Source organism: Sceloporus occidentalis, unplaced genomic scaffold, assembly GCF_023333645.1.
Source record: "Sceloporus occidentalis isolate IW3139 unplaced genomic scaffold, rSceOcc1.0.p SCAF_1, whole genome shotgun sequence".
Taxonomy (NCBI): Eukaryota; Metazoa; Chordata; class Lepidosauria; order Squamata; family Phrynosomatidae; genus Sceloporus; species Sceloporus occidentalis.
The window spans coordinates 245,288,182-245,360,270 of NW_028316981.1; the positions used below are offsets into that span (position 1 = coordinate 245,288,182).

The 72,089-nt window shown below is 40.5% G+C and overlaps 1 protein-coding gene across 5 annotated transcripts; it reads right to left on the reverse strand.

Annotated features, from left to right (window-relative positions):
- Positions 1–10,953: 10,953 nt before the first annotated feature.
- Positions 10,954–35,391, reverse strand: NFIL3 (nuclear factor, interleukin 3 regulated). 5 transcript variants are annotated; one of them, XM_089491273.1, is made up of 2 exons: positions 35,043–35,391; positions 10,954–12,886 (listed from the first exon to the last, which is right to left on the reverse strand). In XM_089491273.1, the coding sequence occupies exon 2, from the start codon at positions 12,690–12,692 to the stop codon at positions 11,307–11,309; it is 1,386 nt and encodes a 461-aa protein (XP_089347399.1). In that variant the 5' UTR covers positions 12,693–12,886; positions 35,043–35,391; the 3' UTR covers positions 10,954–11,306. The 5 variants fall into 5 exon arrangements, with proteins under 5 accessions (XP_089347399.1, XP_089347412.1, XP_089347410.1 ...); XM_089491286.1 differs by lacking the exon at positions 35,043–35,391 and adding an exon at positions 33,819–33,951; XM_089491284.1 differs by lacking the exon at positions 35,043–35,391 and adding an exon at positions 32,637–32,779.
- Between the last annotated feature and the right edge of the window lie 36,698 nt (positions 35,392–72,089).

A 72,089-nucleotide genomic window follows, 5' to 3' on the forward strand; every position in this document is an offset into this window, starting at 1 on the left:
ATATTCATCAGCTTTGGTTGTAATTTTGTTAAGGTTTCTCAAATGCTTTCTGACAAATCTGTTCTTTGGTTGCTCTTGTATCTAGCCTTATAGTCTGGCAGAAACATCTATGAAACATCTATGATAAGGCTTTTGCTAAATGATTGTGGGAACATGGACACTTCTTGTTCCAGGGGATTATTTATTGATATAAATGCTTGTGAAACATTTGGCAGATGATCAAAAACAGTTTCTTCCTGATGTGTTGACAGCATTCTAAATAGCAAAGCAAAGTCTGTCTTCTGGTGAGATCTGCCATAAAGGTCCTCCCTTCCCTATAACCTCCTTTCCTCCCCTTGCTGCAACTGGTTGTGGTTTCAGATTAGCCAGTTCAGTTCCAGTTACTGAATTCAACAGTTTGCAATGAAAAGGCGTTTGTCACAGTTTTAAAACCCCCATATCTGTCTTTTCTCCCTCATGAAGGTTTCCCATGACTTGCTGTTTACTTAACTTTCAGCCCAATGTTGTAGATAATCAGCTATGCTGAGAGAAATTCTTTTGATTTCATTGCATTTTTGTTGCCATTTACCCCAAGTGTAATGTTTTAGTTCCCATAACCTTTGAGTGCCAGAATTAGTCAGACACCAGAAGAGAAGAATTCCCATTGCACTGGTGGAAGACAGAGAAATGTGCTAAGACATAAAACAAACAACAGGCCGTTTTCAGCAGCCTGTGTAGGTTTTCCAGGACTGGGACGTGGGGGTGGAAGAGAGGGGAGAATGGCAGCTGCTACACTTGCAGAAATACACTCTTGAGATTGATATATTTTTGTAATCTCATAGCAAAACGTATCAGATCAAATGCTTAAAACATCTCCGTATAGATTCATCAAAATGCCTTCTCATTCCGAAGGATAAACAAAGAGTTTGGGACCTTTCCTCCTTACTTGCATTTAATTTTTATTCTTCTTGATGATCTTGTTACTTTTCATTTGCAACTTAGAAATTATACATTATTGTGGGAGGCAAACATTGGTTGGAACACTTTTCTGGATATAAATAAACCAGCAGCTGAAGAGACTGCTACATTTCCAAGAAAAACACTTCATATTCCAATGACTTGCCCCATTCCTGACATGTTATGTGGTATTATCTCATAACCACCACTACTGCCCACTCAACCGTATTTACCAAGGTAATATTTTGTCTCTTTTTTCTTTTTAAAGGTAGCTGTCATTTATTATATAAACGTTGTTACTAGCTAAAATTCATTTTAAAAGTCTGATTCCATACCTCACTAGGATGGGGCCTTTGTCTTTCCCATGTGAGACAAAGACAAGGCAAATACTCAGCACCTAAGGCAGAAAATGACAAAACAGCCTCACCTGCTTCATGCCTGTAAAAATATAATCACAATACCTAAGAATCTGCTACTTTTTAATGACCTTTAAAATCAGGTGCCTTACACTTAGTCATTTTGTTTAATGGTAGGCCTACCTCTGGGAAACCTATCTCTTTAGAAACAGAGATGAGGGTGTTTGAATTGTCTACCATATTTAGTAAGGTTGGATCAGTTTTATTGAGAAGGGATGGCAAGATCTTTCTTGTGGTTAATTCTGAAAGATGCATTTGTCGACAACGCAGTGTGATGCAAAGATGTCAATTTGATGATTCTTTCTGGAATTGTTCAAATAGCATAAATATTTCTGAAGGGTCCATTGTGACCAGTGCAGGTTCCCCCCCCCCCTTTCTGTTGAAGGGAGAAGAACATATGCAGCGACAAAGATTATCATCATTCAACCCATACAGGCACTGAATATGAACTGAAATTAAAGAAGCATATGGTTAATTGTAAAGAGAAAAAAGTGGCAATTTTAATGCAACAATAAGTCTTTTTTAAAGAATCCAAATCAATTGCTATCAGTTTGATTTTAATACCCCCCTTGTCATAAAAAATTATACTATAGCCACTCCTCCACATTGCAGAAGTTAGGGGCCAAGCACCCCTGCAAGGAAAAACTGTGACTATGGAGCTGGACAGACCACCCCCAAGAGGGTAATCTGTTGTACCTTGAGTCACCAAAGATTTCTAATTCTCTATTAATTAACAACATGAGCAACTGATGGGCCAAAAGAAATGGTTTCAGCACTTTGGGGTTGTGGTTTTCAGATGATGCATGCCCCAGCAGTGGCCAGAAACTGTGCCATGGCCACTCTAAGGAGGAAAAGCTGGGGGGGGGGGGGGAGAAGCAGAAATAAACTGCTCTAGCCTGGAAACTGTGAACCTTCAACTGTGCATATAAATGCCCCAACATGGGACCAAAAAGAATGCTGCATCCTAATCCTAAATCTAAACCAGCATATAAATGCACTGGTGCAGGTGCACATTTAAAAAGGACAGAACTAGGGGTCAGGGTGGCAATGCAAAAAAAATAAAAAAAGGCTGTATGTACAACAAAACATACAGTCCAAGAGAGGGCATAGTGGGGGCATGACTGTGCATTGCCAGTTCTTAATGGACACACCTCTACTCCGATGTCCTGTCCCAGTGGAGGATTGCATGTGTGACTGTGTGCACGATCAAAGGGAGCAGGTATCCAACGGGATGGCATCTAGGCAGCAGGCTGTCACCAGAGGTGTGTTTGTGCAATGGTGTGCAGGGATGGTGGGGAGTGGAATTTTGAAAAAATTACCCAGCAGCGTGGCTTGATGCTGCACCGAGTGGTCATGGCTATTATTATTATGTGGGCTGTCTTGGGAGCAGGCAGTTTCGGTCAATGAGGTCTTGGCCTGCTCTTAGAAAAAGCAGCTTTAGGCTGCTCTTTCCCACCCGTCTGCTTGAGGCTTTAATTGCTGAAATAAAGATGGCTTTGGGTAACTAAAATGGAGTTTTATGTGAAATAACTATGAGCTCCAATTTACTTTTGGTATTTAAAACAAATTCCTTGTTTCAGAATCCTTAAATCCTAAGTGCACAGTTCTTAAATTCTTTTGCACAAGGTTCATATTCGTGGATCGTGGCATTGTAATTAAAAATGTAATCTGCCCACCCCTGAAATAAGTCATTGAATAATACTACTATCATGATCACTTAGATATAAAATGATTGAGTAAAAGTGGGCATATGCCAGAAGATCTGAGTAATGTATTTTATAAAAGTCCAAAGCTGTGCTATCTTTAACATCACTTAATTCCAATGATCTAATTAGTAGTCACCTGTTATTACCAACCAAACAGTAACCAGCTTCTGTAAGGGCTTTCACAATGCTTGTTAAATTTTGGATGTCTTCTCAGGAGGCTTATTTTTTAATTTGCATAATTCTTCTCCACTGAGATAATGGTCAGCTAAATTTTGTGTATGCTTTCTTAAAAGTTGGTCCCATTTGTCCAATAAGATTTCTCTTTAGCAAGTTTGCTTAGGACTGTAGCTTTCATGCAGTAGTAGCTTTTACCCTCTCATGGCTCTAGAGTAATGCCCTAGGCTTAATCCTTTACTATATCTCTTACTCCACATACTTCTGTAATGGATCTTTGGGGTCATTAAGTTCAAACCTTCACCTCCTGTATAGAAGGCTGTATAAAATTACTGGTTGGCACTCCCCCCTCCCCTTCTCACTCCTCAGCCTATTTAAAAAACAACCAAACAAGTGTTAGTTCTGTTCTGGAAAAGAAAGCTGAGAGCCCATGTTTTCTTGCAGAGACCAATGATTGTATATTAAATAAGGATCTCAGTGCTTGGCTGTATATCTTTTCCCCTTGGACGTGATGTTCTGTCCCAGAACATTCATGCAAGTTCAGCTTTTGCAATGAAAATTGTTTTGTTGTAATCATGTGGTTACTTGGCTTACGTTGTGCAATGAGCTGTAAAAACTATTTTTAAAACAATATGGCTATAATAAAAGTCATATTTTAACCTTAGTTCTCCACTAATTTTACCGTCTTTAGTTGAGCACGGTCCTTTTGCAAAATCCCAACCCCTACTTCATCATCAAGTAGCTGAATGAAATTTTAAAATGGTGTTTTTCATTACCATGTATATAATTGGACTCAGGGTGCCTTGGTGCTAAATACACACAAAGAGCCTCATTTCTGCTACAAAGGCACTGTTTTTAGAGAACAATGTATGATTAAAACTAGAATGTTGCTTCCTCAACTGATACTGCTTTTGCTACATTCCATTCTTCAGCCTCTCTTGCCCACCATCTGTAAAGATGGCTCCTGTTTGCATTAGAGAGCAAATAAATAAATAAATAAATATCCCTCTTACCCTGGGTTACACGAGCTCCTTGCAACTCACACTGATTACGAAGTTCTTTTAAAACTACAGATTCAAATGTTTAGTGTCACAGGAGAACTGTGCATTATGCCACCTCTCTCTCCTCTCCCTTCATTCCCCTCTATGACATCCCTAGATCCATTCCATCAGTACAAAGTTTCATACTTACCACCACCATGTAACCTTTTCCCTGGATGCTCCAGTGGAAGCAAATGGTATAGAATGGGATCCAGGTACAATTATGTAATTATAACAAATCTACCAAATCTTACAGGGGCAAAGGAAAAAAACTCAATATGGAGATCTTATTTTCAGCAGCAGCCTCCCTCCCCTTCGGCCTTATTCACTTTACACAGATTTGGACCATTTATATGTGGAAGCAGTAATGATGTCACACAGCTCCTGGCATTGTAATGCTTCAGATATTTTGACTGTAGATGGGAGCAAGGGTGTCTTTATCCCAAGTGTACAGTGTCAGGGATGAGGCTGGGAACATAACCATATTCAGGCATTTTCAGGGCACATTATGAGAATGTGTTGTGAAATGATCGCAAGTTTCAGTTTACATAAATACACATGTGTATTTACACACTTACAGAAATACACATGTACACACATACACAAATATGTCACATCATGATGGTATGCAATTTTACTTAGAAATATGTCCTCCTGTACTTCAGTCAAACCAACTCCCTAGTAAACATGGTTAGGATTATAACCTTCAAGGGTTTGTTTTATATGAGGATGTACATTTGCTTACATTTTATATGATAATTGTATTATCTAGATCAACCTTTTTCAATATTTTTATTGTGGAGGCACCCCTAAAATAATTTTCAGGTCTCATGGAACCTCTTAAAAATGATTTTATCTACAATTACAAAAGCAAGTCTCCCACCACCACCAATCACAATCTCTGCGGGACCCCTAGCAACCTCTTGCAGAAACCTTAATGTTCCAGGGAATAGAGAGCTCTACTACAGAAAAATATTTTACCAGTTCTATTTGCTTTGCTTCCCTAAACGTAAACCATTTAAGCTATCCAACAAGATGATCAAGGGAAGAACTTATATTGCATGCCAGGTTGTATCTGCACTTATCCTTCCTTTTTTTACTGGGTGAGTGTTCCTGGGGTCAAATCAGAGTGGCCCCATCTAAAATGAATTAATGGGAGCTCATTTCAAATGAAAGCTTGTAAAGAGTGGCTGAAATTCTGCATCACATAGCCATAATGGCTATGCTTTATCTTCATCTAACCCCTGAAACCACCTTAAAAGCCAGCCAAACATCACGCTGCTGGCAGGAGGGGGCTGGTTACATCATCCTGCAGTGCTCAGCAACCAGCATCATAGAATCCCTCACTTAGGACAGCTGATTGACTTTTAAAGTATGTTTCAGGTTCATTTGCAGTTGTAGCAATAGTGCAACAATCACAAATGAGAATACAAAACAGTTACACTGCCCTAAGTCGTATAGCATTATAATTCAGCATCATAACTAACAGGATACCAGCCATTATTTTTAAGCTTTGGTACCTTCTCAATTTCAGCTCTTACTGTGTGCCAAGCATGCCACTTCCTGTTGAACCGTTCCCTGTAGGAAAACATGATAATATAAAGTCCCCCTGCATTTTTCTCAAGTTTTCCCACTTCCCCATTCTCTTTCCGCCATATTTACCTGCTTATGGTGGAGAAGAACTGCCACTATAACTACAGTTTAGACAAACAGAATGCTACATTTATAGTTTTCTAGATGTTTTAGATGTTCTAGATGTTTTAGTTATTTTATTGAACGGATAATAATGTCAGTGTTTTATTGGTTGTATTTTATATCTGTACTGTGTTGTTTTATTGATGTAATCCCACCTCGATCCAACGGGAGAGGCGGAAAAATACAAATAATAATAATAATTATTATTATTATTATTATTATTATTATTATTATTATTGTATCCTGTAATGCTGATATAAGCCAAAGATTAAATCCATGGCAATAGCCAATATTTTTTTCCAAGGCTGACGTTACTATTACACGTAATGAGCAGAAGTTGGAAAAGTTATGTTTTTACAACTGTCAGAATAACTCAGCCAACATGACCATTGGCCATGCTAACTACGTAATTCTTGGAGATATAGGCGGGTTACAGACTGCCATTTCGGACGTCCTAAGGACGTCCCAGTTTGAAAAAGGGGCATCTCTTCTAGACGCCCCTTACCCTGTTACGAGTCTGTAACAAATGGCAGTGGCCGTTCCACACGGCCGCCGCCATTTTGACGTAATGGATGCTCTGCATCCGCACATCGCGCGGCGGATGCTCTGCATCCGCACATCGCGCTTTGGCACTTGCGGCGTCTCTTCCGGGTTGCCGGAAGGAGTGTGATTTTCGCACTCCTTCTTTGCAGCATGGAGGAGTCACGCGGTTTGGCTACTGCGACTCCTCCACGCTGCAACCGGCAGCGGCCCGAGACCGCCCCTTTTGGGCGGTCTGTAACGGGCCATACTCTCCTAAAGTAACACTTCCAATCTCTGATAGTGAGGAGTCAGACTTAGTTATGAGATGCTGAAACAAAGGGAGCAATAACAAGGTGTTTCAAAATGGCTGTTGACCTACACTGTGCCCTGTAATCTTAAGTTTCTGTTCCCAAGTGCAATGGGAATGTTGCCCTAATTTCAATGATGGCTTCCAAATGTGAAATAGGTAATGGTACTATCTTTTCCTTCATCTCATGCAAAAGCTTTTGGGCCAGGCTAGTTTCACATCATCACTACTGATGATGTCTAGATGTGAATGCGAAAATATGAGTTGTTAGGCACTGAGACAGAGTGAATAGTTATGCATTGCCTGTCAACATGGGAAAATATCGCCAAAATTAGGACACACATTTGGATATGTATAGATGCACATTTGGATATAAATACTGTAGTTGAGAGTAAAAAACTAACACATCTCACCATAGTTTGAAAGATTATAAGGTGACCTGAGCTCCTTCCTCTCAGAGGCCCGTTACATACGGGCACTTTAGTATGTGCGGAGCGTGTACTAGGGTTAGAAAGGGGCGGTTAGAAAGGGGCGGTGATGTCCTCGCTCCGCGCCAGGGCACATGGTGCGCCCTTAGTGCGGAGCAGGAAGGAGCTCTGTTTCGGAGCTCCTTCCTGGTTTGGTCTGCTGGGCGCAACCTTCACATGGCTGCGCCCAGTGGACCAAAGGAGAAAGGGACCAAGTGGCCCCTTTCTCCTCCTCCCCGCCGCCGCGGGGTGTCCTTGGGGCTGGAGGCTCCAGGGACACCCTCTTTCAGGCTGCGGGGAAGCGGCGTTTTGCCGCTTCCCCGCAGCCTGAAAAGCGGCGGATCGGGGCCTCAGCGGCTGCCGTTCTGACCACTGAGGCCCCGATACACCGGGGAAAGGGGTGGGTACAGCCCGCCCCAAATGGGCGGTCTGTAACCCACCTAAGTGATGTTCATCAACCTCAACTTTTGTACAGCTCTTTAAAAATGGTATGTAGAAGGCAAAGCCAATTAAAAGTTGAGACTGATCTTCAGAAAGGTTTAGGTATTTTCCTGTCAATAATCCAGAAGTTACAAACCAGGAAATGCTGAACTCTATGCTCCTCAGTTCCTCACTTTAGATATATCACTAATTGTGGAAGTTGGTCTTCATTTATCTGATTTTGAATCACAGGTGATTGGCACATATCGTACAAAATTCTCAAACCGGGCTTAGGTTATCTAATTTTGAATTAACCTGGTTGACTTATACCAAAATGGTATGCATTTTGCCTTTCGATTAGTTATCAACAGTAAGTGTGAAATTGCTCCACTGAAACACATTGCATGTGAAATGATATGAGGAGATACAAAGGTTTTATTGAGGAACTGCAATATCAGTGGTTTATTCCACTTATGCAAGTTAAACCTTGGTGTTAAAGTTAAGCAGTAAGCATTCATGTGTGAAACATCCCCTTGATGCTAACTCTGATGGAACGTAAAAAATAGAAAAGGGGAAGTCCTGAATGTATTTTGGAAATATGAAGAAACAGGAAAGGTGAAAAGGACAGTATAAATTTGAAATGAAATGAGATACTTATTGGTGAAATTACTTCATGTAGGTCCTCACATAACTGTTTTGTAAAGGATAAAAATCTTTGTTATTGTTATGGAGAAGTCATAGGAAGATGCTAAAAAATGCTTCAGAAATCATTGTGTGAATATACTTTTTGCACATTATCATGAAACTTGACACATGTGCTATGTTTAATCAGTCACTATGGATCATCAACTATTTTCATGAAATAAAGCGGGTAAAAGGAAAGATGTAGGCATCTTTCCATGCCATATATTTGCTTCTCATATATTACTTTTCCATGACTATTACTTAAAATGAATTTGAACATTCTTAGTGTTCATTTGCTTTCTTGAAAAGAAGATGTATTTGAAAGCTGTTGAAAGATCATGATGGATAGTTTTTAAGCATCATCTGGATTCAGGAGATTGCAATGGCTTTTAAAAACTAGCATGTCCTTCTTAAACCAAGTAGACAGCATATTAAGTCTTATGTACTCCCGGTGTACTACAGCTTTAAAAAATGTAGCCCATAAAACCATTTTGTATTTAAGTCAAGTTCCTGTTGAAACAGTTTGTCAGTAGACTGTATAACCTAGAAAATGAATACGATATGAATAAATTAGATGGTTTAGCTCAGGGATAGCCAAGTTATTGTCCCCTTCTGATCTTGTTACACTGCAACACCCATTGGCCCAAGCAAGCATAGCCAATGGTGAATGACAATAGTGTTTACAGTACAACTTCTAGGAAAACACAAGTTGCCTACCCCATTAGTTACAGAGAGCAATGGGCACAAACAGACAGGCCAAAATAAAGCTGCTTTGGGCCACTTTGGAAGTATGCTGTTTAAATGACACATGTGTCCTAAGAGTCCAGAAGCCGTGCCAAAGCCATGCTCCAGTCCTAAGGACTGAAGTGCAGTTTTGAAGCAGCTTCTGGCCTCTTAAGTTGTGTGTCATTTAAATATCATACCTCGAAAGTGGCCTGAAGCAGCTCTATTTCGGCCTGTCTGATAGGGCCCCAGTTTATCTTACAAATGGCAATTGGAAAATGAACTATTAACACCCATATTTAGCAAAGAAAACAAAAGCACTAACTAAGCTTCATTGGGAAAAAAGAATGCCTAGCTCAGTTCAATGAGTTATAAATATGTGATAGTAGTGGTCAATGGGCAAAGTGTGGGCCTCCAGATATTGGACTGTATCCAGCTATGCTGCCTAAGGCTAACAAATGTTTTAGTCCAGTAAAATCTGAAGTGCTGCACTTTGTCCGCTCTGATGTATACTAAGAGCTGCCTGCTACAGAAGTAAAATGTTTGATTTTAAGCTACTAAAAGTACTGGAGATTGCAGGAAATGTTCTGTACATTGTTAGTGGGGTTTCCCCTTTTTATGACGAGGTAAATTCAAGTTTTGTTAATTTATTTGGCTACAATGAGTGTGTTTTACTACTAATCCAATCAAAGAACCATGGAAGTCCCCACTCCCTAAGTTGGCCCTCCGTATGCACTGATTTTTTATCTACAGATTCAACCATCCACAGCTTGAAAATATTAAGAAATATATATGAATTCCCAAAAGCAAACTTTTGATTTTGCCCTTTTATATAAGGAACACTATTCTATTACATCTTTATATTTATGGGGACTTGAGCATCCACAGATTTTGGTATTGCACAGATTTTGGTATCCACAGAGGATCCTGGAACCAAACCCCATTGGATATCAAGGGCCCACTGTTTGTCTATCTTAGGTTTGAGACTCACAACGTCTCAGAATACAAGGACATCTTTAATCCTCTGGAATATAGTTGGAGCCACGTATACTGGAAGAACTAAAACCTGACTAATTAATCAGCAGTTTTCACATATTCTCTTGTATATATAGGATCTTTGTCACAGTTCAATCAGACGGCTTTTAACTGTCTCCAATCTATAGTTTTTTGTGGGTTTTTCAGGCTATGTGGCCATGTTCTAGAAGAGTTTTTTCCTGATGTTTCACCAGCATCTGTGGCTGGCATCTTCAGAGAATGTCTCCAATCTGCTTATCAAGTCTCAGTGAGGAAAAAATATATATTTTAAAGTTCCTTATCTAACAAATCACATTTCATTTTAGTTTATTCTTTTAATCAGCTGTTCTCTGTTCGTGGTAATATCATAATTTAGAAAACTAGCCCACTACACAAGAAACATGATCCAGAAAGATACCTGTGCTGTCCTCAGGGCTTCTGCAAGTCATTTGTTTTTTGTTTTGTTTTGTTTCTCCAGATAAGTGCCCCTGCAAATCCTCCTTTCAAACCACCTTTCAAACACTACTAGATTTTAAAAAGAGTGTGCCATGCAACACACCAAGACTGTCTTTGAAGGAAAAGTTCCCCTTTCCCTTAAGAAAGAAAATGGGAGACAGTTCTTATATCTGTGGTCCAAAACACATTGCAGAAATAATCCAGTTTGAGACTGCTTTAATGGCCCTGGCTCAGAGCTAAGGAATTCTGGAAACTGTAGTTTTGTGAGACTTTTTGCTTTCTCTGTGAGAGAGCTCTGGTGCTACAATAAATTACAGTTCCCATGATTCTCTAGCACTGAGCCAAGGCTATTATAGCAGTCTCAAACTGGATTATTTTTGTAGTGTGTTTTGGACCTGTGATGAAAAATTACTATTAACAGAAATGGACTGACAGCATACAACTTGTGTGCTTGTCACCAATTGTTTATTGGAACTGGCAACCTCCACACTTTGTAGTAACAGAACGACAGAAAAATAATGTTCACTATGTACAGCCTTTGCACAGGCTTCTTAACTATACACAAGGCATAGTGATCATGACAATCTAGTCTCCATAGTCATCTGTGCACAAAAGACACCATCCATTAGACGTTATGTGAACATTACAGTGAAATGACATCACAAGTCCAGTGAAAATTCAGCATAATACAAAACATATCAATCTACTGCAAATGACATCCTTTAAAACAAGTATTCAGTAGTTATCTAACCAGAGTCTGAAGGGGAGATGTGCTGTGTAGTTATAAGTCTTTTAAGAGAAGCAACCTCTGCAGACAAATTTGCTATACCCTGCTTCAAATACAAGTTTTCTGTCTCAGATATTTTGTAGGAACTGTCTTTAACATCAACTACTGCACTTTTACAGCCACTTGGAATTTTTTCAGTGAGTTCTTTTTGATGGTGCCAGTGTTCTGGCTTCAAAGACCAGTCCTGGATATTAGTCACTTGAACAGAGAAAGGAGTGTGAGAAGCATGTACCAAATTTGGTGCATTGTGTTTTTCAAGTTCAAAATGTCTTTTAGATGACATATCTATTGGCGATGATAATTTCTGGGTAGCATCATATTCATTATCCAACATTTCTACTTTGATTTGCATGGCCTTTGCCTTAATTCTCAGCTTATGGGGCAGTGCAGAAGAGCTCACCTCTGGAACTTTAACTGTAGCATGTGTATTTTTAAGTTCGACGGGGGAATGGATTGGACCTTTAGGAACCTGCTGTTCATCTTCTCCATCTGATGACTTTCCTACAACACCTTCATCAGCCTCTGAAGTTCTTGGAGAATTACTGGAGGATCTGTTAACTTGCAACAGTGGAGGGGAATGTGAATAGCCACTAAAGTTGCTTCCCACAAAGTTTTGATACATGGATGCTGTATAGGAGCCTCTTTCATCTCGTGAATCTCTTGCATAATTTTCCAATTCCATAGGCTCTTGCTTTATGATCTGGAACTTACTTTCAGGATTTCTGCAATTATTTTGTATAGGACTTGCATGAGCATGGTCTACAGATGACACCTCAGACACATCAGATAAAGAGCTTTGTGGTGAATGCTTAATAACAGATATACAAGTGCTGCCCACCATGCTTGGTTCATGTTCGTCAATGAAAGAGTTAATACTTGATTTGGAATTCTGATACTCCTGAAAATAAACAGCTGTTGAATTGCTGAGTTTCTGGACCTCTTGGGCATATGCTGAAGAGCTAATTAAACCAAACTTTAGCTTCAGTGAAAGTAACTCAGCTTTTAAAGTGGCATTTTCTTCTCCCAGTGCAATTAGTTTGTTCTCTAACACAAGGTCATTCAGTCGCCGCTTTTCACGAGACCTTTTGGCAGCTTCATTATTTTTCCGCCGTTTTTCCCAGTACATAGCATCTTTCTTTTCATCAGGAATGAATTCTCGCTTCCTTCGGCATGCTGAAGACTTGTTTTTTACACTTCCTTCAGAGAGTAGCATTTCATCACCAGTAGCTAAGTCATCAGATACATCTGTTAATGTAGAATTAAGTACCATAATTTTGTCCACATTGCTACTTGTATCAGCAGGTGCCTGTTCTGTTTTAATGGACTGCATTTTTCTCAGCTGCATCAGAAGCAATTTTAGTAGGTATGCAAATAGTAACAAGGTAAATTAATCTTCCAGGACTTCTTGAACCATAACAACTGGATAAATACAGTAATTTTAAATCCATAAGCATTCTTCCATTTATTCCATAGTCTCAGACATCAAGGTGGGTTGGTCAAATCTGCTTCAGTTCAGCTGGCAATCTTCTTTCAAAAAACCTGTGGTACACAGAATAGTAATATTCAGTTATTCATGTTACAACCATCTTTTTAAAATATTGCAAAGCATCTTTCAGTCATTAAACCCCATGAGGCAGAGGAATCATATACCACAGAGCCACTGTATCTTATTGGATATCATTAAATCAATAAATATATTACTTGAATTCCTGAAAAGAATTAAAATAATGCTACAGGATATCTTCTGTCATAACAAGACAATAGTAAACTCTAGTTTCACATTGGGCTACAACAACTGTGCTAATTTACAGTCCCAGGCACATTTACTACGATGTTAATTTAATTCAGTGATACTTTACTTCACAGTGAATATGTCCAGAAATAAGCAATAGATTGCTATAAATCAAAATCTACAGGGAATACAATTTACTTTTCCCCAATTCACATTTTGCCATACATTTTGTAGATTCCAGATATTATAACATTAGACTCAAATGTATCTTTTTTAATTCCTCAGCTGCTGAATCTGTAATACAAAAAAGGATCCTTGCAAATAGTCCATACACTGGATTGCTCATTCCTACATCAGACAAACAGGGAAGAATTTATACCAGAATTTCTTTCACCATGTACAGGGAGCCCAATAATAAAGAAAGACATAAAGCTTTAGATACTTTGTATCTTTTATCAGAAATCTTGTCAAATGCAATATGTGACTACTGACTGTGCAGAGCTTGTAAATGTTACTTTTTGGGGGTGGGAGGGAGGGAAAATATACAGAATTCCTCAGCCAGTATGCTCACGGGGTGAAGGAAAGGTTTCAATCTCTGCGTTTATATATAATAGCAACAGCTATCCTATAGCAAGGACTTGTTTCCAGTTTATCAACCAAGAGCTGCCATCATGTATTTAACTTACAGCGACCTCATGAACTTCACAGGGTTTTCTTAAGCAAAGAATACTCAGAGGTGGTTTTACCAGTTCCTTCCTATAGCTGACAGCACCCAGTATTTGTTGGTGGTTTCCCATCCAAGGACTAACTAGAGCTGTCTATGCTTAGATCAGATGAGATCTGGTGCCTTTAGGGTATTGAGGCTCCCATTAGATTATACCCTCCTGTTAATTGCCAGTTAAGTTGGCTTCTGTAGCCATTCAGGATTCACATCAAACCATGAAATATCATGGTCTAGACCTGCACTAAGAGTCAGTGCCATGTAATAATGTAAGTTTTAGACTAGGACTCCAGATGACTGGGGTTTGTATCCCGGTCAGCCATGGAAGCCAACACTCTTTCAGCCTAAGAGGAAGACAATGACAAGACTCCTCTGAATAAATCTTGCCAAAAAAACCCTATTATAAGATTGTTGTAAGTCAACCTGAAGGCACATAACAACAAGGTCTGTACTAGTGAGATAAACTATAAATCATAGTAGTTCCATCCAATCCCAACTATTTTCACTAGGAGAAAACTTAACATTCTTAATGTTCTATCTGCATCAAGTCAAAAGGTTATGTCTTCTACAAAGAATTGACCCCAGTTCTTGTACTGTATAGTGCACTGGTCCTCAAATGGTGGGGCAGGACCCCTGGGAGGGTGTGAGAGTTGCTCGGGGAGGGGGGAGAGGCTTGAAGGTGTTCCTCCCTTCTCCTCTTCCCAAACTTTTTTATATGTAAAATTTGCACATGCATTAAATATTGAATCTGCTTAAATAAAACTGTTCAAATTTGAACAATGTTAATTCCTTATAAGATGTTAAAATATGAGTATGTGAATGAAAATATGCACCCTAAATAAACAAAACATATATTACATGGGGTGGGAGTAATGTCCACATGTAGAGATAAAGAGGGGTCCCAAGGGTAAAAAGTTTGAGTACTACTGGTATAGTGAAAACTCTTGCCATCCAGTTTATGTGAACCTTTGAACTTCTGTTACACTTTCAGACATCTATGTCAGTATCCTTTGTCTCTTGAGCTAATAAGTCTTTAGTTAGTCACTTTCCTTACGGGACTATTCCTTTGTATTACAAAGGCTTATAATAATTAGTTCATCCGCCCCAGGAAAATATTTTGGCCCATATGGGAAAAGCAGCAGTGAGTAAGCAATTTGCTTGACTGGGTGAGGGGGTCACTTTGCTTTTCTACTGACTCATAATTTCCACAGAATACAGCCTGCATTACTACTTGCTACAGAGTTAGTGGAGTTTTAGTTTTTTTAGAGATCTAGCCTGTTAACTTAAAAAAAAAGCTTTTTTACCTATGTCCCCACCTTTCCTACTTTACTTTCAATGCAAGCATAGCCCCCCAATATGAAGAGGACTACTATATGCATGTATCTCTGTCCATCTAGCCTTCCCTGATGGTTCATTTCACAGAATACTACTTCCAGAATACAATATAATGATGTCACCACTTTAAATGAGGCAAAATCTGCCACAAATGATCTATTTTTAAAGTTTCCCAATCAGCAATGAACTAATAATACATACTACTACTACTACTTATTCTTATTTCTATCCCACCTTTTTCCCAGATTGGAACTCAAAGCAGCTTACAATGATTACAAAATACAAAAATTAAAACACAATTAAGCAATCAGAAAAAATAAAGCTAGGTTAAAACATTTGTCATTAAAACACACGCGCAAACACACATACCAGTACAGTAATTAGCCATATCCCACACATTGTGTAAGATGTGCCTTGTATTATATCACTCAACAAATGCCTGTCAGAATAGGGAAGTCTTTGCTTGTCTGCCAAAGGAAAAGTAGTCTCACTTCTATGAGAAGGGAGTTCCAGAGCCTGGGGGCAGCCACTGAAAAGGCCCTCTTCTGTGTTTCCACCAGGTGTACCTGTGTGAGAGGTGAGACAGAGAGAAGGGCCTCCCCAACAGATCTCAGAGCACAGAGTGGTTCATACATATTAAATAGAAGGGAGACAGTAAATAAACTGAGTAATTCAAACACTTGTCCTCCCAGTATTTTTCACTAGTTGATATTATTTAGCACTTTGATGTTGAGAAAGTGGAGCATGTCCAAAGGAAGGCAACTAAAATGGTGAAGGGTCCGGAAATCATGTCCTATGAGGAACGACTTAGGGAGCTGGGGATGTTTAGCTTGGAGAAGAGAAGGTTAAGAGGTGATATGATAGCCCTGTTTAAATATTTGAAGGGATGTCATATTGAGGAGGGAGCTGACTTGTTTTCTGTTGCTCCAGAGACTAGGACCTGGAGCAACGGATGCAAGCTCCAGGAAAAGAGATTCCACCTCAACATTAGGAGGAATTTCCTGACAGTAAGGGCTGTTCAACAGTGGAACCCTCTCCCTCAGAGTGTGATGGACTCTCCTTCCTTGGAGGTCTTTAAGCAGAGGCTGGATGGTCATCTATCGGGGATGCTTTGATTGATAGTTCCTGCATGGCAGGGGGTTGGGCTGGATGGCCCTTGTGGTCTCTTCCAACTCTACGATTCTATGATTTAAGTAAAGTTTGTACACTAGACTGAAAGTGGTTTTACATTACTTTATTTTACTCAAATACATGTTCTGCTTTCCTAAACACGTTAATATTGTTGTTTGCTTTATGCTTAGCCAGACCCACTTTGTTGCTTTGGAACACTGTACCCTTGACATAGCAGAGTTAAACTGCAGTGTGGAAAGTCAACATTAAGAAGGGTATGCAAATTTAATGCTTGCAAGAAACCTGATTTACTCGCTCATGTCACTGAGTACTAGAAGTCCACCTCAGACAAATTTATAGACCAAGTGATGTAAGTTATTTTAAGAGCTATCTCTGGTGCCCCTTTTCTGTGAAAATCCAACTTTTTTCCATGGTGGTTGAGATAGTGACACCTTTGCTTTCTGATGGTTCAGTGTACACAAACTTTGTTTTATGCACAAAATTATTTTAAAATATGTATAAAATTACCTCCAGGCTATGTATATAAGGTGCTTATGAAACATACATGAATTTTATGTTTAGATTTGGGTCCCAACTCTAAATATCTCATTATGTTTATGAAAACATTCCAAAATTTGAAAAAATTCATACCATTTCTGGACCCAAGAATTGTGGATAAGAGAGACTCAACCTGTAATTTCATTTGTTCTTCTACTGCTCTTTTCCTAACAGCAGCACTAGCAATAATAGTTAACTTTTAGAGAAGAAATATACTTTGCAGTAACTTAAGAGATCTTTCTAAAGAGACACATTATTAATTATTTACTCAATATTTTATAGTTACTTCTAAGACTTGCTACATCAGCAAAGATGTTCCTAGAAAGGCATCCCACTTTCAAAATAAAATGAAATCCTACAGGTGCTGCATGGATATTTGAATAGCAATGCTAATACAGAATAAATGCTTCAAAATCACTTGTCAGATTCTGAATTAAAGTTCAGTTCTACTACTCTTCCTTATTAAAGCCTTGTAACATTTTTTTTTTCATGTTCAATCAAATATTTGAGATGCAGGAACCTGTCACTGAGTTTTTGGCTAACCTTAAATGCGAAATCTAGATTACCAGATCGAGAACCAACATTCTTCTTGATGAATCACCCTGTTTTGGGTAACCCTGCTTGGCACCAAGATCCGACAGGATCTGGTGCCTTTAGGGTATTTAGACCATTGTTGTTGTTTTGTGCCTTCCAGTTGTTTCTGACTTATGAGAACCCTAAAGTGACCCTATTATAGGGATTTCTTGGCAAGTTACTTAAGAGGGGGTTTGCCATGGCCACCCTCTGATGCTGAAAGCATCTGACTTACTCAAGGTCACCCAGTGGGTTTCCATGGCCAAGCCAGGATTTGAACCTTGGTCTCCAATGTCCTAGTTCAACACTAAAACCATTACATCAGACTGGCCCCTCATTTAGACCATTAGCTTTGGTACTACAACTGCTAAGTAATTTAGCTTTTAACGCTCCTCTCTGTTCTTATTTTCAAGAGCTGGAGCAAAACCCAAAAGTACATAACAAACATCAATCATCTCATATCTACTTAATACCTAAGGACAAAAACATATTAATTAAGACTGGCTCACTTTATAAAACAGATGTTAATAGTTGTAGTGTTGTTGTCGTTGTAGTTATTCTGCTTTTTGCCAGAATAGGACTCAAACCAGCTTCCATCAATTAAAAAAATTGTTAAATATCCACAAAATACAAAATTTAAAACACAGTTAAACCATTAAAAATAAATAAAAACAGGTTAAAACACACACACACCCCAGCACAACAATTCGCAATTGCTAAGTAATTAATGAAATAACATTGCTCCAAAAAAATTGTTGAAATCATATCCTGTTGATAAGCATATATAACAAAGTTTGGATTGTTTCCTAACTAACAAACTGTTCGAACTGAAATGGAAATGAGAATCTAACCTAGGATTGGAATAGTGTATGGATCCATCACTAAGGAAAGAACAAATTCCCTCTGGATTTTACTGCTACTCTTCCCACCACTGCTCTGAATTAAACTGTACATCTGCTGATGCTAACACTCTGATAAAGTAAAGATCCAACACTACAAGAGCACCTATTCAACTCAGAGTAGTTGTAGAAGTGGTAAAATCAGTGACAGCATTTCCACCAGCTGTCCCTGATGGGGCCAAGGAAAACAGTGCAACTCTGCCTCTTGTGCAAACGCAGCAGGTGTAGAAAAGGCCAAAGGAAGGAACCCTCCCCTCATTTAACTGGGCACTTTTATCATTAGCATGCAGCAGCTGTACCAAATACACTACATATATCTTGACATGCTCATCACTCTAAACTGAACCATCCCTGACACAATTTAGGGTATCAACAATTCAGCCCTGTCCCCAGATCCTGACACTCAACAGTTTTTTTGTAATTGAAAGCAGGCCCAGATATGAAGGCCCAGGTAATGGCAGCCTGATAAGAGGGATAGATTTGCGAGGATACAATGTACTCAGCATGACTGTGCCACACTGTGTGGAGACACTAATGAGACATGACTACACTGGGGCCTGTGAAAGCCCTCTGCACACCCTACACTCAATAAGATGGCAAAATAGGCTACTAATTGCAGGTACTATCTAAACCTCATTTTTGCATTAAATATGACATTTGGTTTTATTCATCACATATCTGTGCAAGACCATGATAGTTGTGTATACCTGCATGTGATTTTGAAGTGAAAGATTGTCTAATAAGTATTGCAGCAATGGTGACAAAATCTCACATTTAAGACTGGTTCAGAGAATAATACTTTTGAATGTGTACATTGCATGCTTTGTTTCAATTTTGTTTTAAAATCATTTATATTAAGGAAACAGTAGCTGAAGTGCCACTTCCTCTGTCAATGTAAAAAGTATTCTTGAGGTCAGAGCTGGATTATTTTTCTGATAACAAACTTAATATTTATACTAACCACAATACTCAAGTGGTTTTGCTTCTCACTTTGTGCCTTTTTAAGGAGTCATTATTTTGCACTACATCATACTGGTGAATTTACTCAAACTCTGCAACCCTGGAATAGCAGGTTTGCCTTGTTCTTCTTGGATAGAATCAGATCCCTGTCCAAAAGCGTCAGGGTTTATACCACTCTAGACACAAAGAAGGTTATTGCCATCCTGAAATAAACCTGTGTCTTTGGGTGGGCTTAGAACATTAAACAAATAGGACTAGGTATTGATCGTTACATTGCTAAACTTGACATTTGGCACTGCAAATGTTAATTTTTTTTTTAAAGTCCTGATATTTCAAGAGTGACTAATGTAAGCCAGTTGGGTTTAGACCATTTATTGAGAGAGTGATAAAGTACAGTACTTGCAAAATTAATCATAAGGGGAAATGACAGAACTTGAACTGCAGTAATAGGAGTCATTGTAGTTCATTGGTTTATGTGTAAATATTAATGTTTTCCAGTGAAATTGTAAGGAATAGTGAAGGTAAAAATAGCTTGCTTTGTTATGAAAGCTTTGCCATTATTGCCAGGTGGAGTTCAGGGTGACATAGAGAGAAAGAACAGGCAAACTGAGCAATAGAGAGAAAGACTCTTTGCATTTGCCATTTGAGTGACTTCTGGATAACAATTTTTTTCATGATAGATATTCAAATTGTATATCAGGCAGGAAATTCAGACAGAGAAGTGTAAGAAAGCAAAAAAGAAATCCACAAAATGAAATAAGTCTGCTAGTATTAAACTAATTCTATGAGCCAGAGAAAAGGAGAGTCAAAATAGGATTTGGTTACAGGCTTGGCCATGTAAACCCACTGAGTGACCTTGGGCAAGTAACACTGTCTCAGCCTCAGAGTATGGCAATGGCTACCCCCTTCTAAAGAAACCTGTCAAGACAGCCCTGTAATTGGTTTGCTGTAGGGTCACCTGAAGTCAGAAACAACTTGAAGGCATGTTAACAACAATCCTCAATATACAGTACATGAATTGCTGCATCATATCTCTCTTTTACATGGTTCAGTAACCAAGAAGTGGACAATCCCCCAACACAGATCTGTTCCTGCCATCTATTTCCCAGGTCATTGTATATTTGCAAAAATCTATAATCTGTAGGTTGTTCATTGTACATTGGCAGGTTATCATAATAATACCAATAATCTCATTTTTTCCCTTGCCAATGTGACCACTGACCATTCTGGTTTGGAGTAGCTGTAGTCCTAAAAGTAACTTTTCAAGGTTCGGATAATTTCCACATGAAATGGTTGTGAGCAGTATTAATGTAAGAAGCCTTTACTAAAACAAAATAGAATTAATAATTGCAAAAGAACAACAAGAATTGGTAAATACATTCAGTGTTAAGGCATTTTCTAATGTAAACTATTAACAGGACTGATCTTGCAACTTCTGCTAACTTCTGCAAGACATACCTAATTTGGTGGATTTCTGGTGTTATTAGAATTTTCACTGTACATTCCCTTTCTAAGCATGTGAACAATTTCAGTTTACATCGAAAGAGCTGATCAGTTAAGCACAAATGAATACTTCAGTGCCAAGCTCCTCACCTTGAAGGAAAGAAATCACACAATTTTAGAGTCTAATAACTTATACATGTATATTTGAGATACATGGGAAGATAGCAAAGAGAAGAATAGTGAGGAAAAGTTTTGTTGGCTGACTGGAAGTCTGTTCCTGAAAGCTCAGGTGTAGTTTTTTAAATGTTCAAAGATTATAGAACCTCATTTAATGCTGGCCACTCCAATTCAAATTTTCTGGCTATGGATTGCACAGAGAGGTTTTTCTTCAATTAACTGATAGATTATGTGACAGGAAGAGAGAGAGAGTGGAGCCTTCCCAGTGTCTGTGGCTGTGGAAGGTCTTTCCCTGGGTGACCAAACAAAACCTGTTTGGTCACCCAAGCATTTAAAAAAGGTTTATTTCAAGCTGGTTGATGTGAGCTGCTTATTTTGGGCATTCCCTGCTTTATACTGCTGCACTTCATATTTTGTTTTGTTCATATCCCCCAGAACTGGAACACTAAAAATAAATAAAAACATCATCAAAATGATGCAATATTTATTTTATTAACTTTGTTATTTTGTTGATTTTAATTCATATTGTTATTTGTTTTCACTGTATATTTTTAAAATTACATTATATACACATTTTTGATAAATAAAATAAATTTAAGAAAATCACATTCACTGTTTTCAGTCATTTAAATATAAATGAAGAAATTAATGCACTCAGTTCCAACTGTAAGGTTCAAAAGGTGATGTAATTTATTTCATCATTATGAGTAAACGAGTTACTGTCTATTCTAATAATTCACTAACTGAAGTTCAGCTGTTCTCAAAAAACTAAGTTATGGAAATTACATGCCTGAATCTTCTATTAAGCAACTAAGGTTAGTGGGCTCACATTCGAACTATTTTCTAGTAATATGAAAAGTACAATTTAACTTTCAATCCTATACATATTTTCCTATGAGTACTTCCTACTGAACCATTTAAGAATTACTCCTAGGTAAACATGCAGGAGATTCTGCTGCATGACTCTCTTACAAAATAACAATGCAAAATTTCATCTATAAAAATCATTTTTAGTAATGTAAACTACCCAGCAGGGATTTATGCAAGTAATCCATAACGATACACATAAATGAAAGTTGCTTGGCCATATGTGCCCTGGTTTTCATCTGTGAAGCATGGGAAGGTATTGTCAACTTTAGTTTAGCCTAAGCAACAGGATTTCAGACTACATCTATCAGTATGTAACAGCTACTGTACAGTGGGAAAGAAAATAAACTGTAAAGAACCACAATTTAAAAACTGTGTTGCCTTAGAAGGCAGTTCTCCCATCCCTACTGTTACAGAGGTTTACAGAATTCAGTGGGACCACTAATCATTAGTAATCACAAATAAATACTGGTACATTTCTGTTTTCTGATTATTATCCTGTATTTATAACTATTTGCTATTAAGATCTTTACAAAATAGCTTGGCCATTTTGGTGTTGCTGTTGCCAAATTCGCAAAGGCAGGCAAAAGGATGAAGGAATTCTAAATCTGCACCTCAAATCAAGTTTCTATTCTATTTAAAACAAATGGCTCACTGCTGGATTAACCTTAGTATGTTTCCACTAGCTCAAAAGGCCAAGCTTAGCGTAATAGGCCAACCACTGATCTCATTGTTCCAGTTGATTTCCATGATGACTGTGTGGAATCAACACCTTCCCTACAAGTAATTATATATGCAAAGCTAAAAACATTTTTTCTTTTATTCATGCTAAATAGGAAAACAGCAGCAGGCCCTATGAATCATATATTGAATTTAAATAGACAAGGAGGACCTACTTGTGAGGACCACCTCTGTCCATAAGAAATTCAGCTGACTTCATTGGATCATATACGCCTTGTGAGTCATTTTTTTTAACTTCCAAGAAAGCCAATTGTTTCAATTGTCAAATCTGACTGATTCAGTGTTAGTTCCAGGCGAAGTCTACATAATGTGAAACTGGCCTGGATCAGTCACACATACTGCATCTTCTACTTCCCAGAGGTCAACTTGATTGGACACCAGGAGAACTCATAGGTGCATAACCAAAACCTTGCAAAACTATATCATCATTGTACTCATAGCTGCTATGGGAAATTTGTCAGCTGGTAGCTAACTTTCAGGTAACAAGCCCTTCCAAACTCAGGTAGGATGTTCCTCAGACAGTAGACATACCATCCACACCAAGGGTTTAATCAAAGCCTTGTCAGTTGACAACTGAAGTAGAAACCAACAGATGAAGGGGGAGAGTTGTCCTGTAAATGGAAATGTCTGCTTCATTGTCTCTCCAAATGTAGTTGTTTTCCATCATGTCGGAGAAATCAGAGATGTGAAAATGGCAATATAGTCACTAGTCTGGTCATGTTCAGTCCGTAAGAAAATATTGATTTATTAAAATGTTTATTTCCTCCTATCCCAATGGGCTATTGGCTGTTGGTCCATGGAGTTTCCATGAAGGAAAGAATTGTAAACAATTGAAACAATGCCCTCCTTGCACAGTGTGTAAGTATGGGGGGGTATGGGAGGGGGGCACAGTATGGGGGGGGGGGCAGAGGGACTGTTTACAACACAGTCCTAATTCCATGCATGTCTTTGCAGGAACAAAATCCACCAGGCTCAATGGACCTTAATTCTGAGTTAATTTGTAAAGGACTACAGCCTTATCTCAGCAAAAATATGCCAAAGTTTTAATTGCATCAGGTTCCAGAACAAAATATATTATATTGACAATTATCTCAAAGCACGTTTCACCATTTTACAAAAATGCTGAACTGTTTAAAAAAAAATTTTTTTTTTAATGTCGAGTTGTTCTCACTCAACTCCAAATAAGTAATTTGAGGTGGATAATTGGCATCGTGTTTCATAATATAATCCACTTCCAGCAGTGAAACACTGTAAAAGCTACCCTTTTCTAGAGCAAAGGTCTCTTACATAATACCCATGCCAAGCATTAATGTAATACTGTGTTGGACAAAGACCAAGAGAAGTGCACTTTAGAAAAACAAAATTATATCTAACATTGTAGGGATGCTAATTAAATGTGACAATTTCTTTCTTTAAAAAAAAAAAAAAGATGCACAATTTTTCAACAGCAGTGTTTGAACAATCACTTATTTTCCCCATTAGTCTGGACGAAAGTCAAATGTAATTTCACTACTTCACTTACTTGCTTTTGCTAGTCATACCTGCCTCTAATGTTTGTTAAATCTACACATACTGCACTTGAAATGTTTCTACAAACTGAGGCTTAAACTGTATATATTATTTGCTTGAAAATGATTTGAGGTTTTGCCTGAGGATCTACAGAATATGTCTCTCACAAAAGGCTGCACAACTGTAGCAAGGACTTGTGGAAGAATCTGCTCAGCCAATGAGTCAGATCTGTTGCTTAATAATACGCAATAACCCTAAAACAAAGCATTTCATTGTTCAGGCTATTGCATCAGAGTGATGTTATAATAACCACAGATCAGAACAATAATGTAACAAGGCAACCATCTGGGAGAAGGAACGTCATTACATAAATGAAGTTTGCACAACCCTTAACAGAATAAGACAAGTTTTAAATAAGCTAAAGGTGCATGTTTTGTTTCAAGATAAAAGCACACAGCAGTGATTGATGTCCTGTAGAGATAATGCATGCATTGCTAACACTATTTTTTCTTCACAGGAGAAGATAAACTGCAAGAAGCCTTAGTAAGCTCACATTGTTCATGGGGAGCCTGTAAGCTTTTTAGCAAATCTCTAGCCACTGCATTTAAAACCAAAGATCCCCTCCCCACCAAAAAAAATCAATTCCAACACAAATCTGAATAAAACCAAATCCATAAAGCTGAACTGCATGAAGACTAATCTGCAATCCCTTGATGAATCAAGATTAAAAATAGCCGGCAATTAAAAATGGAAAGGAAAGAATAATTACAGTGAAATCTGTTAGCAAATTAATGACCAATCAAAGGCAGACTCCTAGCAGGCAGTTATTCATTAGCATCTGGTAGTACAAGAGATCTACATGACTCATTATGCCCAAAGTGGGACAGAGGATGGAAGGTTGGTTTCTCTCATTGGTAAATGGTTTTTCTCATTGATAAACTCTGAAGGTGGCCTTGGTGTTTCACATACGTGTATAAACCCTAACACCCAAACCCATTGTTTGTGGAAATTAAAACAAGTATTGGTGATGTGACACAAAAAGTATTCTGCAAGATTGTAAATAATATGCCTGGGCTGTTTAAATCTTGGAACAAAAGTCAACTGAAAAGTTAACTCGGGAAATTGATAAATATCTATGATTTAAAAAAACCCACCCCACTCTCTTGAAAACTCACAGTGAATGCAAACAAGAACACAGCAGCTAGTAGTCAATTGGCACACATAATAAGATGCAGGTCTGTGATACACACTGAGATGCCAGATGAGGCAAAATGATATACTAAACCAAATTGACAGTACAGTAATTGGGTCAAGGCCCAGCTGTAAGCAACAATGGAAAAAATAAAGATATTAGCAGAGTTCAGATCACAGAAAAGGGTCCAGAAATTCTGATTCTTCTACATTCTTTAGGAATTGCAAGTAATAGGAATCTAGTTCTGATGATAAAATACTATTGGTATTCCTGGAATCAGCTCTGTGCTGGAGGCCCAGGTTTCAGTAGTGATCAAAGAGTGCTTTTGCACAGTTAAAGCTACTTGATTTATTCTTAGCCTTATGGCTTATCCCTACATTACGTCATCCTAAGAATTTGAGACTAGCTTACTTACTATGGCACAAGTTGTCATAGACAATAAAGTCAGTATATATCAGCACCCTTTGCAACATATTTCATTAAATTATTCCACCAAACTAGTGCACTAGATCAGAATTCCTCAACCTGACCCACTCCAGATTTATTGGGTTACAATCCCCATTCGGAGGTGGAGAAGATCTGCTGAACCTGATCCTATTCCCCACCACCACTCCCTTCTCCTTTTGTGTCGTGTCTTTTAGATTGTAAGCCTGAAGGCAGGGAACTGTCTGACTAAAAAAATTATGTACAGCACTGTGTAAATTTACAGTGCTTTATAAATAAAGGTTAATAATAATAATAATAATAATTCTCCCAGTAAATTATTCCACCGAATTAGTGCATTAGATAAGACTTCCTCAACCTGACACCCTCCAGATTAATTGGACTACAACCCCCATTATCCCATTATGTACTGTGGTACATACAACATGAGATTATGCTGTGAATGCATTATAAACTGTGCTATATAACTTTATCACCATTTCCGCAAGTATGGTGGCCAATGCTATATAGGCTAAACTTCAAGACTGAGTAATATAAAATTTGCCAAGTAGGCACACATTAACCCACAACTGCTTTGTATGAGAGATTGTATGTGTATGATCTATCTAGAAATGCAACAATCCATGATTTATTTCTTATTTGTTCACTATTGTTCAGCCTGAAGAAAAAAGAATGAGCCAAAATTATATTACTGAGTCTGAAGTACTTTGTAATTGATTTCCAAGGGACACGTGTGTGTGTGTGTGTAAAATCTTCATTTTCATAAAAATGTTTGTGGTTCCAAAAACTCCAGGTAGCATGAACTAAGGTATGTTCCTTCTGTTTACTCAGGTAGGCTGTGAACTTTATAAAATATGTGAAGTCATTACAACAAAATTGGCAATGCCCTAGATCTAGTAGGGGACACCTGCAGATGGAACTGCTTCTATCAGCAAAATTGGGAGTGGCAATATTCCTTTCTCACTTCAGCAGTAGTATATACCCCAAAACCTGTTCCAAAGGAATTAAAAACCTCCTGGACCCTGGTTTTAGAGAGTACTGAGGGCTGTAAAATGGAAAGAAGCAGAACACATTTCTCTGAGGCTGATGCTGTGATGCCAACATGCTGTGATGCCAACATGCTGTGATGCCAACAAGGCCAATAAATTAAACTCGTATATTGACTGGACAGACAAATGCAGGATCTTTTTCTAAACAGGAATCTAACATTTGTTTATTTCTTTAATTTATATACCACTTTTGAATCATAACAATTCTTATTACTGATAATTATAACTGCAAAATAAATAAATAAATCCCTAAGTATCTGGTATCAAAATCTTTGCCCCCCAGCCAAACTGGTTCTGGAACAAGCAGATGGCAGTTCTTGCTCTGGAAACTTCCATTCAAGTTATGGTCTCACTTTGATAATTCAGTGCTTTTCTAAGAACCTGCCAAACAATATGACCCAATAAATCCTGGTTTTCCTACTCTCTGATAAGAGTAGTTCTATAATACATGTGTTTGGCAATACATGGAAAGTTGTATTTGAAGATTATATGAAGTTATACTTTTAAATGTAGAGTGTATGCAACTTTAATCCAGCGATTTTGAGAGTCACATTTTCTTCTTTCAGAATTCCAAGAGGTTGGAAAAAGAACACTAAGGCAGGGGTGAAAAAGATACAACAGCCCTCCAGATTTTGTTCAACAGCACCTGCCATCCAACAACACTGGAAAGGCTACATGCTGCCTGCCCTAGTTTAAAGTCTTGATCTCAAAGCTATTTTTTTTTAAATATTACGCTTTAACATTCATTTCAATGTCACTGTTTAGCTGCCTGGCTCAAAAATGCAGCCTTGTGTTTCAGCAGACAACAGAAGGCAGAGGCGTTGTTTTGGGGGGATCTTGTTGGGGTTTTTTGGTCTCCCACCCCAGGCCAGCATGGGAGCTGAAGTCCAAAATGTAGCTTTTCTAAGGTCTGACAAACAAATCAACAATGAAATGGACAACGAATATCTTATTGTGAACATGTATAAACTTTTCTAGAAATTTGATGTGGAGGAAGAACAAATTAAAACTGTATGGTTGAATGGGCTAAAGGTTACTTTATGTTATGACCTTAAAGAAAAATTGTATAAAATGATGTATCACTGGTATATAACTCCTGAAAAACTATCTAAGATGTATAAAGATGTTGGCAATGTGGGAAGCAAGAAGGGACTTCTTATCATGCCTGGTGGACTTGTGAAATAAAATTCAATACAAATATATACAATGTTACAGAACATGCCAAGAAGAACTATTCAAATGAAACCTGAGGTATTGCTTTTAGAACTGGTAGTCACACAGAAGACGACCATGGAAAATAACCCGTACTACAATATATGATTACTGAAGCAAGGTTGGTATATGCACAAACATGGAAAGACACAAGCACTGCCAATTAGGGTAAAGTTGATGGAATTAGCAGAGATGGATAAATTAACTGTTTTAATTTGAGACAGATTGATAAAAAGGGTTTTGGATGACTAGATTATGGATTTTTTCATAAAATATAAATATGATTCATTTGTTGTGGATTTGAATAATTTCTGCTTAGAATATTTGTGACATTGGGAAGAAGTGTGTTAATTCGGCTGATATAAGGAAGTTATATATGGCTGCTGATATGCATATCAGAAGGGTTTCTTTTTCTATTCTTTACATTCTCTTTCTTGTTTTATGGGAATATATGTTATAATTTTAGTCATAGGAAAACAAGCTTGTTTTATTTTCCCATTGAACTGTTTAACTGTAATTAGCTTTAACTTGATTTAAAAAATGAAAAAATTGACAATGAAGCTGCCTACTCCATTTTCAGGGAGAGTCCCAGAGTCAGTCAAGGGTCATCAAGGACAAGGCATTTTAGTAAGTCAGTACTTTCTAAACTTTTTTGCAAGATTACTGATGTTCTCACATTTCAAAGAAATCTACCAGCAGATTCTAACCATACAGTGAAAGATAGATCAAACATCAGCTTCCCCCAATTGGGTGCCTTCCATCACTTCAAATGCTGGAAGGGGATGATGTGAGTTTTACTTCATCTAGAAGACAACAGGTTGGGAAAGCCAAATCATTGCAATACATTAGAAGGAAAATAAAACTGGCAGACACATACACACACGCACACTCCGTGTGTGTGTGTGTAAAAAGTGCTAAGTATAGTGATGGTGATATTTTTCAACTTATACAATTAATTAAGTAATTTGAGTTATATAATCTCCCAACTACCAGCCACTTTGGAGCTATAAGAGTTAAGAGCACCTGTGAAATACCATCTGAAGTAATCTATTTGGATTTATTGTATAAGCATTTACCACACGTGATGTTCTCTGTTACCACCAGTGGAATGTGGCATGCTTGGGCCATAGCTACTACTAGCATGGCTAATAACTGTTGTGATATTTATGCTCCAATACTTTGCTACTCACCTCTGCTATCATGTGCACATTTGCATGGAAAGAAGCCCTACTGAACACAATGGGATTAACTTCCAAGTAAACACGCATATTAAGTATACATTGTGTAGGATAGGACTACCAATCCCACTCATCACAGTGGCTTACTTTAGAGTAAACTTGAATGGAATTATGCTGGCTAATTTGAAAAACCAAACAAACAAACAGGTAGCAGTTAACACTGGTGGGATATCAATTAATTTATAACAACTATTCAGCAAATACCACCTGCATATCGCTTAAAATCACTGGTGGGATCTGTCCAGTCCATGGCTATGTGCATCTTCCACTTGACCACTGCCAACCCAAACAGTAAGTTTGATGCTCTTCCAGTACACATTTCTTAGAGGGGTGAGTACTTTGCCACTCCTACCCTAGTGACATGAAACTAAGAGACTGACATGCCTGTGAAAAACTGGAATCTCTGAAGAAATGCTTTGGCTTAGAAGAGAAGGGTGTGTAGATACTTGGGGATTTTTAAAAACTTGTTCTCGCTCAAAAGCAATAGTGCCACAGCAGTAACTTGTCATAGAACTTTATATATACAGTCGGCCCTTCATATCCACTGATTTTTTTATCAACACATTCAAGCATCCATGACTTGAAAATATTCAAAAAAAAGTATAAGTTCCAAATAGCAAACCTTGATTTTCTAGTTTATATTTTACTGCACCATTGTATTTAATGGGACTTGAGCATCCATGGATTTTGTTATCCATGGGGATCCTGGAACCAGCAGATACCAAGGGCCCACTGTGTGTACGTGTGTGTGTATTTATATATATGGACTTGGAAGGGATGGGATGGTTTATTTAATTCATCTAGTCCTTCTTGATGGGCAGGCCAGAGTATTTCTGGCTTTCATCTTCTGCACAGTTACATACATACATATATAGTAAACTGGAAGGTGAAAACCAGAAATACACTGGCCTAGATGAATTAAGCAAACCCTTCCAAGTACATAATGCTCTAATTCTATGACTGGTGGTGGTTGCTGCTGTGGCACTGTTGCTGTTGAGTAAAAATAACAACAACAAACCCTCTACACACCCTTCTCTCCTAGGGCAAAGCATTGCCTCTGAGACTCCATAGTACACTTTTTAGCAGGCAATTCAGTGTGGCACTATTGCTTTTAAGTGAAAACAAACCAAAAGGGTCTCTATTATTATTAAGCTTTATTTATAAAGCTCTGTAAGTTTACACAGTGCTGTACAATCAATTAAAATAGATAAAATAAGCCTGTCTATGGAGTACATTCTACAAAAATAATTAAACATAGTACATATTAATACATCTTAACATTCAAACAATAAAATACAGCAGACAACAAATTGAAATAACACTGGATAACAGTCATGTAACCCTTTCTCAGGGATGCCATAATACACTTTTTGTTTAGTGGTCCCCTGGTTTCTGCTGGGGTTTGGTTCCAGGACCCTCTGGATGCTCAAGCCCCATTAAATATAATGGCATTGCAAATTTGCGTCCCTTATGTAAAAGGGCAAAATCAAGGTTTGCCTACGGGGATTTGTATATTTTTAAAATATTTTCAAGCTGTGGATGCTTGAAGCTGTGGATAAGGAGGGCTGGCTGTACGCACAGACACACATTATATATATACACTAATCCCTGCATATTTGTGGCTTTGATATTTGTGGATTGGGTTATTCATGGATTTGATTAATTTGTTCTCTCTAGGAATCTCTAGGACCTCCAGCACAACTCTGTGATCAACTTTAACCAAAAGCTACACTGAAAGTCCTAGAGATTCCTAGAGAGGACTCTGCTAGGCCTTTGTAGCTCCTCCAGTGCAGTTCTATGGCCAGTGTCTGTCAGACAGAGTTGCCCTGGAGGAGCTAGAGATTCCTAGAGAGGTGTCCTTCTCTCAGGTAAAAAACATGGTGTTTTTGTTATTTGCTGTTTTCCCATATTTACAGGGGTCCTGTGTCCATAACCCTAGCGAATATGGAGGGATGGGTGTATATATAGTACACACACATAGAGTGTTTTTCTCTCTGTGTGTGTGTGTATCTCATAACCACTGGGGGGGGGGGGTTATGAAAAGCAGCAGCAGCAGCAGCAGGGAAGAGCTGGGCCTTAAAGGTCTGAGGCAAGCCCTCCTTCTCCCTCTCAGCAGCTGCCAGCAGTCCCTTTCTGCTGCAGAGGGGCGTCCTTCCAGGTGGGCCACGCCAAGGGAACGCGAGAGACTGCCTGCCTGGCCACGACGCTTCTTCCATTCCGGAGCCAGGGAAAAGAGAGGGGAGGCTCTGCCCTGTCCCGCCCTCCCCTCCCTCCCCAGCCAGGAGGAGAGCCGCGCTCTTTGCCGGGAGGACGAGCTGGAGCGAGAGTACAGCCCCTACGTGACTGGCGCCGCATCCCTCCCTCCGTCCAGTTTGTTCTGCTCTGGCTCTCCCTGCCAGGACAAAACAACTGCTCGCCTGCTTTATTTACTCCTCTGGCCTCCTCCTCCTCCTCGCCAGCCCCCGCCCCACTTCCCCCACAGACACACACACACACACACAAAGACACACACACACACACACACACAACACCCTGGAGCCCAAGCTCTCCTCCTCCTCCTCCTCCTCCTCAGAACAAAGGAATGCGGCGCCGCCGCCGCCATCCCGACCCTCCCCAGCCCAACAGCCAGCCCTACTAGAGCCCAAAGCCTTCTCCCAGCCCAGCTCCTTTCCTCAGCCACCAGCCAGGCTGAATCCCCCCAAAAGAACCAAGGGTTGAGAGTCCCCCGACCACTAGGACGAGGCACAGAGGTCGGCCCCAAACTCTGGAGGGAAACCAGACAAGCCTCCTCCCTCCCTCCTTCCCTCCCTCCCCTGAAAAAGGCCCCTGGAAGTGGTCAGGATGGGCTTCAGTCTCTGCTCTCCCCTGAAAAAACAAAGGACTTCCAGTGGGGTTCATTCTTGCCAAAGGTACCCCCAAAACAACAAAGCCCGGAAGCCAGCGTGCGGCTCTTATGGTGCCATCAGGGAATGTCATACTGACCCAGATCTTCTGGATTGTTTAAACATACAGAGAGAGAGAGAGAGAGAGAGAGAGAGATTAACACCCGAAGGCAGTGGTCCCCAAGCTATGCCCTTTAAGAGATTTTGTTGGACTTCAGCTCCCAGGAGCCTCAGCCCTGTTGGCCAATAGGCTGGGATTCTGGGAGCTGAAGCCCCAAATCCCTTAAAGGGCACTGTTTGGGGACCATAGAGGTATAGGGAAGAGAGGTCTATAAAGAGTATAGAGGTATAGCTAGAAGGTGTATATCTAGGGTACAGAGGTATAGGGAAGAGAGGTGTATATCTAGGGTATAGAGGCTGCTGCCCTTTCCAGCTCCCCTCCTTCCTGAGCCTGACTTCGTTATAATCCTAATTCACAGGGGAAGAAGAAAGGAGAGGCACTAATTTCTTTGCCCTCCCTGAAATGTCTTGCTCTGCTAAAGGGCTTGCTTCCTTGTCTCCTTCCAGAGAGAGAGAAAGAGAGGGGTGTGGAGGGAGAGGAGGGAGGGAGGGGGAAAAACCCATGGAGGATGAAAGCCAACACTTACCCAAAGCACTGGCTGTCTGGGCGCAAAAATGCCTTCCTAAAAATACACACACACACACACACACACACAGGCAGCGTCTCCGAAGGAAGGCGTGGAGAGTTGGAAACTGCTGCCAGCCTTACTACTCCGTCCTTGAGCCGCAGCAGCAGCAGCAGCAGCAGCAGCAGCGTCTGTTTGCTCGGCTCCGGGGAGAAAGGGCCAGAAACAGCCCCCCAGCCCCCGCACTCGCCCCAGCGCCATCGGGCTCAAGAGAGGCGGGCACACGCCATCCATCCTCCTTCCCTTGAAGAGAAGCAGGCAGACCCCCTCGTCGCCCTGACCTTTGCCCAAGGCCCAGGTGGCTTCTTTGAGGCCAGGTTTGCTTCATTCCTTCCCTCCTTTCAACAAACCCTGGGCTTTGCAGCTTCCCAGCCAAAGGCTCCGGCGGTTACATAATAAGGCAGCATTTCCAGGAACCAGGGTCAGGAAACGCGGCGCCTGAACACCAGCCGCAGAAAGCAGAGCGTGTGGAAGAGACCGTGTTACAGATCTATCTATCTATCTATCTATCTATCTATCTATCTATCTATCTAGACATACACAGAGAGAGAGATTTGTATGATTTGAGCCGAGGTTTCAAAAACAAAGAGGGTTGTGGGTTGATAGAAATGGGGGATTGGGCGCCCAGCACCAGACCAACCGCTTGCTTTGCAGGAGGAAAGAAGGGTTGTCTTACAAAGCACATTTGTCTGCTCCGAAAAAGCCAACTAACGTGTAACTAAGGTGTAACTTCGTGACACACACACACACACAAAGGCAGCTCCCGTGGAACTCGGTGGGCGACACAGTTGCCCCGATGATGAAAGCACGGGAGGCTCTTGAGGCTGGCCGAGGCTTCGCGGGGGACGGAGCATTACGCAACCTTACGAAACAGAGCCATGGAAGAGTCTCTGTCTCGGAGGCTGAGGACTAGGCAAAGGGATCCCGCCCGGACCGCCTCGGAGGCTCCCCGAAAGGCCCCGGTTGGGGCTTCTAGTCTCCCCAAGAGCCCTTTGGTTTTTAGGTATCCCTTTGCCGGCGGTCTAGGAAAGAAAAGGAGGCTGGCCATCCTCCCCTCCCGCTACAAAGCCATCCATGGCAGGGAAGGGAGGCTCTGTAGGGCCCCAAGAACGCTTCTTCAACCGAAGCCACTTCCAGACAGACCTCTTTTTACCCCCATCCACTCCTTTCTTTAGCCGATCTCCCCCTCCGATGCCTTGCCAACACCAACAAGGCCAGCTCTCTCTCCTCCTGGTTCCCAGCCCTTCTCGAAACAACTACTAGCCCTGGAAAGCCATGGCTCCCTGTCAGGCTCAAGCCCACCCCCTTTCTCCCCCCCCCAAAAAAGAGGACCCCTTTGCCCCCCAAAGCCATGAGGCAACCCCACAACCAGCCAATCACCAGCCCGGCCCTTTCCGACCAAGGGCGCTGCCCTCCACCCAAACCCAGCAGCGCCCACCTTTCAGAGAAAACCAAAGTTACTGGGTGGATTTATTGATATTTACAGATCGATTTATTGGGACAGAGACGGATCGATTTCACTTGGAAGCGACCCACGATCACGCTCAAATCCACCGTCCACACGCGCGGGAAAAGGGAGGGAGGAAGGAAGGAAGGACTTCGTTTTGTTTCCAAGCCCTTTCCATCCCGGGTTGCCCAGGTTTCCCGGGACAGATGGCAACCCTAATGGGTTTAGAGCCATCCTGGCGCTGTGCTTTTGAGCGCTGGGCTCCTGGAGGCCAGGGTTCGGATCCCGCCTCGGCCAATAGGTGACCTTGGGCGAGTCACACTCTCTCAGCCTCAGGGGAGGGCCATGGAGAAGGAGGGAAAAAAGGAGGAGGAGGAAAAAGAAGAAGTCTTGCCTATATATGTATGTATGGATGGATGTATATACCCCAGCATAGTTCCATGGCCTTAGGGTCGCCCTAAGTCACACCGCAAAAACACAACACAGCAAGGCAAACTCAAAGGGTGCAGAGTTTAGCCTAGGAAAGCTCCTGCTGCCAATGCCTTTCTTTCAGCGAGTCTCCAAGGTGCCACAAGACCTCTCTACATTATTATTATTATTGTTGTTGTTGTTATTATTATATCCAAATGCATCTGAGGATGCCAACTTACTTCTTTCAGTGAGTCTGAAAGGTGCCACAAGATCTCATTATTATAACATTATAATATATAATATTATAACATTATATAATTATTGTTATTAATGTTAAATGCATCTGAGGAAGGAGACTTGAGCCCAGGAAAGCTCACTCAGGCTGCCAATTTCTTTCTTTCGGTGAGTCTCAAAGGTGCCACAAGAAGGGCGAGAGAGAGGAAAAGAGAAGGAGAGGGGAGAGGAAAAGGGTGGCCGAAGAAGAAGGGGAAAGGGGAGCTTTTCTGTACCTTGCCAGTTCTTTTCTCAGGAGCGCCTCAAGGTGGGCATCTCTGCCCAGGCCGGGTGGGGGTTGACTGGGGAGCCCAGAGAAAGCGAGGGCGGAGGGGACCCTTCTCCAGGCAGACTTCCAGGGGAGGAAGGGAGGAAGGAAGGAAGGCGAGAGGAGGAGAGACGGCGTCCTCTTTCTGTCTCCGCTGCCGCCGCTGCTGCTGCTGCCGCTGCTGCTGCTTGTGGAGCAGAGATGTGTGTTAGTAGGTCAATACAGCACCCTCCTCTCTCCAGCCTCCTGCTGCCAGCCTCGGTGCTGCGGGTGAGTGGCAGCTCTGGGGTCCCAATCAGAGCCCGCGGGTCCCGGGGAGCAGCCAATGGGAAGAAGGAGGAGGGGAGGGGGCCAGCCTTGCGCTGAAGCCCTTGCCTCACTTACTACTACCACCATCCCTTCCTCCTCCTCCTCCTCCTCCTCCTCCTCTTCTTCTTGGTGGGGCTTGGTACAGTAGGCTAGGAGAGGGCTGCTATTGCATAACCAGCCGAGGAGGAGGGAAGGCTGCTGGCATTTACGTAATGGGCCCCAATGGCTGGCCAGGATTCAGGGGGAAAGAGAGAGAGAGAGAGAGATACACACACACACACATCCTCCTTTATTTTGATTTTGGATTTTGTTTTGTGCTCCCTCGCCCCCTTTCCATGGACTCCATGCACACTTTCTTGGCGATGTGGAGTCGTCCACTGGTCGACTTGACAACACAAGAACCCGAAAATAATAATAATAATAATAATAATAATAATAATAATGGTTTAATCAGATGGGGGTTTTTTTAAGGGAAGGGTGGGAATTATTGGGATATGAGGGCTGTATGTATTTTTTTTTAAATCTGTAAGCCGCCTCGATTGTCATGGACAGAGAGGCGGGATATAAATAAAGTTATTATTATGATGATTATTTATTACAACACAGCTGCGTTGTATTACAACACAACACTGAGGGACTATAACCCAGTTGGAGACCGCTTTAACTTCCTTACGGGGAGCCACACACCAGAGGCAGCTTTTATTTACTTTCTTGTATTTTATTAGACTTCCAAGAGGGTGAGTCACAACAAGGTCACTGCCGACCCTTCTCTCTCAGAAACACTGAGTCCATCCACACTGAGGGAATATAACCCGGTTTGAGACCGCTTTAACTTCGCGACCCTTCCTACAGCGCATGGAGCCGTGGAAGTTAAAGCGGACTGAAACCAGGTTATATTTCCGCAGTGTGTATTTGTATGTGAGAAGGGTCGACAGTGATCTTGTTCCCCCCCACCTTCGAGGAAATAAAATGGAAGTAAATGAAACGAAAGCCCAAGCTGCCTCTGGTGAGAGGCTTCTGTGCGTCAGACGCCGGGAATCGAGCCCCCGACCTACGCAAGGGCTGGGCTATTTTTAAACCTCACTTTTGTGTGTCTGCTGTGAGGGAAATGATTCCACATGTGCAAAACCAGAAACGTGTTTTCTTTGACAGGGTTTGGCGGGGAAAAGGACACCAAAGAAGTCCCGAGAGGTGTCCACTTGGGTGACCAAAGGTATCCTCCTCATCGCCCAAAAGGAGGACAAAAGGCGCCGCAAAATGGAGGGAGCTCCAGAAAAATAGCAAGGAGGACCTGGCCCATCAATGCAATGCTTCTGAGGCATGCTGGAAACGGAGGGCGTTTGGGGGAGGAGGCAGGAGGTGGGAATGTGGGGGACATGTCCTGGAAAAGGAGGACAGCTTCCTGCAGTGGCTGGAGGGGGGGAATGTGTGCCAAGGCTTCTGCTTTGGGTCTTCTTCTTGACGGATAAAACCCTGTTTTGTTTTCCCATTTCATCTCCACAAACCATTGCTCCAAAACCACAGGGAGAGGTGCCCCTGTGACGAAAAGGAGGACAAGGCGCTGCAAAAATGGAGGACACGCAAGGAAAATGGAGGGCAAGACCAAAATAAAAGCTCAAAGCATTCACAGAAATGTGCATTCATGCTTCTTAGTCAGGCTCAAAATGGAGGACATTGCAGAATTCCTCCTGGACAGAAAGCTGAAATGTAGGACATATCCAGGTCACCTGTGCCATTATTTTCTGATAATTATTCTGAATTTCTCGATGGACAGGAAGCAGAAGTTGTCTGCCTTTGAGTCGTTCCCAGCCTATGGCGACCCTAAGACCATGGGGTTTTCTTGGCAAGATTTGTTCAAAGAGGGTTGAACAAACTGGCCTTCCTCTGAGGTTGAGAGCAGTGTTGCCAAGAAGCCTTGAAGATATTCCCCTGATAGTCAGTCAAAATCCCCAGAAAGAAATTGATTAAATTCCCCAGATTCTGGGAAATTCCCTGGAAATTGGCAATGCTGGTTGAGAGAGTGTGACTTGCCCAAGGTCACCCAGTGGGTTACCATGGCTGAGTCAGGATTCAAATCCTGGTCTCCAAAATCCCAGTCTCGACTTCTTGGTCTACACAAAGGTCTGGACTTTAGCATATTTTAAAATGTTCCTGGTACAGGGCAAGCCAAAGACATTGGAGTTTATCACACATCACACAAAACCCACCATTAAAGTGGTCACAAAGAAGCATTAACACGCATCTAGGAGGAACTTCCTGAGAGTAAGGGCTGTTCGACAGTGGAACAAACTCCCTCAGAGTGTAGTGGAGTCTCCTTCCTTGGAGGTCTTTAAGCAGAGGCTGGATGGCCATCTGTTGGGGATGCTTTGATTTGGATTTCCTGCATGGCAGAATGGGGTTGGACTGGATGGCCCTTGTGGTCTCTTCCAACTCTACGATTCTATGATTCTACTTTCGGGATTTCAGTGACAATGCATTTCTGGTATCACTTGATTTGTGCAATTGCGTGTGATAATCATTCGTGCAGTTACTCATCATTTTCACTTTATTTGTGGGATGCTTTAAATGTGCTTTAATCTCTCTTTAATGCCAAAATTAGCCCCAGTGCGATAAACTTCATCATACTGGCTAACCCTTCACTCTATTCCATATGTGGAGCCAACTACACAAGCAATGATTTGTCTATGTATGTATAGCTGGATTGTTTTACAATTAGTAGTTGATAGTACAGAGCCAATAATATCATGCTTTGAGTATTAGACTCTCAGAGACCAGGGTTTGAATCCTCACTCAGACATGGGAAGCCCATCAGATGAGATTGGACAAAGTCTCTCTCATTCTTAGAGGAAGGCATTGGCAAATCTCCTCTGAACAAATCTTGCCAAGAAAACCCCATGATAGGTTTGCCTTATGGCTGCTGTAAATCAGAAACTACTTGAAGGCACACCACAACAACAACAACAACAACAGCGGTTACTATAATTTGGAGCTGACTTGAAGGCCTATAGCAACAGGAATTAGGAAGATATTTTATTATGGTCATGGTGGTGGTATGTCGTGAACTTGTTAAAACTGCAGCGTCTGTTTCCTTGCTGCTGATATGACTTAACTGGCAGTGAATCTTACTTTAAGACGCTCAGTGTGGCAGCCTCCTCCACTGACCCCAGAGCTATCAAACCAGACTATGCACATTTCTGTTCCTCATTACATTGATAGTGCCCTTTGCCCTTGAAGGTGCAACCTCTGTCTAGTTGTGAGGCCATCTCTGTCATGAGGGATAAATACCAGGATGTTTCTATACACAACTTGAAGGAAATTCAGAAAATAGATAACAATGGAGTCTAGAAAGAAAAGAAAAATAGGTAGAAAATAAGAAACATGCTAAATAGTGTGACCACAACCAGTTCTACAATTACGAAAGAGAGAAGCAGTCATCTCACCTGGGAGATGCTATGAAGAAGCAGCGAGGTTTTGAAAGAGATTTCAGTGTGCACTTCATAAACTATCCTGCAGCCTTTAAGTATACTGCATCATAACATCCTACAATAGTGGAGAAGAAAGATCCAACTAGCAGCTCTCTTTTATACCAGGAAGAGAATGGGGAATAATTCTGTTCTTTGCCTTAGGCAGCACAATGTCTTGGGTAGCTCTGAGGGTAGCAAAAGTAAGGATAGCCAGAAAATCCATTCAAACAAATTAATTCCAACCTTGCCCCTGGCTTTTCCTTCTTGAGACTTGATCTGAAAGTATCCTGCAAGGACTTGAGGCTTGACTTGAGACTTGGGAATAAAGTAGTAACCAGAGCTGACCCTGCTTAACTTCTGGTGCCTCTTTTTGATAAGGAAGTTGCATAGTGTGGCTAATGTTTGTGTCATCAAGGTGGGATGCTTGTGGACGTCATTCCTTCCAAAACCTAATGAGGTTTCAGTGGGCAGGAAGATAAATTAAAACCACTAGTAATAGGAGCCAAGCAGGTTGTCAAATAAGAAAAGATGGAAGGAATCAAAATAATGGTAGATATAGACATATGTTTTGCGTTTCATCTTGGTCTTACATTTAGGAAGCAGAGTGGGTTTTCCACTTCCATCATACAACACTCATGAAATGCTTACTCACCCACTCACTCACTCTCCTTTCTTCAATCATAGACTAATGAGCTGGCCTTGAATGCTGAACAAAAGCAAATGGGGAAGAAGAAAAGAAAGAGATAGTTGCTAGCAAAAGGCATGTTGAAAGGTTGCATGGCACCAAACCAAAGGGATTCCAGAGCTGGCATAATATGAGCTTCCTAAGACAAGGTTTACACATATAAGGTGTCACACATATGTGCAGGCTCATTTTCTGGTCAACACAGAAACCACTTCTGAGGAGGAAGAGGGCTTTGGAAGCAGATCTTAAAGGACATACAAGTTTGGGTGGTAAGATGAACATTTGTTCTTGCTCTAAACTTGGCAAAGCATACAAGTGTAAGTGCCATATCTAATTTATCTATTCATGCCAGTGAAGGTTGGGTAGCGCTGTTCTCAACCACAGTCTGTGTCTCCTAGTAAGTATAACTTAGGGGCTTGACAGACGGGCAGCTCCATGCCACCCGTCTTTCCCCCTCATTGGTGCCACAGCAGCCGCACCAAACAGCTTCAACGCACTGCCAAAAGGAAGCTGCCTAGAGCAGCTTCTTTTTTGCAGCACTGCAAACAAGAAAGGGCGCTGCCATGATGCCACTTCCTGTCTGCGACGTGCAGACACTGTGCCATCATGATGGCCTCCATGTGGACCAGAGGCCGCCATGATGGCACAGCCGCTGTGTGCTAGGGCTCGGGAGCATGCAGTTGTTGTGCTCTCCCGAATCCTAGTTCGGGCCCGGTTAACAGTGCTACCTGCCCATCTGTACTGGGCCTAAGCCCGTTACAACAACTTCTCCTTCACTCAACTGATGAGTGTCTTCTCTTTTTAGACCGTCAATCCCATAAATGCTTTCATGATACCACATATCATATGTGCACTAACATTAAAGGAATGAACACTGGAAGAATGATTGTGGTGGCCTGATTGCCTATTTCTTCTCAGCCTTTTCCATTCTTTTTTCCCAGATAATTTAGTCCCAATGACCCCAAGGGCCATTCAGTCCCAGGATGCACCATTTCTGAAACAGGAAGTCAAATCAAAGTCCAATAGACTTCCTATTTCAAAAAAGGTCTTTCGAGGGCGTAAAACAGGGCGGGGGGGGGGGGGGGCAGGGGGACAGCAATGTGGTGAAAGTGCCCCCTAGGGGTTATAGGAGGATCAAGCATTTTTCAAGAATTGGGGATGAAGTGGGATGAGTAAGATGTGAGAGGTAGTAACTCACAGTCTGCTGGATGACCAATGTGGGCCCGAGTCCCTGCAAGATGCTTGCCCCTTATGTAAAGGTACATCTAACCCTTCCTAAACTGCAGTTGTGCACTGACTTACCTAAGAAGGCCTGAGTTCTGAGTAGACATATGTAAGGTTTCCCTATAGCTTTTAACAAACTATGTTGTATATCATGGTGACTGCAAATCTATGTTTAATTATGCCTTTGCATCTTTTTATATTTGGTGACTGACTCACTAATCCCGCCAAGTTCTACCATGGGATTCAACATGTGAATAATTTCCATAATTGGTTAATTGCATAAAATAATTTGTGTGAAAGGAATTTATGGCATATACAGCTACAGTTTTGTAAGTTATTACTCAGTGCAAATCAGGAATGGCATTTTTTTACCATTTGATTACGCTGTTTGGTGCATAGGTTTAGCTGAATCTAATTAATTACTCATATTTTCAAATAGTGTTACACTGGCACTGTTAAAAGGTATGGTGAAAAATGTCTATTTTTACTTTTTGTACTTTCCTCTTTTCAAGCTCACAGAAATTCTGTGTCATCTTAATGGAATAGATGCACACAGTTACTTCTTTTAATTTCAGTGTTTCTCCTAGAAAATTAGTCCTTGATAACAAATCCCATTGAACCATTGTTAAAATAATTCTCTTGATTCAGAAGTGTCTTTGATATCAAGCTACCCACATAATATGGTTAAAACTCTGAATGTGTATGAATTAAACAAAGCTGCCTTAGACTGAGTCAGATCAATAGTCCATCTAGTCTAGTTGTCAACTCTGACTGGTAGCAATGGTTTCAGAAAGGAGTCATTCTTAGCCCTACTTGGAGATTACTGGTATTTTCTGTTGATTTTCTATCTAGGTATTAAGCAAGGTTGGTCCTGCTTAAGTTCTAAAATTATAGCAGTATAATTTTCATTGCCATGCCAAAAATCCTATGGGATCCTGGAGTTTGTAGTTTGAAGATGCACTAGAGCACTCTGGCTGAAAATTCTGAATCTCCTTCCCTAAAATGCAGGATGAAACCATGGCAGTTAAAGTGAAATCACAGTGCTGTAACTGTGTAGTGGAGGAGGGCCTGGATGAGTTCATGGTACTTTGTCTCAAGACTGATCTGTCTATCTGTTGTTCTTCCATTACATGCGTTTGGTGGTACAGTCCCAAAAACATGTAGCAATAGTAGGGCCATTCACCAGAGCCCATAGTCTGAGCAGGGAGTGGTGCCTAATTCTGCCACTGCAAGATTTTTAGTGCATTAAAATGAGTGAAACTAACTACCCCCCCCCCCGACTTAAATTGAAAGGATGCTATCATTACGACACAGGGCAGCTAATGTGGCATAGTGGTTTAATTGTTGGACTGTGGCACTGGAGACCAGGGGTTGAAACCCCGCTTGGCCATGGGCGACCTTGGGCAAGTCCACACTCTCTCAGCCTCAGAGGAAGACAATAACAAACCTCGTCTCAACAAATCTTGCCAAAAAAAGCCAACCCATGATATGTTCACTTAGTGACACCATAGGTTGAAATCAACTTGAAGGCACACAACAACAATAACATTCTAGACACAGATTATCGCTGTCATTACAAAATAAGAAGGATTAATGTTAGAAAGAATCTTCATTACAGCAAATTATCCAGTTTTAAGAACTGTAAATCGTACCTGCAAAAGCAGGTGCCCAAAGCTGCAGTACTGGTAGAACCAACTGGTCCTTCTGTACTTTAGTACTGTATATGTTTTGTTAAAGTAAGTCCAAAGGAATTGGTGGTTACATTGTAACTGGAACCAACAGAAGCAATGTTTATGGGTGAGGGGGTGAAGACACACCAAAAGCTGCAAAATAGGTGCAGAGAATGAAAAAGAAATATTTTTGTGAATGGTTATGGTTATATCTGAGCATAAGATGTTTCCTTATGGATAAGAAAACACTGGAGATGTGTAGTGGCTTCATAATGTATTATGGCTCTATAATATTTATATATTTAAAAACATATGCTGCAAAACACTCAAACTGATAGTGTAGCCAAGGGTCTGATTCGGGGAGTTTATTACTGTTATTAGCTCAATACTGCAAGAGGGGGCCTGCTACGACAGCCCTGCAGAATCTCCTCCCGTTGTGTATACTGAGAAGATGAGGAAATTCCAATAAATGGAGCTGAGACAGATATAATAACTAAATGTTTAATTTATTGAAATAGGGGAAAACACATTCAATGCGCTTGCACACACACACTCATATAAGGCTCAGGAAAATCAGGGACTAGCGTGGAATAGGATTTCAGGCTTCACTAGGGTGATATATACCAGAATGTAGACTCCCCCCAGGAATTGAATGGGATGCATGGTGATGGGACAATTCTGCTCCGCAATGTGGGTTTGAGCAGAAATGCCAGCATCCAAAGCAGAGGTCTGACTGACGTGGAGTATGGAGACCTTTCAAATGGCGCGCCGACTAGCAAAAGTCTGGGCTTTTTATAGGGCAAAATCTTGCCTCTGGCAAAGGTGTTTAATTACTTTCTTTTCACCTGGATGTCCCTGTCTGATTGTCTTAGTGGTCTTAAGCTGCTCAGACAACAGACCTGGGGAGGGGGTAAGAGCCTCAGGGAAGGCAAACATTTGCTCTTCTTGGGCCATATGATAATCCTCTTTTGCAACTCCCTAGACTATCTAGAGTGATAATGAGGGTGCCCCGTAGGGGTGGTGTACATGTCCTCATGCCTTGCTGGCAGTGGCGGACAGGCTGCTAGAGTTCATCTAGGGGTCATTAAGGGCTATCATTTATACCAAAATTTATATGGAGCAGCCTGGGTAACAATAGCAGTATTTGGCTTGCCATAGCACTGAGACCTCTTCCTCAAACTTTGATGTATCCTTGAATATGAGAAGCAGGATACTAGATTTTGGTGAAGTACATGGAACACTACTATGGGGTGGAGCAGATGGGTAGGAAAAAGTATCTCGATCTTGCTTTTTCCAGGAGCAGGTCAAAACCCCGTTGCCCACACAGCCCATTTCCAAGACGGTCTGAATGTACACGGCTTGATTGCACAGTGTGGCATCAAACTTTGATGTATAGTGGCTTCACAATGCTGCTTGATATTTTTTGTTGTTGTTGCCTCCCCACCAGACATGTGCAGCAACACACAAATGCACCACCTACACCCCCCAATTACTTCCCACATCTTGCCCAGATGCCATCTCATTGCATGGCTGCTCCTTTGATCAGTCAGACAGTCACATGTGTGATGCTCTGCTGTATAGAGCATTGGTGCATCGGTGTGTGAGTGGTACATTGGCAAAGCACAACCATGGAGGGGCATCCTACATTCCCTCTTCACCTCCTTTCACTCCATGCCCCCCTGTTGGACTGCCTAGTTTCTGTATGTTTTAATTAAATCCACTAGAGTCTCACTTTCATTTTTTTCCACTTTGGTGCAGCCCCGCACTCATGTTGGGGTGTTTATATGCAGGCACAAAGATGTGAATTGCTGAGCTAAGTCGGAGTATCCAAGCTTTGTTTTGTTCCAGTTTGTAGCCCTGGAATGCAGCTTCATTTTGCTTTCCACCACTGTGCCCCACCTTTAAAATGGCTGGCCTGGAAGCCACTTTATTTTGCCTATCTGTTTCACCCCTCAGTGGAATTAAAAGTAAATATTGTAGGAGAGGCCATCAGGCTTTTACAAGCAGCATGCAAACAAGATACACAAACACACATGGTTGCTACGTTGTTACTGTTAAGGTGACTGGTTGTAGCTAGAGGTTCTGCACCTCAATTAATGATCATACCTAAACAAACAATTGAGTTTCTTCCGGAGAAGCTGTGTGTGTTCTTAGCAGAAGCCAGAAAAAGCCACAGAATCTCTATTACAAGACAGACTTAATGATGTGCTGGTCTGAGCTTGCATGGCTCATCTTAAGTTCTTAATGGCATTAAAGCAAATGTATATATTACTAAAACCTTTATAGAGATGCCTGTCTAACTGAGCTACTGGAGGAGTTATAATGCCATTGACAGTTTTACAAATTTACTCTCATTGTTAGAAGAAAAGGATGTTTTAATCTCAAAGAACAAGCACCGTGCACCCCTGCTGATTAAAATAGACCCTCGCCAATGAATCTCTTCAAGCTTTAGTTGACCACTCAGTTGCTTAAACCAATTGAAGGTTTTGCAAACACACAGGTAGAGGTTAATTTCACATGGACCAATAGGCAGAGATTTTAATTTGTATTATACAGTATTTGGTGGTTTGGTGTTAACCTTTCTTTAACAAAAGCCCCATTTCTCAAAATAGACTTCATATCTGACTTTTTTTTGTTCCACAGGACAAAAACTATCCCATGAGTAACATGGCATGCACCAGTATGACTGTGTAGTTCAGCCTTCCATAAATTGATATCCATTGACCAGGATAACTGGGGATGATGGGAGTTTCACTCTAACATATACAGAAAACAATAAGTTTGGGAAAGCTTGCTGTAAATGAACACTTCTTGATATGCATCTAATTTTCAAGCTGTATATGTACTGTGTTCATTTTGTTTGGACCAACCACATAAACCACTTAGATCTCATCCATGTGAGCAATTGTTTTGGGGATTGTAATTGATTATTCCTGTGACCAAAGGTTTACACTACTGAGCCATAGTAATACTAATTATACTATTTGAGGCATAATGTTAAAGAGGAAACTGTTTATAACATTTGTTTAGAAGTCAGTTAACAGGAGAAATAGCAAAGCAGGTGGTGTTTATGGTGTTTAAAGTTTACTTAAAGTCATGGGAACAATGTACAGTAGTAAGAAATTTCTTCGTCTTTTTACTGTTAGCTTTTGTGAGGAGTTGCATGTCGGACTAGAGCACACCATGCCACATTAAAATCTTAGATTTCTTTATTGATGGTTCTCATTTCCATCTCTAGGACATTTTAAAAGAGATTTTCTGTTCAATCACCAAGTGGTCTTTACAAACAGTTCAGTCTACTCTGTGTGTTTTTTATCCATTCCATTCTATTCCCCCTTTCTCTCAGAAGATTGTTACACACAGCATTTAAACCACAATTACTGTTGGCTCTTCTTATACACAGAATTTTTATACCTGGATTCAAGCATCAAACCTTGATTTTCCATTTTTTTATAAGGGACACCATTTTGCTATGTCATTATATTTAATGGGACTTGAGGATACACGGATTTTGTTATACATGGGGGAATCTTGGAACCAAACCCCAGCGTATAACAAGAGTCCACTATATACCAACATGCAAGTGACTTCAGCAATATATATTGTACATTCAGAGTGTTCTTTTTCATTGACAGGGAAACCCATCAATGAACTGACAATAGCACAAGTGCACAGATGTGAAATATTGCTGCTGGGGCAGTAACAATATTGACAGTCACGTGATGACAGTGTCTCTCCTTCTCCCCCTGTCCACCTCTTCCTCTCTATTCTCAAGCAGCCCAATTACTACTACTACTTATTATTGTTATTTTTATTTCTTACCTGCCTCTCCCCATGGATCAAGGCAATGAACAACAACAATTAACAGACACACCACATCAGTTAAAACACATCATTTAAAATACACATCAATTTAAAAGGACATGCATACAGTTTAAAAGGACAAGATATATACATACTAAAATAATCGTCATTTAAAATTCATCATTTAAAATTCACAATTTAAAAATCATCTGAGTAAGCGTGCCAGGAAAGACTGGTCTTTAATGATGTTTTGAATTCAGACAGAAGAAAAGGTCCTCTGGCTGAGAGTTGCTAATCTTGCCCTGGCAGACTGCAGTAAGAGCATAGGAGGTGGATTATATGGGAGAGAGTTATTTTGTAGGTAACCCATACCCAAACCATGTAAGTCTTTAAAGGTAATAACCAACACTTTGTGCTATTTCTTCCATTGTACACTATTCCTTTTCTTTCTTTCTTTTTTTTTTAAAAAAACCTTTTTAGGGGCTCTCCAGATCGCCCCAAAGGGATGAGCTGAAGGCGCCCAGTTTCCCTCTGGAGGGACGCCGCAGCAGCCAAACTGCATGGCATCCCTCCAGACCAAAAGAACCTGGAAAAACTGGGTTCTTTTTGGTGTGTGGGGACGATGTCATAAGTGCACCATTGGCGCACTGTGGCGCACATCCACAATGCAAGTGCAGTGCACAGACGTGTGGACGTGATGCCATGCTTGCATCATGCATGTGTGCCATGTATGGATGGCGCCACATAAAGATGGTGTTGTCCATACATGTTAGGATTCTGGAGCGTGTGGATGCTGCGCGCTCCAGGACCCTAAAATTGGCTTGAGGATGGCACTTCCTGCCCGTCTGCCTTGGGCCTAAGTAACATCATTAGCAAAGACTCAGAATTGTGTAAGTTAAAAGATAAATAAGTAAAAATAAAATAAAAATACTGAGAGACATACTGGGTAGGACATTAGGCAGGGAGGCAGAGTTAAAAGGGACTCAGGCAGAGAGTGTGATGGTGGCAGTAGTCCCAGTTGTGCAATTCCAAAGACATACAATATTGAGGCTCTGAACACAGTATATTTTCATATCTCCCCCCCATGTGATTGCTGTGAGAATGAGGCTCATGTAGTACAGCACTTATGCCCCTCCCACTCATTCACTCATTCTTTTCCAGTTACATTATGTAGCAGTTTTGATATTTCTTTCATCGTGGTTTTTTTTTTTGCCCCTTTGTTTTTTGTTTGCTTTTATTGTTTCTTTTTAAATGTCTTCGTTTTCTTCAAAACTCAGGTTTATGCCAATACTTCTATGCATGTGTGGTGTGGGTTTTGTCTATATAAGTGCAAGGACAAAAAGGCTCAAACATGTCATGATAAACTCTCAGCTTCAGCTTTATTCACATATTTATTTGAATATACACGGCTACTGTTTCTGTCTCGTGTGTGTATTTTTAGTAGAAGGTCTGAAAAGGTCTCCATAGATACAAATTATACATGCATGTCATAAAGTGCCAACTCCCTGGAAAATGTTGATGTCACACTCAGTTCATGCTGCTGCTTTTCACAGGAAGGAAACTAATAAACACTATTCAAAACTATAAACATAATCCTTTGCATTCCTTTTTTTTTTTTTTGAGATAAACATAATTCAACCATTTGGTTGAATTTGCAAATTTCCTTCAGAGCTGCTTTGCACTTTAACCAGTTTATTTTAGAACTCACTTTTATATTTCTCAAAGACAACACATTGGACATGTAGACACATCTGTGGTTATGGGTGGGGAGAGGTAGACTGTGCACACATCCCCCCCTCTATCAACATATTCATCAGAAAATGTATGCTATGGATCTGGGTAGTGTTAGTGATACAATTTGCTCTCTTCTTGAGCCTCCCATCTCATTCATGTACACAGACAAGTTACCAAAACCTGGCTAGTACTAAATGAGTCATTCTGTTTCCATTTAAAATCACAGTATAGATATGACAAACTTTCCTTGGATTTCATACTTACTGTATCTAACAACTGGAGCTCAGTCTGACTCAAGAGTTCTGTATGACTCCCTTCTGTGAATTTGTTTTTCAAGTGCAAAAAATCCAGTTTTGTAAGGAAGAATAAGAAATGAAAATTTGCATTGAAGTTTATACCCAGAATAAATACCCACTAGCCTTCATTCGATTAGGCCAGAGAGCATACCTTCTAGATAGGTAAACTGCCAATGAGAAAAGAAAGATCCTACTTCTACTCCTCTCTTTTGTTTAACACTAGTGCTGTACTCCACCCTAGCTAGAACAGTTAGATGGCACAGTCCTTGCCAAAAAGAGTTTGCACTTCCAAATAGAGACTAGGAATGGAAGGTTCAGGTGCATGGGACAAGATAAGACAGATTCAAGTAGGAAAGCCAGTTAGGTTAAGATGCTCCAGGAAAAACATTTCTAAAGAAATTGGTCTGGAGGGAAGCTTGAAGGAGGGCAGAGGGCTAGCTGATATAAAAAGAGATGACAAGGTTCTTTGGAATCAAAAGTGGTCAGACAGCTGCAGTAGTTCCAGAAAAGGTCTGACAGATTTGGTGTGTTTGTTAAAAGGGTTGTCTGGTTCACTTAACTTTGTTCAGTATTTTGCTGGCAATGCAATGGCACCACTCCATTTTCTTCAATCTGACTCACAGGGAGCACTGGGAATAAAAATGGAAAGAAACCAGACCATTACAGCTACTGTAGTGTGAGATGTATCATCATGTTCATAAGATTAGAGATAAACAAAGAAAGGGCAATGGTACTTTCATTAGGGCCCATCTTCTTTGAGATATACATAAAACCCAATTAGGTAACCTCACACTGTATTCCTTTCATTGTTATTTCCCCACTAAAACTCCTGGTGGACGTTTGTTAATAAAATCTCTTTATAATTTTATAGCTTGCATTGTAGTAACCCCTAATTCTCAATTTCTTGCTGTGGGAAAGCTTCCATTCTAAGTTAATTAAGAGTAATGTACTCTTGTAAACAGTTGGATTACTTTGTAAACCAGTGAGCAAAGACAGTCTTCTTTTTATTGTTCAAGTAAGCCACCTTTCAAACCAAAAGAAGGGTAAAATTTATTTACTTTCATGTACACATACATGCACATGTGCGCACGTGCACACATACACGCGTGGTACTTCTGCCTTACCTTTATAAATATGTGCACTTATTTTTCAGTGAAGATGCAATATAAATAGAACAATCTTGTGGACAAGTAGGAACTTTTAACCACAAACCTAAGTGCTTTTCCTTCCAAGTACAAGTACCTGGCATTTTCAAGTACCTGGCAGTTCATTTGCTCATTTGCAGTGAAAACTTGCCAAGTGCTAAATTTAGAATAAAGCTTATTATAGCCCAGATTAAAGTAACCATTATGTAAGTAAACATTTGCCTGTTATTGTAAAGTCATTGGGGAACCATAGTTGCTGACTTCTCTCTTAGAGAGGAGAGAAGAAAGAATCATAGAATCATAGAGTTGGAAGAGACCGCAAGGGCCATCCAGTCCAACCCCCTGCCATGCAGGAAATCCAGATCAAAGCATCCCCGACAGATGGCCATCCAGCCTCCGTTTGAACACCTCCAAGGAGGGAGACTCCACTACACTCCTAGGAAGTGTGTTCCACTGTCGAACAGCCCTTACTGTCAGGAAGTTCCTCCTAATGTTGAGGTGGAATCTCTTTTCCTGCAGCTTGCATCCATTGCTCCGGGTCCTAGTCTCTGGAGCAGCAGAAAACAAGCTTGCTCCCTCCTCAGTATGACATCCCTTCAAATATTTAAACAGGGCTATCATATCACCTCTTAACCTTCTTTTCTCCAGGCTAAACAAAGATCCTCCATAGCCCAGTGAATGCATATTCTGTATTACATACTGTGTTCTTCATATACTCTTCAAATAAACCAAACAGATGCTAAGAAGCACCTTCTTGTAGCCTACTGTTTGTAAACCAGCTACCTTTCCTAAATATACCATTTCCCAGTTCTCTAAAAACACAAGAGCCAGCTGACTGGACCACACCAAATGGAAGCATTTGTTTCTGGAGGCACATAAAGACCTGTATCCAATAGATTCCTGACAAAAAGGAGAAAGTTGTAGAAGTAATTGACACATTAACAAGTCACAAGTATCTGGTGTTGGATGGATTCTGCTGGAGGTTCATAATGAACTCAGCTATGAAGCTGTGGAATTATTTGTGTACAGCCAATACAAACAGGATGAGGGATGACTGAAGGCCAATCCAGAGTCCCACTGGACTATACATATCAACATAAGAAGAAGTAGGGATTGGGTCAGGAGGCTCCAGTAAATAACAAAGTGATATAATTGGGGACATGTCAAACTAAAATGGGAAGATCCATTGGATTTGCTGGATCCAAACACTTCATTCACTCTGAGCACACCATACAATTGCATCACCATTGGAGCAATATGGGCAATAGAGGTTTTTGTGTGCCCACAATGGCAAAGCCTACAAGGATGGACTTCTGACTATAAATTTCAAAATCCTGTGGTCTATGCTGCCGGGGACCATAGGATTGTAACCTATGACCCCAACACTTAAAATAAGTATTGCATTGGTCACTTATAGTAAGAAGGAATTGCTTTTGCATCTGATACAAATTTTATTTATAATTCTGCAATTTCATTTTTTTAGTTCTTTATCATTTCTTAGGAAAGTGTTACTAGTTCACATAATCAGTTTTGTCTAAAACTCAGAATTTGAAACAGTAGTTCATCACCAGAAACAAATGCTTCAGGTTAAGTAACCTGCAAATACAAATCTCCAAATACAAAGACTAGCATCTGATTGGTTACTGCCAAGTACAATAGACTAATTCAATCAATTGCTAAATGGTAAGTCAATTCATTTACTGGACCTACTCTAATTAACACTAACAACAGAGTTACTTTTCCTTAAATAGTTTTTCTATCTTCTTTCAATCCTCCTTTACCAAATCAATAATCTAACAATCTCATCTTCTCTTTGTCCAAATCGCTCCTTTCATTTACTTAAAAGAAGTTTTTATGGTTCATTCATTTTTTGTTTTTTAAACTGCATCATTAAGCAATTTACTTATGCCATGTTGGCATTTTATACCCGCCAGCTTTCCACAGATGAAAACTGGGACACATGTGGCCAAGCAACACAACAAGGTGGTCAACATGGCAAAATGTATTAATGAGGAAGAACAACAAGCCAGGAGAGGATGCTGCAGTTTGCTTTTTCCTGAGCCTACAGTGAAATCGGGGGAGGGAAGTAGATTTTGATATATATTGTATTGTATTTTATTATTGTTAGCCGCCCCGATTGACCTCAAAGGGGCGGGATATAAATAACATTTTATTATTATTATTATTTATTACCCTTCCTTTCTCCTCTTTCCTGTATCACCTAATTGAGTTTAAACTACTTTTACATTTTGAACTCAGTTTTCAGAAACAGAAGTAAGCTAAGGATAAAGGGAGAAAATGGGAGGAGTGGAAAGAAACTGGGGATTTAAAAAGCATCTGAAAAAATCCCAATTAATAGTAATTGGGATTATCCCTGCCCAATTGGGAAATTTGTGTCAAACTCCAATTTTTAAGAACAAATGTTGAATCAGCTTCAGATTTAATAATGTATAATTGGGTTGATAGAAGCACCCTTCCCTGGCTCCTCCTTCCCTGGGCAACCCCCTGCTATTTCCCCTTGGAAATAGCAAACAGATGATCAGGACGCTATGCTGAATGACGTAAGAGTTTTAGAATTAGCTGCGGAAGGTGCCTCAGAATCAATCATAGGGACCATATCTGAGCAATGGACTTCCATTTGCTGAGGACAGATCTGGGATAACATTTTGACCTCCTCCAGATGTTTTCATTTCCAACTCCCACAGACCCTTACCATTGGCCACATCAAGCTTGTGGACTTTAATGCTAAAATATCTGGAGGGATAAATATTATATTATAGTATATTAGTTATAAAAAGTCACTCTCACATTTCTGGAAGGGCTTTCACGCTCCTAATGACACCCTGCCTCTCTACTTTCTTGTTCATTACATTTGATGGATCACTATTCCCAAGTGGTTCTACATGTCATGTGTTGCACTTTTTTTGTACAGCCTACAATTAGTCTAGGAATCTTGTCTCCTCTTGCCATCTCCTCACCTCTTGCCACCTTCATAAATTACTGTTCCAAACTGCAACAATTTACTGTACCTTAAAAATATGTAATGTGCCCCAAAGTGTCTCAGTATTATCATAAATTGTCTTTCTTCAGGGACTATTCAGTTCTCAGATCTATCTGGAGTTGGCAGTCTGCATTCTATATAGAAATGAACCTTTGAGTATTAGAAGTATTAGAGTATTAGAAGCTCAAAGGTCCACTTCTATAGAGAGTGCAGACTGCAACTCCAGACATTTCTGTGAACTGACTAGCCCCTGAAGAGAACCAATTGGTGATAAGGCTGAAACACATTGGGCTTTTCAAGAAATAAACATTTTTCACTATCATACAGCATGCATAAATATAAATACCGTAAATAAAATATAATAAATGTGAGATTTTGTTTCCGTTCATTTTCCCTTTATTTATGCATGGTAAAGTTTGTGTACAATCTTATGTTCCTTTAGAACAATACCGTGATTCCTACTTGTCTGTAGAATTTACACACAGTATTTTTATTTGTTTGTTTGTTACATTTATACCCTGCCTTTCCTCAAAAGTGCTCATGCAGTTTAGGGGGACTCCTCTTTTCCAGTCTTTATCCTGACTACCTTATGAAGTAGGTCAGCCTGAGAAAAGTGATCAGCCAAATATCACCCCCCCCCCCCGAAAGCCCTGGAAATAAAATGCAGGTCCCCTTCATACTACATAATTATCATACTGTGATTCCACTTTAACTGCCAGGGCGGCATCCTATGGAATCCAGTCATTTGTCGTTTGATGAGGCACTAGCACATTTTGTTACACAACAGATGACAGTATCCCATTTTTTCCAGTAAGCTTATATCCACTATATTTCCAGGTAGTATACACTAGGCACTCTAGCTTATTCATCTTGGCATTTTAGAATTTGCATATAAACACCTAAATATGTTATGCTTCATTAAGTGCCCCCTTGGTGTGTAATTTTTCCCTTTAACACTTTAGCTCCTCTTAATTTCTATGTGCTTCTTGCCAGAGGACACAGAGCATTTAAGAACATCATCTCTAATGGTTGAATCATTTTCAACCAGATGTTCATCAGCGCCTATCAGTTTTTCTCCAGAGGCCCACAAATTCAGCAGTGTAATTTAAAATGCCATATGCTGTCATTACCAATAGGCTTCTGTCAGGAACAACCTGTTTCAGGTGTGTATTACGTCTTTTGAGACTACTCCAAATCATGCCTGCTATAAGAGCCAACATGGTGTAGTGGTCTGAGCATTGAACTATAATTCAGGAGACCACACTTCAAATCCCTGCTTGGCTGTGGAATAAGTGACATGCTCTCAGCCTCAAAGGATGGCAATGGCAAATCACCTCTGGATAAATCTTGCCAACAAAATTCCATGATAAAGTCACCATAAATTGAAAATGATTTGAAGGCAACAGTAACAAACACTAAGGGAACAGGATAGGTATGGAGCCCTAGTGGCACAATGGTTAAATGCCAGTACTGCAGCCACAGCACTGTGAGTTCAGTCCCGCAGAGCTCTGGGTTGACTCAGCCTTCTAACCTTTTGTAGGTTGGTAAAATGAGTACCCAGCTTGTTGGGAGCAATTGGCTAACACATTGCAAACCACTTACAGAGAGCTTACTGGTAGTTCACTATGAAGTGGTATAGATAAGTAACATGCTGTTACTGTTGCTATTGCTATTATGTTGTAAGAGAATGTGTGTACACTCCAAAGAAGAGAGCAAGCAGAGTGGTTGGGTTGAGCACTACTGATGTCATAATGACCTCAATCAAATAGGAGGACATTTGTGCAGGTTCTTAAAACAATATGCTTCACATAGGACCAAAATTCAAAAAGTTAATAAATTTAAAATATATAAATAATGCAATATTAACTAGCAGTGAGCTGCTTCAGAGTAGACTAAAAGTCCAGTATGAAATTTATGAGACATCCCTATTCCAGGAAGGATTTTTATTAAGATCTTCCAGGGGAAGAGAGTCACCCATTTCTTGTGAGTTGAGGGGGTGTTGCAACCAAGAAAGGAGTAGCTCCTCCCTATGTATGCCACATCAAGCACCATCATGAAGGAGGGAAACTTCAGCCCATCAGTGCTTGGAGTTAACGGGACATGGAGATGGAGATTTCACACACATGACAGGTTAATGCTTTATAAAGGGTGTGTTAATTCTCACAAGATGCAGCTTTGAACCTCAGTAGTCATGGCATGCTGGGTTAAGTCTATTTAAGTCTTGGCTATGTCAGCCTCAGCCAAGGCTGACCCCTTCCTTTGCGTGGGAAGAGAGATGCCACAAATTAATGGGCTAGATTGGTGGGTCTGGATCAGTCATTCTCAATGTAGGGAATCCACTGCCCAGATAGGAGCATGGGTCAGAAGGAAAATGACACAAGGCCACCAGGCAATTAACTGCAATTTGAATGTAATTTGTTGCATTGTCATTATTGCTTTCATTGAATTAGTGCTAACATTATGTTCAATAAACCATGCCCTTATACACAATCAAAAGCTGTAGGTTATCTGTTTTCCTGCTGCAAAGTTCACCTCCTCTTGCTACAGATGCATACCACAGAAACCACACTCAGAATAACATCTTAGCCCATGTTAAGCTGCAGTCATGCATTGCAAGCAATAAACATGTCTGCTGGGCCTAGAGGTGCATGTGGTTACAGATGGGCATCTGTACTGGTTACTGCAGAGATTTTCCTTGCTGGATTGATTTCACTGCCTACTACTTTTATTAGTTAAAATATGGTAAAGAGGTGCCTAAAGGGGGTGAATTCTTTTTTTAAAATAGTGATTAGAAACATGATTAGTGAAACTGTGTGATCTTGCAGATGTATTTTTCAAGAGAAACAGATGTTATCTGCTACTGATAAATAATCTTTCTATAGAAAAACAGAGTTTTTTGTGTTTTCTTGCTGTGAGATGGTGATTATTACACACACACACACATACACAGAGGTAATTAATTTTTCCCATCAGCATGAAAGTTTAATTTTTTTGAGATTCAACATATGGAACAATGTGGCATCTTCATACTGATAGAAGAAACAGACATACATGTATGCACATTCATGTGGACAAATTTACATGGCCTGTGAAAATGGGAATTGTGTTGGCATGGGGGGCTACTGGCACTTTTGTTTGCACTGATGACCTACTGTACATATTATGGGTAGATATTAATTTAATTTTATCTACCTTACCATTCACTGCTGCTTACGGAGTGGACTCATATGGATCTCAGTATGTAATGAATGACCTCTGTTTCCCCTTGAGTAATTTGTACATCAAAGGTTTTATTAAAGAATCCAAAAAGTCTACAGTGATTAGGTGTCGGTAGGCACTTGATTTCTTTTACTTCATTATCAGTTTGTTAGTTTAATAATATTATTTATTATTCTATTACAACAACAACAACAGCAAAACTTTAATAACATGCAGGATACATATGTTTTATGCAAAGAAACAGAAGACAGCCAAAAGGTAGAACAGGAGACCTCTACCACAAGACCTGAGAAATGAAATGGAAATTCAAAATAAGAGTGGTGATGATATATGACCAACAGGATATCACCTGTTTGATCAAGAAAAAAAGACAATGGAAGCAATACACTTAAGAACTATATAAATGTGATGAAAGGATAGGAAGTTTTTTAAATGAAAAACCTTTTGTCAATGAAGTCACCATCTTTGACAATGAAGTGGATGTTGCTTTCAAAGCCCTTGGGAGAAATAAATCCCTAGAAACAAATAAAATACAGTGGACCCTTGGTATAAAATACAGTGGACCCTTGGTTCGGAACGGATCCCCCCCCCCCCCCGCGTATGCCAAAACCCACATATGCTCAAGCCACATTCTATCCAATGGTGGCGTGCGTGCACGCGCACCACCATTGGACAGAAAGGTCCCCCTCCTTCCCTCCTCTTCCTAACCTCCCTTCCTCCCCCCTCCCTAAAGCCACCCACCCACCCACCCACCTACCTACCTTCCTTCCCTCCCTCCCTCCCTGCTTAACTGGGTCCCACGCCGCCGCCACGTTCTCGCTGCCGCTGCGGGAAAATCCGGGTGCTGCTCCTGGAGGCCAAGAGGCCTCCAGGCTGCACCTGGCCCTTCTCCTGCAGCGGCGGCGAGGAAGACGAGGGCAAGCTTCGTCCTCCTCGCCACCGCCGCTGTTAAAGAGCCAGGTGCAGCTTGGAGGCCAAGAAGCCTACAGGCTGCAGCCAGCCTTTCTCCTGCAGTGGCGATGAGGAGGACGAGGGCAAGCTTAGTCTTCTTCACCGCCACTGCTGTTAAAGGGCCAGGTGCAGCTTGGAGGCCAAGAGGCTGCCAGGCTGCACCCGGCCCTTCTCCTGCGGCGGAGGCAAGGAGGACGAAGGCAAGCTTCGTTCTCCTCGCGGCCTCGGCCTCCGCTGCCGCAAAACGGCCGGGTGCTGCTCCTGGAGGCCAAGAGACCTCCAGGCTGCATCCGGCCCTTGTACAGCGGCAGCGACGGTAGCGAGGAGGACGAGGTCAACCTTTGTCCTCGCCGCTGCCACTGCCGCCACCACCGTGAAAGGGCCGGGTGCAGCCTGAAGGCCTCTTGGCCTCCAGGAGCAGCACCTGGATTTTCCTGTGGCGGCAGCGAGAACGCGACGGCGGTGCAGGACCCAGGTAAGCAGGGAGGGAGGGAAGTTAGGAAGGAGGGGGAAAGAGGAGGGGAGGAGGGGGAGTTTGTTCCCAATGGCGGTGCGCGTGCACACGCGCCACCATTTGGAACAACTTCCAGGTTTGCCATGCGTGTATGCTCAAATCCGCGCATGGCAAATCTGCTTATAAGGAGGGCCGACTGTACTGATAGAGATGTTGCAAGCTACAGAGACAGATTCCATTCAAATTTTAACTAAAATTTGCCAATGAATATGAGGGGTAAAATCATCCACAGGTTGGAAAGATTCAATATACATTGCAGTTCCCAAGAAATGGAACACTCAGGACTGCAGCAATCACCAGATCATTGCCTTAATCTCCTCGGCAAACAAATTTATGCCCAAAAATTTACAACAAAGACATTTACAATATATAGAGTGGAAAGCTAGATGTCCAAGCTGGATTCAGAAAAGGAATAGGCCTTAGAGATCATATTGCAAACTTTTGTTAGATAGTGAGTGCACAAAAGAATTTCAGAAGAAAATCAGCCTGACCTCTACAGATTATAATATAGTATTTGATTGTATAGATTGTGGAAAACTATCTTAAAAAAATCTTTAAAAAATGAGAGAGTCTCAACATTTGATTCTCTTGTGTAACCCATACTCATGACAATAGCCCACCGTCAGGACTGAATATGAAGAAACACAATAAGGTGTGCATATGACGCTATGCTGTTAGCAGAAAATAGCAGTCTTGGGACAAACTATTGAATAAAGTCAAGGAAGAAAGTGAAAATGCAGGATTACAGTTGCACATTAAGAAAACAAAACTAATGACCACAGGTTGTTGTTGTTGTTGTTGTTGTTGTTGTTGTTTTACAAAACTTTAAACTAGACATTGAAGACATTGAAATGGTAAAAAAAGAAAAGCAAAACTCCCTATACCTTGGCTCAGTCATCAATCAAACAGGAGAATGAAGTAAAAAAATCAGAAGAAGACTAGGGCATGGATGGGCAGCTATGAGAAAACTAGACAAGATCCTCAAATGTAAAAGATATATCTTTGAATACCAAAGTCAGGATTATCTATACTACTGTACTTCTGATTTCTATGTGTGGTCCGGAAAGCTGGACAATGAAGAAAGTTGATGGGAAGAGAATCAACTCACTCGAAATGTGATGGAGGCAGGTTTAACCCATTCTATAGACTTCTAAAAAAGTAAGTGAATGGGTCCCAGAGCAAATCAAGCTTGAACTCTCCCTAGAAGGTAAAATGATTAAACTGAGGCTATTGTATTTTGGGCCTATTGCTAGATGACATATTAGAAAAGACAATAGTATAGTACTTGGTAAGGTGGAAGACAGTAGGAAAAGAGGAAGATCATGTTACAAATGGATAGACTCAATCAAGGATGACATGGCCCTTAGTTTGCAAGACCTTTGCAGGGATACTGATAACAGGGTGTCATGGAAGTCTTTCATTCATAGGGTCACCATAAGTCAAAGCACTGTGATGACAATTGACAACAATAATTTACTATAGACTAAATTTAATTGTACCTTTATACATTATACATACAATTACACTGTATATATACAGTATGTTCACAATGAACACAAATTCACAGGCTAAAAATTCCCATGAGAGGGTTTTCAACTAAAGATTCTGCATCTGTATTTGTACTGAGGCACTCAACCTACAATAGAAGCACAGCAACAGAAACCCCTACTTCCATATGTGATGTGCCCCTTTAATTTCACTGTTATGTTACACTAATTTAAGTACATTACTCCAAAGTGCCTACCCACACCATTGTAAAGTCATCTGAGAACCACTGCCTGGATTTTATCACATGGGAGAAACCCAATGCAGAAATGGGGGTCTAAATTGGAAAAAAACCTGCAAATGTGGGTTGATTTTCACACAACATCATTGTTAAAGTGGTGTTAACCCGAATAGAAAGTAGACAGAAAGTAGACAAAAGCCACTCCTTTTTACTTTTGGAAAATCCCAAAAGTAAAAAGGAGTGGCTTTTGTCTACTTTCTGTTCAGGTTAACACCACTTTAACAATGACATGAGTGAAAATCAACCCACTTTGGGTTTCCCCCCAGCTTTTAAATTCGGTTTTTGCATGGGATTTCCTCCATGTGATAAACTCCCCTGTTTGAATGCAAACATCTTTCATTTGAATTTAACTATAATTAGTTTCAGTTTAGCAAATCATGGGTAGCCCTCCCATGAGGCAAATGGAGGCAGTAATCTCAGACAGCAAATGCTGCAAAGTGGGTATGAGATGCAGGGTATTGTCAGACAAAGTTGAATGTAACACATGGCTAACACTGAACTTGCCAAGGTAGCCTGCTGCCCTGTCACCAATATTCAATTGCCAGTTCCATGGGCTTCTCTGTGTATAGAACATGGGGTGCTATCTTTTCCTTTGACTTGGGCCAGCAAACTGTCTTGAGCTGGTTCTGCTGAATACAGTTATACTGCAGGCCACAAACCACCTGAGTTAGCGTTAAGCGGTAGCACACAAAACCACAGTTTCTGCCAAACAAGTCAAACAATCTACATGCCACAAGCAGGAAGTGCTGAGGGTGGAGGAAAGTAGAACAATTATATGCATTTGCTCCAATTATGTGCATTTGCATTATTCTGAACCAGATCAGTGATTCATCTAATCTAGGCCTTTGAAACAAATCTGGTTATAATGCTTCAGGGATGACCCTGTGACCTGAAATCAGAAAGGGAGATAGGGAGAAACTGGAGATGTTGCTGCTCAACAGCAACCAATGTGACATCGATGATGTTGTAGCCCTTGGAAATGGATTCTATGTGGATGAGACACTATTTTGTTTGTAACTCATGAATGATATGATTTATAGAACCCAAATACCCTAAAGGCATCAGATCCTGTCTGATCTTGGAAGCTGAGTAGGAAAGGAGTACCTGTAGAAGAGCTGGGTGTCATCCTCATACTGATGGTATTTGGTCCCCAACTCCAGATCAAATCTTCCAGAGGTTTCTTACATAGCATGGGGAAAAAATAGAACTCTGCAAGACCAACAGGCCAGTGGCCAAGGGATTGAACATGAATCCCATGAAGGAAAAGCCACTGCAAAACAGTGCCTGCAAGCCACATTTGAGCAAGGTGGCCAAGCAAGATATTATGGTCAATAGTTTTGAAAGCCACTGAGAGGTCTCACAGAACTAACAGGGACATACATCTCCCTTCCAGTTTCTGGTGTAGGTCATCCACCAAGGTCACCAAAACTTTCTCTATCCCATAGCAGGACCTGAAACCAGGTTAAAATAGATCTATATAATGCATTTCATCCAGGAATCCATGGAGCTAAGACACTACACACTCCAATATCTTGTCCAGAAATGAAAGGATGGAAACAGACTGATAATTATCTAGTATGGTGGGACCCAGGGAAGGCTTTTTCAATGGAGTTTATCACACGGGAGGAATTTCTCTTAATTTTGAATGAAAGGAAAATGGGGCCAGAAAACATTCACATGAATTTGCTAGTTCAGCGAATTTACATGAATTCAAATTGCGTTCGAACTGACTTCCCATTGCCCGAAAATAGCTTGCCATTGCCTGAAATTGTGTATGGTCGTCTATCACATAATAACCTGAAACCCCATGATTGCATTCGGACTGACTTCCCATTGCCCAAAATTGCATGTGGTAGTCTATCACGCAATAACGTTAAATCCCATGATTGCGTTCGGATTGCCATTGGATTATACTTCCAATTTCCCTTGTCTGATAAACTTCAATAACAATTTTATAACCATATCATTTAAGCATGCTGGAACTCAACCTTGTTTTAGTGAGACATTAACCACTCCCTCTACTACTCAGACAGTTTCCCTCTGGCTTTTTCAATAAGCCAGGAAGAGCAAGGGTCATCTAACGCATATGGAGTTCCTCTCACCTCTCCAGTACCCTGGGATTCCCTGTTGGCAACATATTATCTTTTGTGCTCCTAAGATCACATCTGATTTGGGCCCAATATCCTAGGTACTGAACTTGATCTTTACAAAGTACACATTAAAATATTGAGCTATATCTCCTTCCCAGTTGGGCTGCAATATTTATTTATTTATTAAAAAATGGCATCACATAGCAAGCTGCAAGGTAGAAGGTCACTGACCACCTCCCCCAGGGCAGCGTCCTTCAAATATCAATCCAGCCTGATTAACCCACTTGACCCAGATCACAACTCACCAGAAGGTGGAAACAGAAGCAAACAACACACATCGTCACACACCAACTGTGAACAGTGATTAGTTTGTAATGTGCCATGCTGCTCTAGTGCCACAGCTAAGTTAAACAATTTCCACTGTCTCATTTTGAGTGAAGAAAGGATTTAAATTGGCTGGTGACTCCTGTTGTTTTGCTTCCTTTTCAGTCCATGCAGAATCAGTGCTTTCTACTGTTATCAAAAATCGAACTCAAGATGCAGGAGAATGAATTAGATATGACTTTTATTCTGTTTTAGAGAGTTTATTTTCCATGTTTTCATAATGTTGCCTTTCTAATGCCCTTTTTGAATTAGGACTAGCTCCTAGACTTATTGAAAACCATTCCTATTTTTTTTTAAATTCAGAATAAATGAAAGAATTTAATGCTGCAACCTGACACCTATTTCACTGGGAGTAAACTCCATTGTACTCAATAGGATTTTCTTCTCAGGAGATACACATGGGATTACAGAGAATTTTGAAAACATTCCGTTGCAGTGTGAAATCGAAGGTGTTCATGGACCGGCATCCATAGTTTTTTGTGGGGTTTTCGGGCTATGTGACCATGTTCTAGAAGAGTTTACTCCTGATGTTTCGCCAGTATCTATGGCTGGCATCTTCAGAGAATGTTGGCATAGAAGAGAGATGGATACACACACACACACACACACACACACACACAGAGTGTGTGACCCTGGGTAAGGAGGAAATCCCATGTTAATCTGTTTATTGCCAGCCATAGATGCTGGCGAAACATCAGGCATAAACTCTTCTAGAACATGGCCACATAGCCTGAAAAAACCCACAAAAACTATTCCTTTGCAGGCTGTAGTTCCCAGAATCCCCCAGATAATTCTGCCCAGTGACCTTTCTGGTGAGAGAATTTTGTTCCAAAGTCTGGGACTGTACTATGGATTTGTTTGCCATGCTTGTTGCTTTGATTCCAATGCAAAATAATTTCTCCTCTCTTGAAAACCATAAATGATAAAAAAAAAACAAGGGTGAGAGGAGGGGGCATCTATTATGCTATTTTAATAGAAAGGATTTTTGTTCTTTTGTTTATCCATTTTGATTTGCATTTAAAACACTAGGATTATGCTCAGAGAGAAATATCACGTTTGAGTTACTCAAGTAGTCATCTTAAATGATAGCAACATTCTTTTGATGACGGCAATGCAAGTTATAAAAATAATCCCGTGTTTGAAAAAGCACAAGAGGTTTAGCTTGGAACTGAGGCATCGCAAAATCACTTTGGTTAACGACAGTAAAGGTCATGAGCATATCTATAGTAGTCTACTTTTTGCCATTGAAAAACATGCTGTCAAGGAGTGATGACTCAGTGGTGGAAGGGGGGGAGACGCAGTGTGTGTGATTGGTGAATAAACTCACCTCATCTATGAAATCATCCCCACTGCGTGGCTGGATGAGCATCTGCTGCATAGACTCAAGGCTTGTTCCAATAAGCCACAAAACACTTTTCCTTTTCTTTTATTTCCCCTTGAGTGGTGGCAGGGGAAGAATGAGCGAGCGCTCTACATATGTATCTAATATTGTCGCATTTAATAACGCTTGTGGGCAAGCAAAGCTGCTAATATCATCTTCGCAGGATCTCAGTCTCAGACGTGTTGTCAATCCAGAATGATTCATACAATGACGAGGAGGTAGGGGGAGAAGAGGAAGGGAGGGTAATCAAACCCTTTTACTTATTATTTTTTTCCTTTATCAAGAAAGCTGTATGCTGGCATACAATCAGCTCTGAATTCTGCTTCAAGAATCATTGTAAAGACTGTTCAAAAGGGCTGGATGAAATGACAGCAAGATGATCACTTTTTTAAAAAAAAGAAAAGAAAAAAGCATACGAGTACTATACAAAAGATACTTATCTACCTCTTATATAGGGAAAACTGACAGACTAAAAACATATCTATAGCTAAGTATACAATGTAATTAGCAAAAAACCCAAACCGTCAGCTGAGATTACCCAAACGCTCTGCCAAAAAATGTCAAACTGCAGAAAGTGAATATATTATGCAAATACGCATATACATACTCGTCTTGCCAAATTCTGCTAGTCGTGGAGGGAAATGTAAAGTTATGCAGTGCATTTCTTCAGACTAATTTCTTTTCAACCCTGTATCCTACTCTGGCTGCTGCCAAGTATCATTTTCCCACTATTATAATGCTATCCTATATATGGCTACTCAGAAATATATCCCATTTACTGTATATACTCATGTATAAATCTAGAAATTTTATTCCAAAAATCAACCCCAAAAACCTGGGTCAATGTATCTATGAGTCAATAATAATAATAATAATAATAATAACAACAACAACAATAATAATAATTTTATTTGTATCTCGCCCAATCAACAATGAATCTGGGCAGCTAACAACAATGGAAGTATGATAAAAATACAATAAAAAACAACTGATCCCTTCCTAGCCCCCCAGCGATATAAAGCAAGCAATAACAATAAGCAATATCAATACAGTGGCAATCAATAGGAAAACATAAGAATGTTACAAGTCAAACAAGGTTCATAGAAAATCCTTTCCCCAACCCCTCAGCACAAGTCCACATCAAAACAATATTAAGCAAATTAAATATAAACATAACATAATACCTGATAGAAAAATAGCAATTACAGCATGTCAAAACCCATAATCCATGTAACATAATAAACATCAAAAACTACAATTTGTCACAAGTAATAAAAAACAATTATAACTGATCAAAGTTCAAAGGAGGCAAAAACAGTTTCCACAAGCAGAGGTTTGAGGTTTCTGCCAGGCCAACGCCCCAGGAGCTGACACAGGTGCCTCTTCTCCTCCTCTTCCAAGTGAGGGACTGATGGAATGGGTCAATGTAAATACTGTACTCTTATCAAAAAAGGAATCATCTCCTTCTCTGAATAAACTGATGAAAAGTGAGATCTTAGTTGATCCTGAGAGAAGCTAAAAGAAGTACCAACCCTCTCTACTCTGTCCACTGCAACACTCCTTCTGGCCTTTTTGAATGCCTGGGCAGAAAAATGGCAGCATTCTTTGGCACTGGTTTTCTTTGCTTCATCCTTTACATCCTTTGTTACATACACCTAAGTTTACCCTTGACTTATCCATGGGTTATATCAAAAGCCATAATTTTGGTTCCAAAACCTTCCCTCAAATTATAGATGAGGTTGACTTATAGTCAAGTATATTAGTTCAGTAGGATTTACACCCAGATAGGTGGCGGTGATATTGCAACCTAAATGGAATGAATTTAGCAATAGCAATAGCAACAGCACTTACATTTCTATACTTCTTTAAAGTGCTAAGCATTCTCTAAGTTTACAATGTGGTAGAGTTCAAAGACATAGTTGTGTTAGTCTATAGAATCAGTATGTAGAGAGATCTTGTAGCACCTTTGAGACTAACTAAAAGGAGGAAGTTGGCAGCATGAACTTTCATAGACTTCAGTCAACTTCCTCAGATGCCAAATGGCCCCCAAAACTCATTTTACCAACCTATGAAAGGATGGAAGTCTGAGTCAACCTCAAGCCCTGTAGGATCAAACTCACAACATTTTGGCATTTAGCCACTGTGACACCAGGGCTCACATATACCCTATGTTTAAATTAATGTTTAATTGACCTTTTTTGATTTAGTAAAGTTAGTTGATCTGCTGCAACAGAACTGGACTAAAAAGAACATCAGTTACAGAAACATATGAGGTCTTCTTTTTAATGAGAATAAACTAGAGACTATCAAGTGTGGCAAAATCTGCGCACTCCTTCAGGTTCTGGTACTCACTTCTCCCTCCCTCCCTCCCTCCCTCTCTCTCTCTCTCTCTCTCTCACACACACACACACACCACATGACACATGCTATCACAGTTTTTCATATGTCACTCTCCTTACCCCCCCCCCCCCCCTGTAGCCATTCACTACTATCATTATGTATCTTTCCATACTCTCTTTCCCCCAGATACTGAGTGGGTTTTCCCTACTTGTAGCCCTGTTCATTTCAAGTGTTAGCTGGTGTGTTGCAAAAGTGTGACCAAAAGGAACTTTCACAATGCCTTTTCTCCACATCATCAGTGGAAAGATTGAGGATGAGCTTATTTTCCTTCATAGGGGACCCACAATTGTATCTTTCAAACTGTAGTCTTCTGACAGAACCATAGTTTTGGATGATTTGAGGGTGCCAGTGATATTTTGGAGATTATTTTCTGAAAATGTCCAATAAGTGGCATTTGTGTCAGGATCAGAACAAATTGCCTGCATGTGTTTAACATATCTTACCTACTCATCTCCACAAGAATATGTAAGGTAATTATTTCGATATATGATGCCACAAGGATAACTGAGTCAATTGAGCCAATTCCAATGCTGTATTGCTAAAGATTTAGATCTTTTTAACAGGATTGTAGTCTGATAGCTCACACAGAGAGAACCAAAATCAAGTGCACATGTGTGCATGCACACAGGTAAACTATGCTGATGTCTAATTCTTTCACCACAGAAAGACTTGAAAATGTACCATTGCTTAGAACAAAGTAAGCTTAGTCTCCGTCATACTAGCTTAGAACACAGTAGGAGCATTTTCAAACAAGTGGCCTTCCATTTTATCTCAAGTCCTTAGGTCAGGACAATCTAAGTTCATGGCATTTCAGAGCTAAAACCTGAAATATGGGATTCTCCTTTCATGATATCATGGGGCGAGCTTTGGTGGTGTTTCCTGATTGGAAATTCAGTTTTCCAGGTTCTGCAATGAACAGAAAACACAGAAACATACAATATTCTCAGCTATGTTATACCATCATGACAAGTATGGCTTTTAAGGACACACGAGATCTGTTGTCCAACTAAAATATGTTTTCTACGTTCTTTGAACAGAAAACTGTCTACAGCAGCTAGACTGAAAGGCCCAGCATATATGCATATGTAATAGTGTGCATCCTATTGGTTAGACCCAGCTAAGGCAGTGCCATTGAATCCATTGCGGAATGGCGAGTCAACACAGAGGTAAATCCCTATGTATCTACTGATTCACTAATTGCAGCTACCAAAGGTACTCAAACTTCTCTCTCTCCCTTGGTCCTACCACCACCACCACCACAGGTTTGGCTGGTGAGGACACAAGAGAGAGCCTTCTCAGTTGCTGTTCCTACCCTCCTCTGTGAGAGGCTAGGCAAGTATGCTTTCTGCTTTGCTTTTGCCAGTAGGCAAAGGATTGTTTGTTTGTTTGTTTGTTTGAGCAGCCTTTTAATATTTAATCATGGGGGCGTCTTCATATAATCATAGAATCATAGCATTGGAAGAGACCACAAGAGCCATCCAGCCCAACCTCCTGCCATTTAGGAACTCACAATCAAAGCACCCCCATCGCCAAAGTAGGAGATTCCAGCACACTCCATGGAGTATGTTCAATTGTCTAACAGCTCTTACTGTCAGGAAGTTCCTTCTAATGTTTAGAAGGAATCTCTTTTCCTCTAGTTTGAATCCACTGATCTGAATCCTATTCTCTGGAGCAACAGAAAATGAGCTTGCTTCACGACACCCTTTCAAATATTTAAACAGGGCTATCATATCACCTCTTAACCATTTCTTCTCCAGGCTAAACACACCCAGTTCCCTAAATCATGAGGAGAGGCATGGTTTTGAGACCTTTCACCATTTTGGTCACCCTCCTCTGGACATGCTCCAGCATCTCAACATTCTTCTTGAATTGTGGTGCCCAAAACTGGGCACAGCATGCTAGGTAAGGCTTGATCCAAGCAGGATAGAGTGGCACTATTATTTCACTTGATCTAAACATTATACTTCTATTGATGCAGCCTAGAATTGCATTGGCCTTTTAAGGTGCCGCATCACACTGTTGACTCATGTTCAACTTTTGGTCTACTAGGACTCTAGATCCCTTTCACATGTTATCTTGGTAAGCCAGGTGTCCCCCATCCTATATCTATGCATTTCATTTTTTCTGCCTAAGTGTAGTACCTTACATTTCTCCCAGAAGGAATTCATTTTGTTAGTTTTGGCCCAGCTTTCTAAACTATTCAGGTCATTTTGAATTTTGATCATCTCCTCTGGGGTATCAGCTACTCCTAATTTGGTATCATCTGCAAATTTGATAAGCATGCCCTCTATTAGAGTGTGTGTGTTTATTTTTTAACTTTGATATGTCTTTTAAATTATTTTATACTGTTATGTGGTGATTTTAACTGTTTTTAAAAATTATTGTGAAGTGTTTTCTAGTTGACTCTGTCTAGGAGCCACTTTGGATTCCACTCTGGGAGAAAGGCAGCAAACAAATGAAATAAATAAATAATAATAATAAAGTTCCAGATCTTTAGACCTGGTTTCCCATAGTTGTATTCCATATAAGATAACTGTCACCTGAAAGAATAAATATTTGACTCAACTATCATCTACCATGTATTCATAATGTTTAATAAAACTAAGTCCAGTATGCCAATTCCACTAAACTCATAACTCAAAACTGTTCTGCTTTTTCTATTGAAATTTATACTTGCTATATATATAAAAAAGATCTCTTGTTTCATTTCATTTATTTCATGGACATCTGGCAATAAGTTGTGTGGAGAATGACAATAATATGTGTGGTATTTAATAATGTCATTGGGCTTCACAGTATGCAAATGATGCACATTTTAAAAATCCCCTTTATAGAGGTGTTAATTAATGAACTTAATCAGATATGTTACCTGCATGGCAGCTGCATACATGAGTAATTATAATAAATGTACTATACATATCTTCAGAATTTCATCTTCACTCCTGTGGTTCGCCACATTCTTTTTCAGTCTTGACATGTTCTTAGAAGGAAGAACAGACTTGAAAACCAAGATAAATTGCTAGTACCAAGCCTTAGTAGTTAAGAGATCACTATAGATTGCTCACAGGTGGGTTTTGCTTTCTCATAAACTCACTACACACATTAATGGGGGGAAACAGGACAAGAACATATTACTCATTCTCTGAACCAACCATCCTGACCAACTATGCTTAGTTCTCATTGGCAGAAGACTCATTTTTGCATTCTTCTGTGATACACCAGAAGCATGCAAGATCAGCTCTGCTGGGTTCCTTCCTCCTTCAAATTGTTAAGTTTGGCACTGAAGTTCATAATTTGTAGTTACTGCAAAATAGCATTCTGATAATATTGGCTAATAATATTAAATAAAATTAATGTTGGCTGAAGAGCAGGGTATAAATACAGTAAATAAATAAATAATACAAAAAGCAGGCTTGGACACAGAAGTAGGAGGAGTGAAAGTAGGAGGAAGGACTATCAGCAATCCAAAAAAATGCAGATGACACCATACTAGTATCAGAAAATATCACAGACTTAGAACAACTACAGAGGAAGTTTATGGAAGAAAATGCAAAGGCAGGCTTACTGCTGAACACAAAGAAAACAAAACTAATGATCAGGGAAAATATTCATAAATTCAACCTAGACAATGAGGAAACAGAAATAGTAAAAGAGTGCCTATACCTTGGATCAAATATAGATCAGAACGAGAACTGCAGTCAAGAAATCAGAAGCACATTAAGAATGGGGAGGGCAGCTATGAAAGAACTACAACAGGTCTTAAATAGCAAAGATATACAGTTGGCTCTTAGAATCCACAGATTTTTTATCCATAGATTCAAGCATCCACAGCTAAAAATATTTTTAAAATATATAAATTCCAAAAGCTAACCTTGTTTTTGCTACTTATATAAGTGACACAATTTCACTATGTCATTGAATTTAATGGCACTTGAGTCTCCATGGATTTTGGCATCCATGGGAGGTCCTGGAACCAAACCCCAGAAGATGCCAAGGGCCCCACTGTACAACTAATTGCGAAAGTTAGAATCGTACAAGCAATTGTATTCTAAAAACTGGACAATTAAAAAAATTGATAAAAAGAAAATAAATTCATTTGAGATGTGGTTCGGGAGAAGGGTGCTGAGGACCCCCCCCCCCCAAAAAAAAAAAACCAATCCAAATAAATGGGTCCTAGAACAGATCAAGCTTGAAATTTCCCTGGACACCAAGATGATTAAACTGAGGCTGTTGTACTTTGGCCACACCATGAGAAAGCATGAATCACTGGAAAAGATATAATGCTGGGGAAGTTAGAAGACTACACGACAGATGCTGGACTCTATCAAAGGGTATGAATCTGCAAGAACTAAGAGGAATAGAAGAAGATAGGGAATCGTGGAGATGTCTCATCCACAGGTTCATCAAACACTTAAGGGTGGTTAACAACAACAGAGTGAACATGACATATATATAGATTAACAAGAAATAATAGAAAATCACAGCCATATCTGAGTCATTTTCTCAGGTCCCAGTCTCTTCTTCTCATAAGGAATTGATCTAGTAGCTTTTCTTCTTGCACAATTTTTGTTCTCATCCTCAGAATTACAAAGGCATGCAAGTGAAAATCAACTGACAGGTATAAGACATAAGATCTCAAACTGGAATAAAGCTACCGTTCAGTATTCAGACAGTTACTGAGCAACGTGTGTGGGGCCATAGCCTATATAGCAACCTTCTGCTCCCTATAGTTATAGAAGGGTGTACAGATAATCTTCTTCTGAGAAATAAGACTTTGAATAAACTTAAAGATTTTAAATTTCTTCAAAATAGCTGGCTACAAGAAAAAAAATAAAGTTACCTTGATGCGCCAAATCAGCCCATCATATCCTCAGGGACGTAGCCAAGGGGTGGGTGGGTATTGGGGTCCAGACCCTCTCTTCCATTAGAAAAATGAATGGTGTGTGCTGCTGCGCCACCGCACCCAAGCCCCATTAGAATGGTGGCACTTAGTCTGGAACCCCCCTTCCAAACATCCTAGCTACGTCCCTGATATCCTCCGATATTTAACAGATGAAAATCAGGACATGTGTGGCCAAGCAGCATCAGAATGTGCTCAAGAAGGCAAAAGTTAATAATGGGGAAGAAAACACAAGTTAAGAGAGGCTGCAGTGACTTACATTTGTCTGAGCCTACTGGGAAGGACAAGAATCCACTCCTTCATCTCCTCTCCCCCTCCCACCAAGTGTTTTACTTTACAAACTACTTTTGCACATTGAAAACAGTGTTTGCAGCAATTAAAGATAGTTGAAGACAAAGAAGGAAAGTGAGGGTAATAGAGATAAAATGCTATTTCTTAAAAACAGCTGAAAAAGTGGGATGACAGGATTAATCGGAACTGTTTCTGCCAAATCAGGGCAGTTGGATTGTATGAACTATACCTATTTGATATAGTCAGGGCTTGGTCATAGCAGCTATATACAAATCTAGGAGACTATCACATGGGGGGAAATCAGAGGATTAAAAAGGCATTTTCCCAGGAAAGTCATGTGATCATGGTGAAGATTTTCACACATCGTGATCTGAGAGGACTTATCCTGGGAAGAACTAGGAATGCCCCAGCAACAAACCATTCATGGGAAAATCCCAGAATGGTTTGTTGCTGGAGCATTCCTGGTTGTTCCAGGGATGATAATGATAATAATAATAATAATATTTTTATTTATATTTCCCACTTCTCCCAAGGATCGAAGCGGGATTACATCATTAAAATTATACAATACAGTTCAGAAAAACTATCTAAAAATACTAACACTGAATTACACATTCCTATTAGTTCCTTAAAATATCCACCATCTAATAGTTATACAATCATAATCAATGTGAAGCCTTAACAGTTGTCTCTTATACTAAATCCAGTGAATAAGCCCGCCGGAAGAGATCTGTCTTAAGTGCCTTCTTAAAGGCGTCTAAAGTGGTAATAAGATGTATCTCTTCCAGTAGACTATTCCACAATTTAGGGACTGCAGCAGTAAATGTTCTATGGGAAGTTGTGGCTAATTGAGAGTTACAATAATCCAGCAAATTCTTCCCAGATGTTCTAAGTATGCGGGGCGGATTATATAAGGAGAGGTGTTCCCGCAAGTAACTCGAGCCCGAGCCATGTAGGGCTTTAAAGGTAATAACCAACACCTTGTATTGTGCCCGGAGCTGATTGGTAGCCAGTGAAGAGATTTTAATACTGGTGTTATATGGTCAATCCTAGATGTACCTGTGACCATAGTGACTGCTGCATTTTGAATCAGTTCAAACGTCCGAACTTGGTACAAGGGTAGCCCCAAGTAGAGTGCATTACGGAAATCTAAACAAGAGATTACCATAGCATGTACCACTGCTTCAAGATCCTTTCGGTCTAGGTAGGGGCACAGTTGGCGTATCAACCCAAGTTGGTAGCAAGTACTCCTGGCCATCGCATCCACTTGAGATGACAACTGTAGTGATGAGTCCAGTACTCCCAAACTACGAACTTTGTCCTTTAGGGGAATTGTGATCCCATTCAGGTCTGGTTGACAAATCTCCTTCCCCAGACTTGGGGAACCTGTCGCAAGTACCTCTGTTTTCTCTGGATTCGACTTGAGTTTGTTTTCCTTCATCCAGCCCATTACTGACCCAAGGCAGGCATCTAGAGGAGGGGTGCCATCCTTAGTCACTGTAGCAGTCGGATAAGTCCTCTTATATTTCATTGTTGTCTGAAAATCTTCCCTGTGATCATGTGACTTTCCTGGGAAAATGCCTTTTTAAACCCCTGATTTTCCCCATGTGATAGTCTCCCTTGATTGGGGGAAGGGGGGAATCTCCAGGTCTGATTCTCCAAGGGCAGTGGACACAAGGGGGAAAGCAGTAGACAGAAGCCCAAGCTCTCAGATTGGGTTATGTCAGTTGGCATGGGTTGATGTTGCACACTTGATATGCATCACAA

Bases quoted from the DNA above. Each gene is read 5' to 3' on its own strand.
- NFIL3 (XM_089491273.1), bottom strand. From the start codon at position 12,692: ATGCAGCTGAGAAAAATGCAGTCCATTAAAACAGAACAGGCACCTGCT.